The following is a 72,089-nucleotide window of genomic DNA, read 5'->3' as shown; positions in this document are numbered from 1 at the left end:
TCAACCCTTACGAAAAGACCCTCGTGGAGGCACCCGAATGACTATGTGGAAAACCTTTGTTTCTTTCGATGTTTTTCGACGAATCTGTAAGTAAACGCTCAAGTTTAAGAGTCTTACACATATAAATGGTTAAAATACGATTTTTTTTCACTTTCGCTTCCGGGTCATTTTTCACCCAAAATCCATAGGTGTTAACATAGGAACTTTTTGGCCCATTGGGACAGGGTCGTTAACTCGATCTGAAAAGTTGTTTTCTCGTTTTAGTATCATACCATATCCACTAAAGATTGTCCTAAGCTGAAAATATGGAAGAAACAAATCATTTACTCGTGTCGAAAAGACTTCACAACCTCAACCCTTACGAAAAGACCCTCGTGGAGGCACCCGAATGACTATGTGGAAAACCTTTGTTTCTTTCGATGTTTTTCGACGAATCTGTAAGGAAACGCTCAAGTTTAAGAGTCTTACACATATAAATGGTTAAAATACGAATTTTTTTCACTTTCGCTTCCGGGCCATTTTTCACCCAAAATCCATAGGTGTTAACATAGGAACTTTTTGGCCCATTGGGACAGGGTCGTTAACTCGATCTGAAAAGTTGTTTTCTCGTTTTAGTATCATACCATATCCACTAAAGATTGTCCTAAGCTTAAAATATGGAAGAAAAAAAACATTTACTCGTGTCGAAAAGACTTCACAACCTCAACCCTTACGAAAAGACCCTCGTGGAGGCACCCGAATGACTATGTGGAAAACCTTTGTTTCTTTCGATGTTTTTCGACGAATCTGTAAGGAAACGCTCAAGTTTAAGAGTCTTACACATATAAATGGTTAAAATACGAATTTTTTTCACTTTCGCTTCCGGGCCATTTTTCACCCAAAATCCATAGGTGTTAACATAGGAACTTTTTGGCCCATTGGGACAGGGTCGTTAACTCGATCTGAAAAGTTGTTTTCTCGTTTTAGTATCATACCATATCCACTAAAGATTGTCCTAAGCTGAAAATATGGAAGAAAAAAAACATTTACTCGTGTCGAAAAGACTTCACAACCTCAACCCTTACGAAAAGACCCTCGTGGAGGCACCCGAATGACTATGTGGAAAACCTTTGTTTCTTTCGATGTTTTTCGACGAATCTGTAAGGAAACGCTCAAGTTTAAGAGTCTTACACATATAAATGGTTAAAATACGAATTTTTTTCACTTTCGCTTCGGGGCCATTTTTCACCCAAAAACCATAGGTGTTAACATAGGAACTTTTTGGCCCATTGGGACAGGGTCGTTAACTCGATCTGAAAAGTTGTTTTCTCGTTTTAGTATCATACCATATCCACTAAAGATTGTCCTAAGCTTAAAATATGGAAGAAAAAAAACATTTACTCGTGTCGAAAAGACTTCACAACCTCAACCCTTACGAAAAGACCCTCGTGGAGGCACCCGAATGACTATGTGGAAAACCTTTGTTTCTTTCGATGTTTTTCGACGAATCTGTAAGGAAACGCTCAAGTTTAAGAGTCTTACACATATAAATGGTTAAAATACGAATTTTTTTCACTTTCGCTTCCGGGCCATTTTTCACCCAAAAACCATAGGTGTTAACATAGGAACTTTTTGGCCCATTGGGACAGGGTCGTTAACTCGATCTGAAAAGTTGTTTTCTCGTTTTAGTATCATACCATATCCACTAAAGATTGTCCTAAGCTTAAAATATGGAAGAAAAAAAACATTTACTCGTGTCGAAAAGACTTCACAACCTCAACCCTTACGAAAAGACCCTCGTGGAGGCACCCGAATGACTATGTGGAAAACCTTTGTTTCTTTCGATGTTTTTCGACGAATCTGTAAGGAAACGCTCAAGTTTAAGAGTCTTACACATATAAATGGTTAAAATACGAATTTTTTTCACTTTCGCTTCCGGGCCATTTTTCACCCAAAATCCATAGGTGTTAACATAGGAACTTTTTGGCCCATTGGGACAGGGTCGTTAACTCGATCTGAAAAGTTGTTTTCTCGTTTTAGTATCATACCATATCCACTAAAGATTGTCCTAAGCTTAAAATATGGAAGAAAAAAAACATTTACTCGTGTCGAAAAGACTTCACAACCTCAACCCTTACGAAAAGACCCTCGTGGAGGCACCCGAATGACTATGTGGAAAACCTTTGTTTCTTTCGATGTTTTTCGACGAATCTGTAAGGAAACGCTCAAGTTTAAGAGTCTTACACATATAAATGGTTAAAATACGAATTTTTTTCACTTTCGCTTCCGGGCCATTTTTCACCCAAAATCCATAGGTGTTAACATAGGAACTTTTTGGCCCATTGGGACAGGGTCGTTAACTCGATCTGAAAAGTTGTTTTCTCGTTTTAGTATCATACCATATCCACTAAAGATTGTCCTAAGCTGAAAATATGGAAGAAAAAAAACATTTACTCGTGTCGAAAAGACTTCACAACCTCAACCCTTACGAAAAGACCCTCGTGGAGGCACCCGAATGACTATGTGGAAAACCTTTGTTTCTTTCGATGTTTTTCGACGAATCTGTAAGGAAACGCTCAAGTTTAAGAGTCTTACACATATAAATGGTTAAAATACGAATTTTTTTCACTTTCGCTTCCGGGCCATTTTTCACCCAAAATCCATTGGTGTTAACATAGGAACTTTTTGGCCCATTGGGACAGGGTCGTTAACTCGATCTGAAAAGTTGTTTTCTCGTTTTAGTATCATACCATATCCACTAAAGATTGTCCTAAGCATAAAATATGGAAGAAAAAAAACATTTACTCGTGTCGAAAAGACTTCACAACCTCAACCCTTACGAAAAGACCCTCGTGGAGGCACCCGAATGACTATGTGGAAAACCTTTGTTTCTTTCGATGTTTTTCGACGAATCTGTAAGGAAACGCTCAAGTTTAAGAGTCTTACACATATAAATGGTTAAAATACGAATTTTTTTCACTTTCGCTTCCGGGCCATTTTTCACCCAAAATCCATAGGTGTTAACATAGGAACTTTTTGGCCCATTGGGACAGGGTCGTTAACTCGATCTGAAAAGTTGTTTTCTCGTTTTAGTATCATACCATATCCACTAAAGATTGTCCTAAGCTTAAAATATGGAAGAAAAAAAACATTTACTCGTGTCGAAAAGACTTCACAACCTCAACCCTTACGAAAAGACCCTCGTGGAGGCACCCGAATGACTATGTGGAAAACCTTTGTTTCTTTCGATGTTTTTCGACGAATCTGTAAGGAAACGCTCAAGTTTAAGAGTCTTACACATATAAATGGTTAAAATACGAATTTTTTTCACTTTCGCTTCCGGGCCATTTTTCACCCAAAATCCATTGGTGTTAACATAGGAACTTTTTGGCCCATTGGGACAGGGTCGTTAACTCGATCTGAAAAGTTGTTTTCTCGTTTTAGTATCATACCATATCCACTAAAGATTGTCCTAAGCTGAAAATATGGAAGAAAAAAAACATTTACTCGTGTCGAAAAGACTTCACAACCTCAACCCTTACGAAAAGACCCTCGTGGAGGCACCCGAATGACTATGTGGAAAACCTTTGTTTCTTTCGATGTTTTTCGACGAATCTGTAAGGAAACGCTCAAGTTTAAGAGTCTTACACATATAAATGGTTAAAATACGAATTTTTTTCACTTTCGCTTCCGGGCCATTTTTCACCCAAAATCCATAGGTGTTAACATAGGAACTTTTTGGCCCATTGGGACAGGGTCGTTAACTCGATCTGAAAAGTTGTTTTCTCGTTTTAGTATCATACCATATCCACTAAAGATTGTCCTAAGCTTAAAATATGGAAGAAAAAAAACATTTACTCGTGTCGAAAAGACTTCACAACCTCAACCCTTACGAAAAGACCCTCGTGGAGGCACCCGAATGACTATGTGGAAAACCTTTGTTTCTTTCGATGTTTTTCGACGAATCTGTAAGGAAACGCTCAAGTTTAAGAGTCTTACACATATAAATGGTTAAAATACGAATTTTTTTCACTTTCGCTTCCGGGCCATTTTTCACCCAAAATCCATAGGTGTTAACATAGGAACTTTTTGGCCCATTGGGACAGGGTCGTTAACTCGATCTGAAAAGTTGTTTTCTCGTTTTAGTATCATACCATATCCACTAAAGATTGTCCTAAGCTTAAAATATGGAAGAAAAAAAACATTTACTCGTGTCGAAAAGACTTCACAACCTCAACCCTTACGAAAAGACCCTCGTGGAGGCACCCGAATGACTATGTGGAAAACCTTTGTTTCTTTCGATGTTTTTCGACGAATCTGTAAGGAAACGCTCAAGTTTAAGAGTCTTACACATATAAATGGTTAAAATACGAATTTTTTTCACTTTCGCTACCGGGCCATTTTTCACCAAAAATCCATAGGTGTTAACATAGGAACATTTTGGCCCATTGGGACAGGGTCGTTAACTCGATCTGAAAAGTTGTTTTCTCGTTTTAGTATCATACCATATCCACTAAAGATTGTCCTAAGCTTAAAATATGGAAGAAAAAAAATATTTACTCGTGTCGAAAAGACTTCACAACCTCAACCCTTACGAAAAGACCCTCGTGGAGGCACCCGAATGACTATGTGGAAAACCTTTGTTTCTTTCGATGTTTTTCGACGAATCTGTAAGGAAACGCTCAAGTTTAAGAGTCTTACACATATAAATGGTTAAAATACGAATTTTTTTCACTTTCGCTTCCGGGCCATTTTTCACCCAAAATCCATTGGTGTTAACATAGGAACTTTTTGGCCCATTGGGACAGGGTCGTTAACTCGATCTGAAAAGTTGTTTTCTCGTTTTAGTATCATACCATATCCACTAAAGATTGTCCTAAGCTTAAAATATGGAAGAAAAAAAACATTTACTCGTGTCGAAAAGACTTCACAACCTCAACCCTTACGAAAAGACCCTCGTGGAGGCACCCGAATGACTATGTGGAAAACCTTTGTTTCTTTCGATGTTTTTCGACGAATCTGTAAGGAAACGCTCAAGTTTAAGAGTCTTACACATATAAATGGTTAAAATACGAATTTTTTTCACTTTCGCTTCCGGGCCATTTTTCACCCAAAATCCATAGGTGTTAACATAGGAACTTTTTGGCCCATTGGGACAGGGTCGTTAACTCGATCTGAAAAGTTGTTTTCTCGTTTTAGTATCATACCATATCCACTAAAGATTGTCCTAAGCTTAAAATATGGAAGAAAAAAAACATTTACTCGTGTCGAAAAGACTTCACAACCTCAACCCTTACGAAAAGACCCTCGTGGAGGCACCCGAATGACTATGTGGAAAACCTTTGTTTCTTTCGATGTTTTTCGACGAATCTGTAAGGAAACGCTCAAGTTTAAGAGTCTTACACATATAAATGGTTAAAATACGAATTTTTTTCACTTTCGCTTCCGGGCCATTTTTCACCCAAAATCCATAGGTGTTAACATAGGAACTTTTTGGCCCATTGGGACAGGGTCGTTAACTCGATCTGAAAAGTTGTTTTCTCGTTTTAGTATCATACCATATCCACTAAAGATTGTCCTAAGCTTAAAATATGGAAGAAAAAAAACATTTACTCGTGTCGAAAAGACTTCACAACCTCAACCCTTACGAAAAGACCCTCGTGGAGGCACCCGAATGACTATGTGGAAAACCTTTGTTTCTTTCGATGTTTTTCGACGAATCTGTAAGGAAACGCTCAAGTTTAAGAGTCTTACACATATAAATGGTTAAAATACGAATTTTTTTCACTTTCGCTACCGGGCCATTTTTCACCAAAAATCCATAGGTGTTAACATAGGAACATTTTGGCCCATTGGGACAGGGTCGTTAACTCGATCTGAAAAGTTGTTTTCTCGTTTTAGTATCATACCATATCCACTAAAGATTGTCCTAAGCTTAAAATATGGAAGAAAAAAAATATTTACTCGTGTCGAAAAGACTTCACAACCTCAACCCTTACGAAAAGACCCTCGTGGAGGCACCCGAATGACTATGTGGAAAACCTTTGTTTCTTTCGATGTTTTTCGACGAATCTGTAAGGAAACGCTCAAGTTTAAGAGTCTTACACATATAAATGGTTAAAATACGAATTTTTTTCACTTTCGCTTCCGGGCCATTTTTCACCCAAAATCCATTGGTGTTAACATAGGAACTTTTTGGCCCATTGGGACAGGGTCGTTAACTCGATCTGAAAAGTTGTTTTCTCGTTTTAGTATCATACCATATCCACTAAAGATTGTCCTAAGCATAAAATATGGAAGAAAAAAAACATTTACTCGTGTCGAAAAGACTTCACAACCTCAACCCTTACGAAAAGACCCTCGTGGAGGCACCCGAATGACTATGTGGAAAACCTTTGTTTCTTTCGATGTTTTTCGACGAATCTGTAAGGAAACGCTCAAGTTTAAGAGTCTTACACATATAAATGGTTAAAATACGAATTTTTTTCACTTTCGCTTCCGGGCCATTTTTCACCCAAAATCCATAGGTGTTAACATAGGAACTTTTTGGCCCATTGGGACAGGGTCGTTAACTCGATCTGAAAAGTTGTTTTCTCGTTTTAGTATCATACCATATCCACTAAAGATTGTCCTAAGCTTAAAATATGGAAGAAAAAAAACATTTACTCGTGTCGAAAAGACTTCACAACCTCAACCCTTACGAAAAGACCCTCGTGGAGGCACCCGAATGACTATGTGGAAAACCTTTGTTTCTTTCGATGTTTTTCGACGAATCTGTAAGGAAACGCTCAAGTTTAAGAGTCTTACACATATAAATGGTTAAAAAACAAATTTTTTTCACTTTCGCTTCCGGGCCATTTTTCACCCAAAATCCATTGGTGTTAACATAGGAACTTTTTGGCCCATTGGGACAGGGTCGTTAACTCGATCTGAAAAGTTGTTTTCTCGTTTTAGTATCATACCATATCCACTAAAGATTGTCCTAAGCATAAAATATGGAAGAAAAAAAACATTTACTCGTGTCGAAAAGACTTCACAACCTCAACCCTTACGAAAAGACCCTCGTGGAGGCACCCGAATGACTATGTGGAAAACCTTTGTTTCTTTCGATGTTTTTCGACGAATCTGTAAGGAAACGCTCAAGTTTAAGAGTCTTACACATATAAATGGTTAAAATACGAATTTTTTTCACTTTCGCTTCCGGGCCATTTTTCACCCAAAATCCATAGGTGTTAACATAGGAACTTTTTGGCCCATTGGGACAGGGTCGTTAACTCGATCTGAAAAGTTGTTTTCTCGTTTTAGTATCATACCATATCCACTAAAGATTGTCCTAAGCATAAAATATGGAAGAAAAAAAACATTTACTCGTGTCGAAAAGACTTCACAACCTCAACCCTTACGAAAAGACCCTCGTGGAGGCACCCGAATGACTATGTGGAAAACCTTTGTTTCTTTCGATGTTTTTCGACGAATCTGTAAGGAAACGCTCAAGTTTAAGAGTCTTACACATATAAATGGTTAAAATACGAATTTTTTTCACTTTCGCTTCCGGGCCATTTTTCACCCAAAATCCATAGGTGTTAACATAGGAACTTTTTGGCCCATTGGGACAGGGTCGTTAACTCGATCTGAAAAGTTGTTTTCTCGTTTTAGTATCATACCATATCCACTAAAGATTGTCCTAAGCTTAAAATATGGAAGAAAAAAAACATTTACTCGTGTCGAAAAGACTTCACAACCTCAACCCTTACGAAAAGACCCTCGTGGAGGCACCCGAATGACTATGTGGAAAACCTTTGTTTCTTTCGATGTTTTTCGACGAATCTGTAAGGAAACGCTCAAGTTTAAGAGTCTTACACATATAAATGGTTAAAATACGAATTTTTTTCACTTTCGCTTCCGGGCCATTTTTCACCCAAAATCCATTGGTGTTAACATAGGAACTTTTTGGCCCATTGGGACAGGGTCGTTAACTCGATCTGAAAAGTTGTTTTCTCGTTTTAGTATCATACCATATCCACTAAAGATTGTCCTAAGCTTAAAATATGGAAGAAAAAAAACATTTACTCGTGTCGAAAAGACTTCACAACCTCAACCCTTACGAAAAGACCCTCGTGGAGGCACCCGAATGACTATGTGGAAAACCTTTGTTTCTTTCGATGTTTTTCGACGAATCTGTAAGGAAACGCTCAAGTTTAAGAGTCTTACACATATAAATGGTTAAAATACGAATTTTTTTCACTTTCGCTTCCGGGCCATTTTTCACCCAAAATCCATAGGTGTTAACATAGGAACTTTTTGGCCCATTGGGACAGGGTCGTTAACTCGATCTGAAAAGTTGTTTTCTCGTTTTAGTATCATACCATATCCACTAAAGATTGTCCTAAGCTGAAAATATGGAAGAAAAAAAACATTTACTCGTGTCGAAAAGACTTCACAACCTCAACCCTTACGAAAAGACCCTCGTGGAGGCACCCGAATGACTATGTGGAAAACCTTTGTTTCTTTCGATGTTTTTCGACGAATCTGTAAGGAAACGCTCAAGTTTAAGAGTCTTACACATATAAATGGTTAAAATACGAATTTTTTTCACTTTCGCTTCCGGGCCATTTTTCACCCAAAATCCATAGGTGTTAACATAGGAACTTTTTGGCCCATTGGGACAGGGTCGTTAACTCGATCTGAAAAGTTGTTTTCTCGTTTTAGTATCATACCATATCCACTAAAAATTGTCCTAAGCTTAAAATATGGAAGAAAAAAAACATTTACTCGTGTCGAAAAGACTTCACAACCTCAACCCTTACGAAAAGACCCTCGTGGAGGCACCCGAATGACTATGTGGAAAACCTTTGTTTCTTTCGATGTTTTTCGACAAATCTGTAAGGAAACGCTCAAGTTTAAGAGTCTTACACATATAAATGGTTAAAATACGAATTTTTTTCACTTTCGCTTCCGGGCCATTTTTCACCCAAAATCCATAGGTGTTAACATAGGAACTTTTTGGCCCATTGGGACAGGGTCGTTAACTCGATCTGAAAAGTTGTTTTCTCGTTTTAGTATCATACCATATCCACTAAAGATTGTCCTAAGCTTAAAATATGGAAGAAAAAAAACATTTACTCGTGTCGAAAAGACTTCACAACCTCAACCCTTACGAAAAGACCCTCGTGGAGGCACCCGAATGACTATGTGGAAAACCTTTGTTTCTTTCGATGTTTTTCGACGAATCTGTAAGGAAACGCTCAAGTTTAAGAGTCTTACACATATAAATGGTTAAAATACGAATTTTTTTCACTTTCGCTTCCGGGCCATTTTTCACCCAAAATCCATAGGTGTTAACATAGGAACTTTTTGGCCCATTGGGACAGGGTCGTTAACTCGATCTGAAAAGTTGTTTTCTCGTTTTAGTATCATACCATATCCACTAAAGATTGTCCTAAGCTTAAAATATGGAAGAAAAAAAACATTTACTCGTGTCGAAAAGACTTTACAACCTCAACCCTTACGAAAAGACCCTGTGGAGGCACCCGAATGACTATGTGGAAAACCTTTGTTTCTTTCGATGTTTTTCGACGAATCTGTATGGAAACGCTCAAGTTTAAGAGTCTTACACATATAAATTGTTAAAATACGAATTTTTTTCACTTTCGCTTCCGGGCCATTTTTCACTCAAAATCCATTGGTGTTAACATAGGAACTTTTTTGCCCATTGGGACAGGGTCGTTAACTCGATCTGAAAAGTTGTTTTCTCGTTTTAGTATCATACCATATCCACTAAAGATTGTCCTAAGCATAAAATATGGAAGAAAAAAAACATTTACTCGTGTCAAAAAGACTTCACAACCTCAACCCTTACGAAAAGACCCTCGTGGAGACACCCGAATGACTATGTGGAAAACCTTTGTTTCTTTCGATGTTTTTCGACGAATCTGTAAGGAAACGCTCAAGTTTAAGAGTCTTACACATATAAATGGTTAAAATACGAATTTTTTTCACTTTCGCTTCCGGGCCATTTTTCACCCAAAATCCATAGGTGTTAACATAGGAACTTTTTGGCCCATTGGGACAGGGTCGTTAACTCGATCTGAAAAGTTGTTTTCTCATTTTAGTATCATACCATATCCACTAAAGATTGTCCTAAGCATAAAATATGGAAGAAAAAAAACATTTACTCGTGTCGAAAAGACTTCACAACCTCAACCCTTACGAAAAGACCCTCGTGGAGGCACCCGAATGACTATGTGGAAAACCTTTGTTTCTTTCGATGTTTTTCGACGAATCTGTAAGGAAACGCTCAAGTTTAAGAGTCTTACACATATAAATGGTTAAAATATGAATTTTTTTCACTTTCGCTTCCGGGCCATTTTTCACCCAAAATCCATAGGTGTTAACATAGGAACTTTTTGGCCCATTGGGACAGGGTCGTTAACTCGATCTGAAAAGTTGTTTTCTCGTTTTAGTATCATACCATATCCACTAAAGATTGTCCTAAGCTTAAAATATGGAAGAAAAAAAACATTTACTCGTGTCGAAAAGACTTTACAACCTCAACCCTTACGAAAAGACCCTCGTGGAGGCACCCGAATGACTATGTGGAAAACCTTTGTTTCTTTCGATGTTTTTCGACGAATCTGTATGGAAACGCTCAAGTTTAAGAGTCTTACACATATAAATTGTTAAAATACGAATTTTTTTCACTTTCGCTTCCGGGCCATTTTTCACTCAAAATCCATTGGTGTTAACATAGGAACTTTTTTGCCCATTGGGACAGGGTCGTTAACTCGATCTGAAAAGTTGTTTTCTCGTTTTAGTATCATACCATATCCACTAAAGATTGTCCTAAGCATAAAATATGGAAGAAAAAAAACATTTACTCGTGTCGAAAAGACTTCACAACCTCAACCCTTACGAAAAGACCCTCGTGGAGGCACCCGAATGACTATGTGGAAAACCTTTGTTTCTTTCGATGTTTTTCGACGAATCTGTAAGGAAACGCTCAAGTTTAAGAGTCTTACACATATAAATGGTTAAAATACGAATTTTTTTCACTTTCGCTTCCGGGCCATTTTTCACCCAAAATCCATAGGTGTTAACATAGGAACTTTTTGGCCCATTGGGACAGGGTAGTTAACTCGATCTGAAAAGTTGTTTTCTCGTTTTAGTATCATACCATATCCACTAAAGATTGTCCTAAGCTTAAAATATGGAAGAAAAAAAAACATTTACTCGTGTCGAAAAGACTTCACAACCTCAACCCTTACGAAAAGACCCTCGTGGAGGCACCCGAATGACTATGTGGAAAACCTTTGTTTCTTTCGATGTTTTTCGACAAACCTGTAAGGAAACGCTCAAGTTTAAGAGTCTTACACATATAAATGGTTAAAATACGAATTTTTTTCACTTTCGCTTCCGGGCCATTTTTCACCCAAAATCCATAGGTGTTAACATAGGAACTTTTTGGCCCATTGGGACAGGGTCGTTAACTCGATCTGAAAAGTTGTTTTCTCGTTTTAGTATCATACCATATCCACTAAAGATTGTCCTAAGCTTAAAATATGGAAGAAAAAAAACATTTACTCGTGTCGAAAAGACTTCACAACCTCAACCCTTACGAAAAGACCCTCGTGGAGGCACCCGAATGACTATGTGGAAAACCTTTGTTTCTTTCGATGTTTTTCGACAAATCTGTAAGGAAACGCTCAAGTTTAAGAGTCTTACACATATAAATGGTTAAAATACGAATTTTTTTCACTTTCGCTTCCGGGCCATTTTTCACCCAAAATCCATAGGTGTTAACATAGGAACTTTTTGGCCCATTGGGACAGGGTCGTTAACTCGATCTGAAAAGTTGTTTTCTCGTTTTAGTATCATACCATATCCACTAAAGATTGTCCTAAGCTTAAAATATGGAAGAAAAAAAACATTTACTCGTGTCGAAAAGACTTCACAACCTCAACCCTTACGAAAAGACCCTCGTGGAGGCACCCGAATGACTATGTGGAAAACCTTTGTTTCTTTCGATGTTTTTCGACGAATCTGTAAGGAAACGCTCAAGTTTAAGAGTCTTACACATATAAATGGTTAAAATACGAATTTTTTTCACTTTCGCTTCCGGGCCATTTTTCACCCAAAATCCATAGGTGTTAACATAGGAACTTTTTGGCCCATTGGGACAGGGTCGTTAACTCGATCTGAAAAGTTGTTTTCTCGTTTTAGTATCATACCATATCCACTAAAGATTGTCCTAAGCTTAAAATATGGAAGAAAAAAAACATTTACTCGTGTCGAAAAGACTTTACAACCTCAACCCTTACGAAAAGACCCTGTGGAGGCACCCGAATGACTATGTGGAAAACCTTTGTTTCTTTCGATGTTTTTCGACGAATCTGTATGGAAACGCTCAAGTTTAAGAGTCTTACACATATAAATTGTTAAAATACGAATTTTTTTCACTTTCGCTTCCGGGCCATTTTTCACTCAAAATCCATTGGTGTTAACATAGGAACTTTTTTGCCCATTGGGACAGGGTCGTTAACTCGATCTGAAAAGTTGTTTTCTCGTTTTAGTATCATACCATATCCACTAAAGATTGTCCTAAGCATAAAATATGGAAGAAAAAAAACATTTACTCGTGTCAAAAAGACTTCACAACCTCAACCCTTACGAAAAGACCCTCGTGGAGACACCCGAATGACTATGTGGAAAACCTTTGTTTCTTTCGATGTTTTTCGACGAATCTGTAAGGAAACGCTCAAGTTTAAGAGTCTTACACATATAAATGGTTAAAATACGAATTTTTTTCACTTTCGCTTCCGGGCCATTTTTCACCCAAAATCCATAGGTGTTAACATAGGAACTTTTTGGCCCATTGGGACAGGGTCGTTAACTCGATCTGAAAAGTTGTTTTCTCCTTTTAGTATCATACCATATCCACTAAAGATTGTCCTAAGCATAAAATATGGAAGAAAAAAAACATTTACTCGTGTCGAAAAGACTTCACAACCTCAACCCTTACGAAAAGACCCTCGTGGAGGCACCCGAATGACTATGTGGAAAACCTTTGTTTCTTTCGATGTTTTTCGACGAATCTGTAAGGAAACGCTCAAGTTTAAGAGTCTTACACATATAAATGGTTAAAATATGAATTTTTTTCACTTTCGCTTCCGGGCCATTTTTCACCCAAAATCCATAGGTGTTAACATAGGAACTTTTTGGCCCATTGGGACAGGGTCGTTAACTCGATCTGAAAAGTTGTTTTCTCGTTTTAGTATCATACCATATCCACTAAAGATTGTCCTAAGCTTAAAATATGGAAGAAAAAAAACATTTACTCGTGTCGAAAAGACTTTACAACCTCAACCCTTACGAAAAGACCCTCGTGGAGGCACCCGAATGACTATGTGGAAAACCTTTGTTTCTTTCGATGTTTTTCGACGAATCTGTATGGAAACGCTCAAGTTTAAGAGTCTTACACATATAAATTGTTAAAATACGAATTTTTTTCACTTTCGCTTCCGGGCCATTTTTCACTCAAAATCCATTGGTGTTAACATAGGAACTTTTTTGCCCATTGGGACAGGGTCGTTAACTCGATCTGAAAAGTTGTTTTCTCGTTTTAGTATCATACCATATCCACTAAAGATTGTCCTAAGCATAAAATATGGAAGAAAAAAAACATTTACTCGTGTCGAAAAGACTTCACAACCTCAACCCTTACGAAAAGACCCTCGTGGAGGCACCCGAATGACTATGTGGAAAACCTTTGTTTCTTTCGATGTTTTTCGACGAATCTGTAAGGAAACGCTCAAGTTTAAGAGTCTTACACATATAAATGGTTAAAATACGAATTTTTTTCACTTTCGCTTCCGGGCCATTTTTCACCCAAAATCCATAGGTGTTAACATAGGAACTTTTTGGCCCATTGGGACAGGGTAGTTAACTCGATCTGAAAAGTTGTTTTCTCGTTTTAGTATCATACCATATCCACTAAAGATTGTCCTAAGCTTAAAATATGGAAGAAAAAAAAACATTTACTCGTGTCGAAAAGACTTCACAACCTCAACCCTTACGAAAAGACCCTCGTGGAGGCACCCGAATGACTATGTGGAAAACCTTTGTTTCTTTCGATGTTTTTCGACAAACCTGTAAGGAAACGCTCAAGTTTAAGAGTCTTACACATATAAATGGTTAAAATACGAATTTTTTTCACTTTCGCTTCCGGGCCATTTTTCACCCAAAATCCATAGGTGTTAACATAGGAACTTTTTGGCCCATTGGGACAGGGTCGTTAACTCGATCTGAAAAGTTGTTTTCTCGTTTTAGTATCATACCATATCCACTAAAGATTGTCCTAAGCTTAAAATATGGAAGAAAAAAAACATTTACTCGTGTCGAAAAGACTTTACAACCTCAACCCTTACGAAAAGACCCTCGTGGAGGCACCCGAATGACTATGTGGAAAACCTTTGTTTCTTTCGATGTTTTTCGACGAATCTGTATGGAAACGCTCAAGTTTAAGAGTCTTACACATATAAATTGTTAAAATACGAATTTTTTTCACTTTCGCTTCCGGGCCATTTTTCACTCAAAATCCATTGGTGTTAACATAGGAACTTTTTTGCCCATTGGGACAGGGTCGTTAACTCGATCTGAAAAGTTGTTTTCTCGTTTTAGTATCATACCATATCCACTAAAGATTGTCCTAAGCATAAAATATGGAAGAAAAAAAACATTTACTCGTGTCGAAAAGACTTCACAACCTCAACCCTTACGAAAAGACCCTCGTGGAGGCACCCGAATGACTATGTGGAAAACCTTTGTTTCTTTCGATGTTTTTCGACAAACCTGTAAGGAAACGCTCAAGTTTAAGAGTCTTACACATATAAATGGTTAAAATACGAATTTTTTTCACTTTCGCTTCCGGGCCATTTTTCACCCAAAATCCATAGGTGTTAACATAGGAACTTTTTGGCCCATTGGGACAGGGTCGTTAACTCGATCTGAAAAGTTGTTTTCTCGTTTTAGTATCATACCATATCCACTAAAGATTGTCCTAAGCTTAAAATATGGAAGAAAAAAAACATTTACTCGTGTCGAAAAGACTTTACAACCTCAACCCTTACGAAAAGACCCTCGTGGAGGCACCCGAATGACTATGTGGAAAACCTTTGTTTCTTTCGATGTTTTTCGACGAATCTGTATGGAAACGCTCAAGTTTAAGAGTCTTACACATATAAATGGTTAAAATACGAATTTTTTTCACTTTCGCTTCCGGGCCATTTTTCACCCAAAATCCATAGGTGTTAACATAGGAACTTTTTGGCCCATTGGGACAGGGTCGTTAACTCGATCTGAAAAGTTGTTTTCTCGTTTTAGTATCATACCATATCCACTAAAGATTGTCCTAAGCATAAAATATGGAAGAAAAAAAACATTTACTCGTGTCGAAAAGACTTCACAACCTCAACCCTTACGAAAAGACCCTCGTGGAGGCACCCGAATGACTATGTGGAAAACCTTTGTTTCTTTCGATGTTTTTCGACGAATCTGTAAGGAAACGCTCAAGTTTAAGAGTCTTACACATATAAATGGTTAAAATACGAATTTTTTTCACTTTCGCTTCCGGGCCATTTTTCACCCAAAATCCATAGGTGTTAACATAGGAACTTTTTGGCCCATTGGGACAGGGTCGTTAACTCGATCTGAAAAGTTGTTTTCTCGTTTTAGTATCATACCATATCCACTAAAGATTGTCCTAAGCATAAAATATGGAAGAAAAAAAACATTTACTCGTGTCGAAAAGCCTTCACAACCTCAACCCTTACGAAAAGACCCTCGTGGAGGCACCCGAATGACTATGTGGAAAACCTTTGTTTCTTTCGATGTTTTTCGACGAATCTGTAAGGAAACGCTCAAGTTTAAGAGTCTTACACATATAAATGGTTAAAATACGAATTTTTTTCACATTCGCTTCCGGGCCATTTTTCACCCAAAATCCATAGGTGTTAACATAGGAACTTTTTGGCCCATTGGGACAGGGTCGTTAACTCGATCTGAAAAGTTGTTTTCTCGTTTTAGTATCATACCATATCCACTAAAGATTGTCCTAAGCTTAAAATATGGAAGAAAAAAAAACATTTACTCGTGTCGAAAAGACTTCACAACCTCAACTCTTACGAAAAGACCCTCGTGGAGGCACCCGAATGACTATGTGGAAAACCTTTGTTTCTTTCGATGTTTTTCGACGAATCTGTAAGGAAACGCTCAAGTTTAAGAGTCTTACACATATAAATGGTTAAAATATGAATTTTTTTCACTTTCGCTTCCGGGCCATTTTTCACCCAAAATCCATAGGTGTTAACATAGGAACTTTTTGGCCCATTGGGACAGGGTCGTTAACTCGATCTGAAAAGTTGTTTTCTCGTTTTAGTATCATACCATATCCACTAAAGATTGTCCTAAGCATAAAATATGGAAGAAAAAAAACATTTACTCGTGTCGAAAAGACTTCACAACCTCAACCCTTACGAAAAGACCCTCGTGGAGGCACCCGAATGACTATGTGGAAAACCTTTGTTTCTTTCGATGTTTTTCGACGAATCTGTAAGGAAACGCTCAAGTTTAAGAGTCTTACACATATAAATGGTTAAAATACGAATTTTTTTCACTTTCGCTTCCGGGCCATTTTTCACCCAAAATCCATAGGTGTTAACATAGGAACTTTTTGGCCCATTGGGACAGGGTCGTTAACTCGATCTGAAAAGTTGTTTTCTCGTTTTAGTATCATACCATATCCACTAAAGATTGTCCTAAGCTTAAAATATGGAAGAAAAAAAACATTTACTCGTGTCGAAAAGACTTTACAACCTCAACCCTTACGAAAAGACCCTCGTGGAGGCACCCGAATGACTATGTGGAAAACCTTTGTTTCTTTCGATGTTTTTCGACGAATCTGTATGGAAACGCTCAAGTTTAAGAGTCTTACACATATAAATTGTTAAAATACGAATTTTTTTCACTTTCGCTTCCGTGCCATTTTTCACTCAAAATCCATTGGTGTTAACATAGGAACTTTTTTGCCCATTGGGACAGGGTCGTTAACTCGATCTGAAAAGTTGTTTTCTCGTTTTAGTATCATACCATATCCACTAAAGATTGTCCTAAGCATAAAATATGGAAGAAAAAAAACATTTACTCGTGTCGAAAAGACTTCACAACCTCAACCCTTACGAAAAGACCCTCGTGGAGGCACCCGAATGACTATGTGGAAAACCTTTGTTTCTTTCGATGTTTTTCGACGAATCTGTAAGGAAACGCTCAAGTTTAAGAGTCTTACACATATAAATGGTTAAAATACGAATTTTTTTCACTTTCGCTTCCGGGCCATTTTTCACCCAAAATCCATAGGTGTTAACATAGGAACTTTTTGGCCCATTGGGACAGGGTCGTTAACTCGATCTGAAAAGTTGTTTTCTCGTTTTAGTATCATACCATATCCACTAAAGATTGTCCTAAGCTTAAAATATGGAAGAAAAAAAAACATTTACTCGTGTCGAAATGACTTCACAACCTCAACCCTTACGAAAAGACCCTCGTGGAGGCACCCGAATGACTATGTGGAAAACCTTTGTTTCTTTCGATGTTTTTCGACAAACCTGTAAGGAAACGCTCAAGTTTAAGAGTCTTACACAGATAAATGGTTAAAATACGAATTTTTTTCACTTTCGCTTCCGGGCCATTTTTCACCCAAAATCCATAGGTGTTAACATAGGAACTTTTTGGCCCATTGGGACAGGGTCGTTAACTCGATCTGAAAAGTTGTTTTCTCGTTTTAGTATCATACCATATCCACTAAAGATTGTCCTAAGCATAAAATATGGAAGAAAAAAAACATTTACTCGTGTCGAAAAGCCTTCACAACCTCAACCCTTACGAAAAGACCCTCGTGGAGGCACCCGAATGACTATGTGGAAAACCTTTGTTTCTTTCGATGTTTTTCGACGAATCTGTAAGGAAACGCTCAAGTTTAAGAGTCTTACACATATAAATGGTTAAAATACGAATTTTTTTCACATTCGCTTCCGGGCCATTTTTCACCCAAAATCCATAGGTGTTAACATAGGAACTTTTTGACCCATTGGGACAGGGTCGTTAACTCGATCTGAAAAGTTGTTTTCTCGTTTTAGTATCATACCATATCCACTAAAGATTGTCCTAAGCTTAAAATATGGAAGAAAAAAAAACATTTACTCGTGTCGAAAAGACTTCACAACCTCAACTCTTACGAAAAGACCCTCGTGGAGGCACCCGAATGACTATGTGGAAAACCTTTGTTTCTTTCGATGTTTTTCGACGAATCTGTAAGGAAACGCTCAAGTTTAAGAGTCTTACACATATAAATGGTTAAAATACGAATTTTTTTCACTTTCGCTTCCGGGCCATTTTTCACCCAAAATCCATAGGTGTTAACATAGGAACTTTTTGGCCCATTGGGACAGGGTCGTTAACTCGATCTGAAAAGTTGTTTTCTCGTTTTAGTATCATACCATATCCACTAAAGATTGTCCTAAGCATAAAATATGGAAGAAAAAAAACATTTACTCGTGTCGAAAAGACTTCACAACCTCAACCCTTACGAAAAGACCCTCGTGGAGGCACCCGAATGACTATGTGGAAAACCTTTGTTTCTTTCGATGTTTTTCGACGAATCTGTAAGGAAACGCTCAAGTTTAAGAGTCTTACACATATAAATGGTTAAAATACGAATTTTTTTCACTTTCGCTTCCGGGCCATTTTTCACCCAAAATCCATAGGTGTTAACATAGGAACTTTTTGGCCCATTGGGACAGGGTCGTTAACTCGATCTGAAAAGTTGTTTTCTCGTTTTAGTATCATACCATATCCACTAAAGATTGTCCTAAGCTTAAAATATGGAAGAAAAAAAACATTTACTCGTGTCGAAAAGACTTTACAACCTCAACCCTTACGAAAAGACCCTCGTGGAGGCACCCGAATGACTATGTGGAAAACCTTTGTTTCTTTCGATGTTTTTCGACGAATCTGTATGGAAACGCTCAAGTTTAAGAGTCTTACACATATAAATTGTTAAAATACGAATTTTTTTCACTTTCGCTTCCGTGCCATTTTTCACTCAAAATCCATTGGTGTTAACATAGGAACTTTTTTGCCCATTGGGACAGGGTCGTTAACTCGATCTGAAAAGTTGTTTTCTCGTTTTAGTATCATACCATATCCACTAAAGATTGTCCTAAGCATAAAATATGGAAGAAAAAAAACATTTACTCGTGTCGAAAAGACTTCACAACCTCAACCCTTACGAAAAGACCCTCGTGGAGGCACCCGAATGACTATGTGGAAAACCTTTGTTTCTTTCGATGTTTTTCGACGAATCTGTAAGGAAACGCTCAAGTTTAAGAGTCTTACACATATAAATGGTTAAAATACGAATTTTTTTCACTTTCGCTTCCGGGCCATTTTTCACCCAAAATCCATAGGTGTTAACATAGGAACTTTTTGGCCCATTGGGACAGGGTCGTTAACTCGATCTGAAAAGTTGTTTTCTCGTTTTAGTATCATACCATATCCACTAAAGATTGTCCTAAGCATAAAATATGGAAGAAAAAAAACATTTACAAGTGTCGAAAAGACTTCACAACCTCAACCCTTACGAAAAGACCCTCGTGGAGGCACCCGCATGACTATGTGGAAAACCTTTGTTTCTTTCGATGTTTTTCGACGAATCTGTAAGGAAACGCTCAAGTTTAAGAGTCTTACACATATAAATGGTTAAAATACGAATTTTTTTCACTTTCGCTTCCGGGCCATTTTTCACCCAAAATCCATAGGTGTTAACATAGGAACTTTTTGGCCCATTGGGACAGGGTCGTTAACTCGATCTGAAAAGTTGTTTTCTCGTTTTAGTATCATACCATATCCACTAAAGATTGTCCTAAGCATAAAATATGGAAGAAAAAAAACATTTACTAGTGTCGAAAAGACTTCACAACCTCAACCCTTACGAAAAGACCCTCGTGGAGGCACCCGAATGACTATGTGGAAAACCTTTGTTTCTTTCGATGTTTTTCGACGAATCTGTAAGGAAACGCTCAAGTTTAAGAGTCTTACACATATAAATGGTTAAAATACGAATTTTTTTCACATTCGCTTCCGGGCCATTTTTCACCCAAAATCCATAGGTGTTAACATAGGAACTTTTTGGCCCATTGGGACAGGGTCGTTAACTCGATCTGAAAAGTTGTTTTCTCGTTTTAGTATCATACCATATCCACTAAAGATTGTCCTAAGCTTAAAATATGGAAGAAAAAAAAACATTTACTCGTGTCGAAAAGACTTCACAACCTCAACTCTTACGAAAAGACCCTCGTGGAGGCACCCGAATGACTATGTGGAAAACCTTTGTTTCTTTCGATGTTTTTCGACGAATCTGTAAGGAAACGCTCAAGTTTAAGAGTCTTACACATATAAATGGTTAAAATACGAATTTTTTTCACTTTCGCTTCCGGGCCATTTTTCACCCAAAATCCATAGGTGTTAACATAGGAACTTTTTGGCCCATTGGGACAGGGTCGTTAACTCGATCTGAAAAGTTGTTTTCTCGTTTTAGTATCATACCATATCCACTAAAGATTGTCCTAAGCATAAAATATGGAAGAAAAAAAACATTTACTCGTGTCGAAAAGACTTCACAACCTCAACCCTTACGAAAAGACCCTCGTGGAGGCACCCGAATGACTATGTGGAAAACCTTTGTTTCTTTCGATGTTTTTCGACGAATCTGTAAGGAAACGCTCAAGTTTAAGAGTCTTACACATATAAATGGTTAAAATACGAATTTTTTTCACTTTCGCTTCCGGGCCATTTTTCACCCAAAATCCATAGGTGTTAACATAGGAACTTTTTGGCCCATTGGGACAGGGTCGTTAACTCGATCTGAAAAGTTGTTTTCTCGTTTTAGTATCATACCATATCCACTAAAGATTGTCCTAAGCTTAAAATATGGAAGAAAAAAAACATTTACTCGTGTCGAAAAGACTTTACAACCTCAACCCTTACGAAAAGACCCTCGTGGAGGCACCCGAATGACTATGTGGAAAACCTTTGTTTCTTTCGATGTTTTTCGACGAATCTGTATGGAAACGCTCAAGTTTAAGAGTCTTACACATATAAATGGTTAAAATACGAATTTTTTTCACATTCGCTTCCGGGCCATTTTTCACCCAAAATCCATAGGTGTTAACATAGGAACTTTTTTGCCCATTGGGACAGGGTCGTTAACTCGATCTGAAAAGTTGTTTTCTCGTTTTAGTATCATACCATATCCACTAAAGATTGTCCTAAGCTTAAAATATGGAAGAAAAAAAAACATTTACTCGTGTCGAAAAGACTTCACAACCTCAACTCTTACGAAAAGACCCTCGTGGAGGCACCCGAATGACTATGTGGAAAACCTTTGTTTCTTTCGATGTTTTTCGACGAATCTGTAAGGAAACGCTCAAGTTTAAGAGTCTTACACATATAAATGGTTAAAATACGAATTTTTTTCACTTTCGCTTCCGGGCCATTTTTCACCCAAAATCCATAGGTGTTAACATAGGAACTTTTTGGCCCATTGGGACAGGGTCGTTAACTCGATCTGAAAAGTTGTTTTCTCGTTTTAGTATCATACCATATCCACTAAAGATTGTCCTAAGCATAAAATATGGAAGAAAAAAAACATTTACTCGTGTCGAAAAGACTTCACAACCTCAACCCTTACGAAAAGACCCTCGTGGAGGCACCCGAATGACTATGTGGAAAACCTTTGTTTCTTTCGATGTTTTTCGACGAATCTGTAAGGAAACGCTCAAGTTTAAGAGTCTTACACATATAAATGGTTAAAATATGAATTTTTTTCACTTTCGCTACCGGGCCATTTTTCACCCAAAATCCATAGGTGTTAACATAGGAACTTTTTGGCCCATTGGGACAGGGTCGTTAACTCGATCTGAAAAGTTGTTTTCTCGTTTTAGTATCATACCATATCCACTAAAGATTGTCCTAAGCATAAAATATGGAAGAAAAAAAACATTTACTCGTGTCGAAAAGACTTCACAACCTCAACCCTTACGAAAAGACCCTCGTGGAGGCACCCGAATGACTATGTGGAAAACCTTTGTTTCTTTCGATGTTTTTCGACGAATCTGTAAGGAAACGCTCAAGTTTAAGAGTCTTACACATATAAATGGTTAAAATACGAATTTTTTTCACTTTCGCTTCCGGGCCATTTTTCACCCAAAATCCATAGGTGTTAACATAGGAACTTTTTGGCCCATTGGGACAGGGTCGTTAACTCGATCTGAAAAGTTGTTTTCTCGTTTTAGTATCATACCATATCCACTAAAGATTGTCCTAAGCTTAAAATATGGAAGAAAAAAAACATTTACTCGTGTCGAAAAGACTTTACAACCTCAACCCTTACGAAAAGACCCTCGTGGAGGCACCCGAATGACTATGTGGAAAACCTTTGTTTCTTTCGATGTTTTTCGACGAATCTGTATGGAAACGCTCAAGTTTAAGAGTCTTACACATATAAATTGTTAAAATACGAATTTTTTTCACTTTCGCTTCCGGGCCATTTTTCACTCAAAATCCATTGGTGTTAACATAGGAACTTTTTTGCCCATTGGGACAGGGTCGTTAACTCGATCTGAAAAGTTGTTTTCTCGTTTTAGTATCATACCATATCCACTAAAGATTGTCCTAAGCTTAAAATATGGAAGAAAAAAAAACATTTACTCGTGTCGAAAAGACTTCACAACCTCAACTCTTACGAAAAGACCCTCGTGGAGGCACCCGAATGACTATGTGGAAAACCTTTGTTTCTTTCGATGTTTTTCGACGAATCTGTAAGGAAACGCTCAAGTTTAAGAGTCTTACACATATAAATGGTTAAAATACGAATTTTTTTCACTTTCGCTTCCGGGCCATTTTTCACCCAAAATCCATAGGTGTTAACATAGGAACTTTTTGGCCCATTGGGACAGGGTCGTTAACTCGATCTGAAAAGTTGTTTTCTCGTTTTAGTATCATACCATATCCACTAAAGATTGTCCTAAGCTTAAAATATGGAAGAAAAAAAACATTTACTCGTGTCGAAAAGACTTTACAACCTCAACCCTTACGAAAAGACCCTCGTGGAGGCACCCGAATGACTATGTGGAAAACCTTTGTTTCTTTCGATGTTTTTCGACGAATCTGTATGGAAACGCTCAAGTTTAAGAGTCTTACACATATAAATTGTTAAAATACGAATTTTTTTCACTTTCGCTTCCGGGCCATTTTTCACTCAAAATCCATTGGTGTTAACATAGGAACTTTTTTGCCCATTGGGACAGGGTCGTTAACTCGATCTGAAAAGTTGTTTTCTCGTTTTAGTATCATACCATATCCACTAAAGATTGTCCTAAGCTTAAAATATGGAAGAAAAAAAAACATTTACTCGTGTCGAAAAGACTTCACAACCTCAACTCTTACGAAAAGACCCTCGTGGAGGCACCCGAATGACTATGTGGAAAACCTTTGTTTCTTTCGATGTTTTTCGACGAATCTGTAAGGAAACGCTCAAGTTTAAGAGTCTTACACATATAAATGGTTAAAATACGAATTTTTTTCACTTTCGCTTCCGGGCCATTTTTCACCCAAAATCCATAGGTGTTAACATAGGAACTTTTTGGCCCATTGGGACAGGGTCGTTAACTCGATCTGAAAAGTTGTTTTCTCGTTTTAGTATCATACCATATCCACTAAAGATTGTCCTAAGCATAAAATATGGAAGAAAAAAAACATTTACTCGTGTCGAAAAGACTTCACAACCTCAACCCTTACGAAAAGACCCTCGTGGAGGCACCCGAATGACTATGTGGAAAACCTTTGTTTCTTTCGATGTTTTTCGACGAATCTGTAAGGAAACGCTCAAGTTTAAGAGTCTTACACATATAAATGGTTAAAATACGAATTTTTTTCACTTTCGCTTCCGGGCCATTTTTCACCCAAAATCCATAGGTGTTAACATAGGAACTTTTTGGCCCATTGGGACAGGGTCGTTAACTCGATCTGAAAAGTTGTTTTCTCGTTTTAGTATCATACCATATCCACTAAAGATTGTCCTAAGCTTAAAATATGGAAGAAAAAAAACATTTACTCGTGTCGAAAAGACTTTACAACCTCAACCCTTACGAAAAGACCCTCGTGGAGGCACCCGAATGACTATGTGGAAAACCTTTGTTTCTTTCGATGTTTTTCGACGAATCTGTATGGAAACGCTCAAGTTTAAGAGTCTTACACATATAAATGGTTAAAATACGAATTTTTTTCACATTCGCTTCCGGGCCATTTTTCACCCAAAATCCATAGGTGTTAACATAGGAACTTTTTGGCCCATTGGGACAGGGTCGTTAACTCGATCTGAAAAGTTGTTTTCTCGTTTTAGTATCATACCATATCCACTAAAGATTGTCCTAAGCTTAAAATATGGAAGAAAAAAAAACATTTACTCGTGTCGAAAAGACTTCACAACCTCAACTCTTACGAAAAGACCCTCGTGGAGGCACCCGAATGACTATGTGGAAAACCTTTGTTTCTTTCGATGTTTTTCGACGAATCTGTAAGGAAACGCTCAAGTTTAAGAGTCTTACACATATAAATGGTTAAAATACGAATTTTTTTCACTTTCGCTTCCGGGCCATTTTTCACCCAAAATCCATAGGTGTTAACATAGGAACTTTTTGGCCCATTGGGACAGGGTCGTTAACTCGATCTGAAAAGTTGTTTTCTCGTTTTAGTATCATACCATATCCACTAAAGATTGTCCTAAGCATAAAATATGGAAGAAAAAAAACATTTACTCGTGTCGAAAAGACTTCACAACCTCAACCCTTACGAAAAGACCCTCGTGGAGGCACCCGAATGACTATGTGGAAAACCTTTGTTTCTTTCGATGTTTTTCGACGAATCTGTAAGGAAACGCTCAAGTTTAAGAGTCTTACACATATAAATGGTTAAAATATGAATTTTTTTCACTTTCGCTACCGGGCCATTTTTCACCCAAAATCCATAGGTGTTAACATAGGAACTTTTTGGCCCATTGGGACAGGGTCGTTAACTCGATCTGAAAAGTTGTTTTCTCGTTTTAGTATCATACCATATCCACTAAAGATTGTCCTAAGCATAAAATATGGAAGAAAAAAAACATTTACTCGTGTCGAAAAGACTTCACAACCTCAACCCTTACGAAAAGACCCTCGTGGAGGCACCCGAATGACTATGTGGAAAACCTTTGTTTCTTTCGATGTTTTTCGACGAATCTGTAAGGAAACGCTCAAGTTTAAGAGTCTTACACATATAAATGGTTAAAATACGAATTTTTTTCACTTTCGCTTCCGGGCCATTTTTCACCCAAAATCCATAGGTGTTAACATAGGAACTTTTTGGCCCATTGGGACAGGGTCGTTAACTCGATCTGAAAAGTTGTTTTCTCGTTTTAGTATCATACCATATCCACTAAAGATTGTCCTAAGCTTAAAATATGGAAGAAAAAAAACATTTACTCGTGTCGAAAAGACTTTACAACCTCAACCCTTACGAAAAGACCCTCGTGGAGGCACCCGAATGACTATGTGGAAAACCTTTGTTTCTTTCGATGTTTTTCGACGAATCTGTAAGGAAACGCTCAAGTTTAAGAGTCTTACACATATAAATGGTTAAAATACGAATTTTTTTCACTTTCGCTTCCGGGCCATTTTTCACCCAAAATCCATAGGTGTTAACATAGGAACTTTTTGGCCCATTGGGACAGGGTCGTTAACTCGATCTGAAAAGTTGTTTTCTCGTTTTAGTATCATACCATATCCACTAAAGATTGTCCTAAGCTTAAAATATGGAAGAAAAAAAAACATTTACTCGTGTCGAAATGACTTCACAACCTCAACCCTTACGAAAAGACCCTCGTGGAGGCACCCGAATGACTATGTGGAAAACCTTTGTTTCTTTCGATGTTTTTCGACAAACCTGTAAGGAAACGCTCAAGTTTAAGAGTCTTACACATATAAATGGTTAAAATACGAATTTTTTTCACTTTCGCTTCCGGGCCATTTTTCACCCAAAATCCATAGGTGTTAACATAGGAACTTTTTGGCCCATTGGGACAGGGTCGTTAACTCGATCTGAAAAGTTGTTTTCTCGTTTTAGTATCATACCATATCCACTAAAGATTGTCCTAAGCATAAAATATGGAAGAAAAAAAACATTTACTCGTGTCGAAAAGACTTCACAACCTCAACCCTTACGAAAAGACCCTCGTGGAGGCACCCGAATGACTATGTGGAAAACCTTTGTTTCTTTCGATGTTTTTCGACGAATCTGTAAGGAAACGCTCAAGTTTAAGAGTCTTACACATATAAATGGTTAAAATACGAATTTTTTTCACTTTCGCTTCCGGGCCATTTTTCACCCAAAATCCATAGGTGTTAACATAGGAACTTTTTGGCCCATTGGGACAGGGTCGTTAACTCGATCTGAAAAGTTGTTTTCTCGTTTTAGTATCATACCATATCCACTAAAGATTGTCCTAAGCTTAAAATATGGAAGAAAAAAAACATTTACTCGTGTCGAAAAGACTTTACAACCTCAACCCTTACGAAAAGACCCTCGTGGAGGCACCCGAATGACTATGTGGAAAACCTTTGTTTCTTTCGATGTTTTTCGACGAATCTGTATGGAAACGCTCAAGTTTAAGAGTCTTACACATATAAATTGTTAAAATACGAATTTTTTTCACTTTCGCTTCCGTGCCATTTTTCACTCAAAATCCATTGGTGTTAACATAGGAACTTTTTTGCCCATTGGGACAGGGTCGTTAACTCGATCTGAAAAGTTGTTTTCTCGTTTTAGTATCATACCATATCCACTAAAGATTGTCCTAAGCATAAAATATGGAAGAAAAAAAACATTTACTCGTGTCGAAAAGACTTCACAACCTCAACCCTTACGAAAAGACCCTCGTGGAGGCACCCGAATGACTATGTGGAAAACCTTTGTTTCTTTCGATGTTTTTCGACGAATCTGTAAGGAAACGCTCAAGTTTAAGAGTCTTACACATATAAATGGTTAAAATACGAATTTTTTTCACTTTCGCTTCCGGGCCATTTTTCACCCAAAATCCATAGGTGTTAACATAGGAACTTTTTGGCCCATTGGGACAGGGTCGTTAACTCGATCTGAAAAGTTGTTTTCTCGTTTTAGTATCATACCATATCCACTAAAGATTGTCCTAAGCTTAAAATATGGAAGAAAAAAAACATTTACTCGTGTCGAAAAGACTTTACAACCTCAACCCTTACGAAAAGACCCTCGTGGAGGCACCCGAATGACTATGTGGAAAACCTTTGTTTCTTTCGATGTTTTTCGACGAATCTGTATGGAAACGCTCAAGTTTAAGAGTCTTACACATATAAATTGTTAAAATACGAATTTTTTTCACTTTCGCTTCCGGGCCATTTTTCACTCAAAATCCATTGGTGTTAACATAGGAACTTTTTTGCCCATTGGGACAGGGTCGTTAACTCGATCTGAAAAGTTGTTTTCTCGTTTTAGTATCATACCATATCCACTAAAGATTGTCCTAAGCATAAAATATGGAAGAAAAAAAACATTTACTCGTGTCGAAAAGACTTCACAACCTCAACCCTTACGAAAAGACCCTCGTGGAGGCACCCGAATGACTATGTGGAAAACCTTTGTTTCTTTCGATGTTTTTCGACGAATCTGTAAGGAAACGCTCAAGTTTAAGAGTCTTACACATATAAATGGTTAAAATATGAATTTTTTTCACTTTCGCTACCGGGCCATTTTTCACCCAAAATCCATAGGTGTTAACATAGGAACTTTTTGGCCCATTGGGACAGGGTCGTTAACTCGATCTGAAAAGTTGTTTTCTCGTTTTAGTATCATACCATATCCACTAAAGATTGTCCTAAGCATAAAATATGGAAGAAAAAAAACATTTCCTCGTGTCGAAAAGACTTCACAACCTCAACCCTTACGAAAAGACCCTCGTGGAGGCACCCGAATGACTATGTGGAAAACCTTTGTTTCTTTCGATGTTTTTCGACGAATCTGTAATGAAACGCTCAAGTTTAAGAGTCTTACACATATAAATGGTTAAAATACGAATTTTTTTCACTTTCGCTTCCGGGCCATTTTTCACCCAAAATCCATAGGTGTTAACATAGGAACTTTTTGGCCCATTGGGACAGGGTCGTTAACTCGATCTGAAAAGTTGTTTTCTCGTTTTAGTATCATACCATATCCACTAAAGATTGTCCTAAGCATAAAATATGGAAGAAAAAAAACATTTACTAGTGTCGAAAAGACTTCACAACCTCAACCCTTACGAAAAGACCCTCGTGGAGGCACCCGAATGACTATGTGGAAAACCTTTGTTTCTTTCGATGTTTTTCGACGAATCTGTAAGGAAACGCTCAAGTTTAAGAGTCTTACACATATAAATGGTTAAAATACGAATTTTTTTCACATTCGCTTCCGGGCCATTTTTCACCCAAAATCCATAGGTGTTAACATAGGAACTTTTTGGCCCATTGGGACAGGGTCGTTAACTCGATCTGAAAAGTTGTTTTCTCGTTTTAGTATCATACCATATCCACTAAAGATTGTCCTAAGCTTAAAATATGGAAGAAAAAAAAACATTTACTCGTGTCGAAAAGACTTCACAACCTCAACTCTTACGAAAAGACCCTCGTGGAGGCACCCGAATGACTATGTGGAAAACCTTTGTTTCTTTCGATGTTTTTCGACGAATCTGTAAGGAAACGCTCAAGTTTAAGAGTCTTACACATATAAATGGTTAAAATACGAATTTTTTTCACTTTCGCTTCCGGGCCATTTTTCACCCAAAATCCATAGGTGTTAACATAGGAACTTTTTGGCCCATTGGGACAGGGTCGTTAACTCGATCTGAAAAGTTGTTTTCTCGTTTTAGTATCATACCATATCCACTAAAGATTGTCCTAAGCATAAAATATGGAAGAAAAAAAACATTTACTCGTGTCGAAAAGACTTCACAACCTCAACCCTTACGAAAAGACCCTCGTGGAGGCACCCGAATGACTATGTGGAAAACCTTTGTTTCTTTCGATGTTTTTCGACGAATCTGTAAGGAAACGCTCAAGTTTAAGAGTCTTACACATATAAATGGTTAAAATACGAATTTTTTTCACTTTCGCTTCCGGGCCATTTTTCACCCAAAATCCATAGGTGTTAACATAGGAACTTTTTGGCCCATTGGGACAGGGTCGTTAACTCGATCTGAAAAGTTGTTTTCTCGTTTTAGTATCATACCATATCCACTAAAGATTGTCCTAAGCTTAAAATATGGAAGAAAAAAAACATTTACTCGTGTCGAAAAGACTTTACAACCTCAACCCTTACGAAAAGACCCTCGTGGAGGCACCCGAATGACTATGTGGAAAACCTTTGTTTCTTTCGATGTTTTTCGACGAATCTGTATGGAAACGCTCAAGTTTAAGAGTCTTACACATATAAATTGTTAAAATACGAATTTTTTTCACTTTCGCTTCCGGGCCATTTTTCACTCAAAATCCATTGGTGTTAACATAGGAACTTTTTTGCCCATTGGGACAGGGTCGTTAACTCGATCTGAAAAGTTGTTTTCTCGTTTTAGTATCATACCATATCCACTAAAGATTGTCCTAAGCATAAAATATGGAAGAAAAAAAACATTTACTCGTGTCGAAAAGACTTCACAACCTCAACCCTTACGAAAAGACCCTCGTGGAGGCACCCGAATGACTATGTGGAAAACCTTTGTTTCTTTCGATGTTTTTCGACGAATCTGTAAGGAAACGCTCAAGTTTAAGAGTCTTACACATATAAATGGTTAAAATACGAATTTTTTTCACTTTCGCTTCCGGGCCATTTTTCACCCAAAATCCATAGGTGTTAACATAGGAACTTTTTGGCCCATTGGGACAGGGTAGTTAACTCGATCTGAAAAGTTGTTTTCTCGTTTTAGTATCATACCATATCCACTAAAGATTGTCCTAAGCATAAAATATGGAAGAAAAAAAACATTTACTCGTGTCGAAAAGACTTCACAACCTCAACCCTTACGAAAAGACCCTCGTGGAGGCACCCGAATGACTATGTGGAAAACCTTTGTTTCTTTCGATGTTTTTCGACGAATCTGTAAGGAAACGCTCAAGTTTAAGAGTCTTACACATATAAATGGTTAAAATACGAATTTTTTTCACTTTCGCTTCCGGGCCATTTTTCACCCAAAATCCATAGGTGTTAACATAGGAACTTTTTGGCCCATTGGGACAGGGTCGTTAACTCGATCTGAAAAGTTGTTTTCTCGTTTTAGTATCATACCATATCCACTAAAGATTGTCCTAAGCTTAAAATATGGAAGAAAAAAAACATTTACTCGTGTCGAAAAGACTTTACAACCTCAACCCTTACGAAAAGACCCTCGTGGAGGCACCCGAATGACTATGTGGAAAACCTTTGTTTCTTTCGATGTTTTTCGACGAATCTGTATGGAAACGCTCAAGTTTAAGAGTCTTACACATATAAATTGTTAAAATACGAATTTTTTTCACTTTCGCTTCCGGGCCATTTTTCACTCAAAATCCATTGGTGTTAACATAGGAACTTTTTTGCCCATTGGGACAGGGTCGTTAACTCGATCTGAAAAGTTGTTTTCTCGTTTTAGTATCATACCATATCCACTAAAGATTGTCCTAAGCATAAAATATGGAAGAAAAAAAACATTTACTCGTGTCGAAAAGACTTCACAACCTCAACCCTTACGAAAAGACCCTCGTGGAGGCACCCGAATGACTATGTGGAAAACCTTTGTTTCTTTCGATGTTTTTCGACGAATCTGTAAGGAAACGCTCAAGTTTAAGAGTCTTACACATATAAATGGTTAAAATACGAATTTTTTTCACTTTCGCTTCCGGGCCATTTTTCACCCAAAATCCATAGGTGTTAACATAGGAACTTTTTGGCCCATTGGGACAGGGTCGTTAACTCGATCTGAAAAGTTGTTTTCTCGTTTTAGTATCATACCATATCCACTAAAGATTGTCCTAAGCTTAAAATATGGAAGAAAAAAAACATTTACTCGTGTCGAAAAGACTTTACAACCTCAACCCTTACGAAAAGACCCTCGTGGAGGCACCCGAATGACTATGTGGAAAACCTTTGTTTCTTTCGATGTTTTTCGACGAATCTGTATGGAAACGCTCAAGTTTAAGAGTCTTACACATATAAATTGTTAAAATACGAATTTTTTTCACTTTCGCTTCCGGGCCATTTTTCACTCAAAATCCATTGGTGTTAACATAGGAACTTTTTTGCCCATTGGGACAGGGTCGTTAACTCGATCTGAAAAGTTGTTTTCTCGTTTTAGTATCATACCATATCCACTAAAGATTGTCCTAAGCATAAAATATGGAAGAAAAAAAACATTTACTCGTGTCGAAAAGACTTCACAACCTCAACCCTTACGAAAAGACCCTCGTGGAGGCACCCGAATGACTATGTGGAAAACCTTTGTTTCTTTCGATGTTTTTCGACGAATCTGTAAGGAAACGCTCAAGTTTAAGAGTCTTACACATATAAATGGTTAAAATACGAATTTTTTTCACTTTCGCTTCCGGGCCATTTTTCACCCAAAATCCATAGGTGTTAACATAGGAACTTTTTGGCCCATTGGGACAGGGTCGTTAACTCGATCTGAAAAGTTGTTTTCTCGTTTTAGTATCATACCATATCCACTAAAGATTGTCCTAAGCATAAAATATGGAAGAAAAAAAACATTTACTCGTGTCGAAAAGACTTCACAACCTCAACCCTTACGAAAAGACCCTCGTGGAGGCACCCGAATGACTATGTGGAAAACCTTTGTTTCTTTCGATGTTTTTCGACGAATCTGTAAGGAAACGCTCAAGTTTAAGAGTCTTACACATATAAATGGTTAAAATACGAATTTTTTTCACTTTCGCTTCCGGGCCATTTTTCACCCAAAATCCATAGGTGTTAACATAGGAACTTTTTGGCCCATTGGGACAGGGTCGTTAACTCGATCTGAAAAGTTGTTTTCTCGTTTTAGTATCATACCATATCCACTAAAGATTGTCCTAAGCTTAAAATATGGAAGAAAAAAAACATTTACTCGTGTCGAAAAGACTTCACAACCTCAACCCTTACGAAAAGACCCTCGTGGAGGCACCCGAATGACTATGTGGAAAACCTTTGTTTCTTTCGATGTTTTTCGACGAATCTGTAAGGAAACGCTCAAGTTTAAGAGTCTTACACATATAAATGGTTAAAATACGAATTTTTTTCACTTTCGCTTCCGGGCCATTTTTCACCCAAAATCCATAGGTGTTAACATAGGAACTTTTTGGCCCATTGGGACAGGGTCGTTAACTCGATCTGAAAAGTTGTTTTCTCGTTTTAGTATCATACCATATCCACTAAAGATTGTCCTAAGCTTAAAATATGGAAGAAAAAAAACATTTACTCGTGTCGAAAAGACTTCACAACCTCAACCCTTACGAAAAGACCCTCGTGGAGGCACCCGAATGACTATGTGGAAAACCTTTGTTTCTTTCGATGTTTTTCGACGAATCTGTAAGGAAACGCTCAAGTTTAAGAGTCTTACACATATAAATGGTTAAAATACGAATTTTTTTCACTTTCGCTTCCGGGCCATTTTTCACTCAAAATCCATTGGTGTTAACATAGGAACTTTTTTGCCCATTGGGACAGGGTCGTTAACTCGATCTGAAAAGTTTTTTTATCGTTTTAGTATCATACCATATCCACTAAAGATTGTCCTAAGCATAAAATATGGAAGAAAAAAAACATTTACTCGTGTCGAAAAGACTTCACAACCTCAACCCTTACGAAAAGACCCTCGTGGAGGCACCCGAATGACTATGTGGAAAACCTTTGTTTCTTTCGATGTTTTTCGACGAATCTGTAAGGAAACGCTCAAGTTTAAGAGTCTTACACATATAAATGGTTAAAATACGAATTTTTTTCACTTTCGCTTCCGGGCCATTTTTCACCCAAAATCCATAGGTGTTAAAATAGGAACTTTTTGGCCCATTGGGACAGGGTCGTTAACTCGATCTGAAAAGTTGTTTTCTCGTTTTAGTATCATACCATATCCACTAAAGATTGTCCTAAGCATAAAATATGGAAGAAAAAAAACATTTACTCGTGTCGAAAAGACTTCACAACCTCAACCCTTACGAAAAGACCATCGTGGAGGCACCCGAATGACTATGTGGAAAACCTTTGTTTCTTTCGATGTTTTTCGACGAATCTGTAAGGAAACGCTCAAGTTTAAGAGTCTTACACATATAAATGGTTAAAATATGAATTTTTTTCACTTTCTCTACCGGGCCATTTTTCACCCAAAATCCATAGGTGTTAACATAGGAACTTTTTGGCCCATTGGGACAGGGTCGTTAACTCGATCTGAAAAGTTGTTTTCTCGTTTTAGTATCATACCATATCCACTAAAGATTGTCCTAAGCTTAAAATATGGAAGAAAAAAAACATTTACTCGTGTCGAAAAGACTTCACAACCTCAACCCTTACGAAAAGACCCTCGTGGAGGCACCCGAATGACTATGTGGAAAACCTTTGTTTCTTTCGATGTTTTTCGACGAATCTGTATGGAAACGCTCAAGTTTAAGAGTCTTACACATATAAATTGTTAAAATACGAATTTTTTTCACTTTCGCTTCCGGGCCATTTTTCACTCAAAATCCATTGGTGTTAACATAGGAACTTTTTTGCCCATTGGGACAGGGTCGTTAACTCGATCTGAAAAGTTTTTTTATCGTTTTAGTATCATACCATATCCACTAAAGATTGTCCTAAGCATAAAATATGGAAGAAAAAAAACATTTACTCGTGTCGAAAAGACTTCACAACCTCAACCCTTACGAAAAGACCCTCGTGGAGGCACCCGAATGACTATGTGGAAAACCTTTGTTTCTTTCGATGTTTTTCGACGAATCTGTAAGGAAACGCTCAAGTTTAAGAGTCTTACACATATAAATGGTTAAAATACGAATTTTGTTCACTTTCGCTTCCGGGCCATTTTTCACCCAAAATCCATAGGTGTTAACATAGGAACTTTTTGGCCCATTGGGACAGGGTCGTTAACTCGATCTGAAAAGTTGTTTTCTCGTTTTAGTATCATACCATATCCACTAAAGATTGTCCTAAGCATAAAATATGGAAGAAAAAAAACATTTACTCGTGTCGAAAAGACTTCACAACCTCAACCCTTACGAAAAGACCCTCGTGGAGGCACCCGAATGACTATGTGGAAAACCTTTGTTTCTTTCGATGTTTTTCGACGAATCTGTAAGGAAACGCTCAAGTTTAAGAGTCTTACACATATAAATGGTTAAAATACGAATTTTTTTCACTTTCGCTTCCGGGCCATTTTTCACCCAAAATCCATAGGTGTTAACATAGGAACTTTTTGGCCCATTGGGACAGGGTCGTTAACTCGATCTGAAAAGTTGTTTTCTCGTTTTAGTATCATACCATATCCACTAAAGATTGTCCTAAGCTTAAAATATGGAAGAAAAAAAACATTTACTCGTGTCGAAAAGACTTCACAACCTCAACCCTTACGAAAAGACCCTCGTGGAGGCACCCGAATGACTATGTGGAAAACCTTTGTTTCTTTCGATGTTTTTCGACGAATCTGTAAGGAAACGCTCAAGTTTAAGAGTCTTACACATATAAATGGTTAAAATACGAATTTTTTTCACTTTCGCTTCCGGGCCATTTTTCACTCAAAATCCATTGGTGTTAACATAGGAACTTTTTGGCCCATTGGGACAGGGTCGTTAACTCGATCTGAAAAGTTTTTTTATCGTTTTAGTATCATACCATATCCACTAAAGATTGTCCTAAGCATAAAATATGGAAGAAAAAAAACATTTACTCGTGTCGAAAAGACTTCACAACCTCAACCCTTACGAAAAGACCCTCGTGGAGGCACCCGAATGACTATGTGGAAAACCTTTGTTTCTTTCGATGTTTTTCGACGAATCTGTAAGGAAACGCTCAAGTTTAAGAGTCTTACACATATAAATGGTTAAAATACGAATTTTTTTCACTTTCGCTTCCGGGCCATTTTTCACCCAAAATCCATAGGTGTTAAAATAGGAACTTTTTGGCCCATTGGGACAGGGTCGTTAACTCGATCTGAAAAGTTGTTTTATCGTTTTAGTATCATACCATATCCACTAAAGATTGTCCTAAGCTTAAAATATGGAAGAAAAAAAACATTTACTCGTGTCGAAAAGACTTCACAACCTCAACCCTTACGAAAAGACCCTCGTGGAGGCACCCGAATGACTATGTGGAAAACCTTTGTTTCTTTCGATGTTTTTCGACGAATCTGTAAGGAAACGCTCAAGTTTAAGAGTCTTACACATATAAATGGTTAAAATACGAATTTTTTTCACTTTCGCTTCCGGGCCATTTTTCACCCAAAATCCATAGGTGTTAACATAGGAACTTTTTGGCCCATTGGGACAGGGTCGTTAACTCGATCTGAAAAGTTGTTTTCTCGTTTTAGTATCATACCATATCCACTAAAGATTGTCCTAAGCTTAAAATATGGAAGAAAAAAAACATTTACTCGTGTCGAAAAGACTTCACAACCTCAACCCTTACGAAAAGACCCTCGTGGAGGCACCCGAATGACTATGTGGAAAACCTTTGTTTCTTTCGATGTTTTTCGACGAATCTGTAAGGAAACGCTCAAGTTTAAAGTCTTACACATATAATTGGTTAAAATACGAATTTTTTTCACATTCGCTTCCGGGCCATTTTTCACCCAAAATCCATAGGTGTTAACATAGGAACTTTTTGGCCCATTGGGACAGGGTCGTTAACTCGATCTGAAAAGTTGTTTTATCGTTTTAGTATCATACCATATCCACTAAAGATTGTCCTAAGCATAAAATATGGAAGAAAAAAAACATTTACTCGTGTCGAAAAGACTTCACAACCTCAACCCTTACGAAAAGACCCTCGTGGAGGCACCCGAATGACTATGTGGAAAACCTTTGTTTCTTTCGATGTTTTTCGACGAATCTGTAAGGAAACGCTCAAGTTTAAGAGTCTTAAACATATAAATGGTTAAAATACGAATTTTTTTCACTTTCGCTTCCGGGCCATTTTTCACCCAAAATCCATAGGTGTTAACATAGGAACTTTTTGGCCCATTGGGACAGGGTCGTTAACTCGATCTGAAAAGTTGTTTTCTCGTTTTAGTATCATACCATATCCACTAAAGATTGTCCTAAGCATAAAATATGGAAGAAAAAAAACATTTACTCGTGTCGAAAAGACTTCACAACCTCAACCCTTACGAAAAGACCCTCGTGGAGGCACCCGAATGACTATGTGGAAAACCTTTGTTTCTTTCGATGTTTTTCGACGAATCTGTAAGGAAACGCTCAAGTTTAAGAGTCTTACACATATAAATGGTTAAAATACGAATTTTTTTCACTTTCGCTTCCGGGCCATTTTTCACCCAAAATCCATAGGTGTTAACATAGGAACTTTTTGGCACATTGGGACAGGGTCGTTAACTCGATCTGAAAAGTTGTTTTCTCGTTTTAGTATCATACCATATCCACTAAAGATTGTCCTAAGCATAAAATATGGAAGAAAAAAAACATTTACTCGTGTCGAAAAGACTTCACAACCTCAACCCTTACGAAAAGACCCTCGTGGAGGCACCCGAATGACTATGTGGAAAACCTTTGTTTCTTTCGATGTTTTTCGACGAATCTGTAAGGAAACGCTCAAGTTTAAGAGTCTTACACATATAAATGGTTAAAATATGAATTTTTTTCACTTTCGCTACCGGGCCATTTTTCACCCAAAATCCATAGGTGTTAACATAGGAACTTTTTGGCCCATTGGGACAGGGTCGTTAACTCGATCTGAAAAGTTGTTTTCTCGTTTTAGTATCATACCATATCCACTAAAGATTGTCCTAAGCTTAAAATATGGAAGAAAAAAAACATTTACTCGTGTCGAAAAGACTTCACAACCTCAACCCTTACGAAAAGACCCTCGTGGAGGCACCCGAATGACTATGTGGAAAACCTTTGTTTCTTTCGATGTTTTTCGACGAATCTGTATGGAAACGCTCAAGTTTAAGAGTCTTACACATATAAATTGTTAAAATACGAATTTTTTTCACTTTCCCTTCCGGGCCATTTTTCACTCAAAATCCATTGGTGTTAACATAGGAACTTTTTTGCCCATTGGGACAGGGTCGTTAACTCGATCTGAAAAGTTGTTTTATCGTTTTAGTATCATACCATATCCACTAAAGATTGTCCTAAGCTTAAAATATGGAAGAAAAAAAACATTTACTCGTGTCGAAAAGACTTCACAACCTCAACCCTTACGAAAAGACCCTCGTGGAGGCACCCGAATGACTATGTGGAAAACCTTTGTTTCTTTCGATGTTTTTCGACGAATCTGTAAGGAAACGCTCAAGTTTAAGAGTCTTACACATATAAATGGTTAAAATACGAATTTTTTTCACTTTCGCTTCCGGGCCATTTTTCACTCAAAATCCATTGGTGTTAACATAGGAACTTTTTGGCCCATTGGGACAGGGTCGTTAACTCGATCTGAAAAGTTGTTTTATCGTTTTAGTATCATACCATATCCACTAAAGATTGTCCTAAGCTTAAAATATGGAAGAAAAAAAACATTTACTCGTGTCGAAAAGACTTCACAACCTCAACCCTTACGAAAAGACCCTCGTGGAGGCACCCGAATGACTATGTGGAAAACCTTTGTTTCTTTCGATGTTTTTCGACGAATCTGTAAGGAAACGCTCAAGTTTAAGAGTCTTACACATATAAATGGTTAAAATACGAATTTTTTTCACATTCGCTTCCGGGCCATTTTTCACCCAAAATCCATAGGTGTTAACATAGGAACTTTTTGGCCCATTGGGACAGGGTCGTTAACTCGATCTGAAAAGTTGTTTTATCGTTTTAGTATCATACCATATCCACTAAAGATTGTCCTAAGCATAAAATATGGAAGAAAAAAAACATTTACTCGTGTCGAAAAGACTTCACAACCTCAACCCTTACGAAAAGACCCTCGTGGAGGCACCCGAATGACTATGTGGAAAACCTTTGTTTCTTTCGATGTTTTTCGACGAATCTGTAAGGAAACGCTCAAGTTTAAGAGTCTTACACATATAAATGGTTAAAATACGAATTTTTTTCACTTTCGCTTCCGGGCCATTTTTCACCCAAAATCCATAGGTGTTAACATAGGAACTTTTTGGCCCATTGGGACAGGGTCGTTAACTCGATCTGAAAAGTTGTTTTCTCGTTTTAGTATCATACCATATCCACTAAAGATTGTCCTAAGCATAAAATATGGAAGAAAAAAAACATTTACTCGTGTCGAAAAGACTTCACAACCTCAACCCTTACGAAAAGACCCTCGTGGAGGCACCCGAATGACTATGTGGAAAACCTTTGTTTCTTTCGATGTTTTTCGACGAATCTGTAAGGAAACGCTCAAGTTTAAGAGTCTTACACATATAAATGGTTAAAATACGAATTTTTTTCACTTTCGCTTCCGGGCCATTTTTCACCCAAAATCCATAGGTGTTAACATAGGAACTTTTTGGCACATTGGGACAGGGTCGTTAACTCGATCTGAAAAGTTGTTTTCTCGTTTTAGTATCATACCATATCCACTAAAGATTGTCCTAAGCATAAAATATGGAAGAAAAAAAACATTTACTCGTGTCGAAAAGACTTCACAACCTCAACCCTTACGAAAAGACCCTCGTGGAGGCACCCGAATGACTATGTGGAAAACCTCTGTTTCTTTCGATGTTTTTCGACGAATCTGTAAGGAAACGCTCAAGTTTAAGAGTCTTACACATATAAATGGTTAAAATATGAATTTTTTTCACTTTCGCTACCGGGCCATTTTTCACCCAAAATCCATAGGTGTTAACATAGGAACTTTTTGGCCCATTGGGACAGGGTCGTTAACTCGATCTGAAAAGTTGTTTTCTCGTTTTAGTATCATACCATATCCACTAAAGATTGTCCTAAGCTTAAAATATGGAAGAAAAAAAACATTTACTCGTGTCGAAAAGACTTCACAACCTCAACCCTTACGAAAAGACCCTCGTGGAGGCACCCGAATGACTATGTGGAAAACCTTTGTTTCTTTCGATGTTTTTCGACGAATCTGTATGGAAACGCTCAAGTTTAAGAGTCTTACACATATAAATTGTTAAAATACGAATTTTTTTCACTTTCGCTTCCGGGCCATTTTTCACTCAAAATCCATTGGTGTTAACATAGGAACTTTTTTGCCCATTGGGACAGGGTCGTTAACTCGATCTGAAAAGTTGTTTTATCGTTTTAGTATCATACCATATCCACTAAAGATTGTCCTAAGCTTAAAATATGGAAGAAAAAAAACATTTACTCGTGTCGAAAAGACTTCACAACCTCAACCCTTACGAAAAGACCCTCGTGGAGGCACCCGAATGACTATGTGGAAAACCTTTGTTTCTTTCGATGTTTTTCGACGAATCTGTAAGGAAACGCTCAAGTTTAAGAGTCTTACACATATAAATGGTTAAAATACGAATTTTTTTCACTTTCGCTTCCGGGCCATTTTTCACTCAAAATCCATTGGTGTTAACATAGGAACTTTTTGGCCCATTGGGACAGGGTCGTTAACTCGATCTGAAAAGTTGTTTTATCGTTTTAGTATCATACCATATCCACTAAAGATTGTCCTAAGCTTAAAATATGGAAGAAAAAAAACATTTACTCGTGTCGAAAAGACTTCACAACCTCAACCCTTACGAAAAGACCCTCGTGGAGGCACCCGAATGACTATGTGGAAAACCTTTGTTTCTTTCGATGTTTTTCGACGAATCTGTAAGGAAACGCTCAAGTTTAAGAGTCTTACACATATAAATGGTTAAAATACGAATTTTTTTCACATTCGCTTCCGGGCCATTTTTCACCCAAAATCCATAGGTGTTAACATAGGAACTTTTTGGCCCATTGGGACAGGGTCGTTAACTCGATCTGAAAAGTTGTTTTCTCGTTTTAGTATCATACCATATCCACTAAAGATTGTCCTAAGCTTAAAATATGGAAGAAAAAAAACATTTACTCGTGTCGAAAAGACTTCACAACCTCAACCCTTACGAAAAGACCCTCGTGGAGGCACCCGAATGACTATGTGGAAAACCTTTGTTTCTTTCGATGTTTTTCGACGAATCTGTATGGAAACGCTCAAGTTTAAGAGTCTTACACATATAAATTGTTAAAATACGAATTTTTTTCACTTTCGCTTCCGGGCCATTTTTCACTCAAAATCCATTGGTGTTAACATAGGAACTTTTTTGCCCATTGGGACAGGGTCGTTAACTCGATCTGAAAAGTTGTTTTCTCGTTTTAGTATCATACCATATCCACTAAAGATTGTCCTAAGCATAAAATATGGAAGAAAAAAAACATTTACTCGTGTCGAAAAGACTTCACAACCTCAACCCTTACGAAAAGACCCTCGTGGAGGCACCCGAATGACTATGTGGAAAACCTCTGTTTCTTTCGATGTTTTTCGACGAATCTGTAAGGAAACGCTCAAGTTTAAGAGTCTTACACATATAAATGGTTAAAATATGAATTTTTTTCACTTTCGCTACCGGGCCATTTTTCACCCAAAATCCATAGGTGTTAACATAGGAACTTTTTGGCCCATTGGGACAGGGTCGTTAACTCGATCTGAAAAGTTGTTTTCTCGTTTTAGTATCATACCATATCCACTAAAGATTGTCCTAAGCTTAAAATATGGAAGAAAAAAAACATTTACTCGTGTCGAAAAGACTTCACAACCTCAACACTTACGAAAAGACCCTCGTGGAGGCACCCGAATGACTATGTGGAAAACCTCTGTTTCTTTCGATGTTTTTCGACGAATCTGTAAGGAAACGCTCAAGTTTAAGAGTCTTACACATATAAATGGTTAAAATATGAATTTTTTTCACTTTCGCTACCGGGCCATTTTTCACCCAAAATCCATAGGTGTTAACATAGGAACTTTTTGGCCCATTGGGACAGGGTCGTTAACTCGATCTGAAAAGTTGTTTTCTCGTTTTAGTATCATACCATATCCACTAAAGATTGTCCTAAGCTTAAAATATGGAAGAAAAAAAACATTTACTCGTGTCGAAAAGACTTCACAACCTCAACCCTTACGAAAAGACCCTCGTGGAGGCACCCGAATGACTATGTGGAAAACCTTTGTTTCTTTCGATGTTTTTCGACGAATCTGTATGGAAACGCTCAAGTTTAAGAGTCTTACACATATAAATTGTTAAAATACGAATTTTTTTCACTTTCGCTTCCGGGCCATTTTTCACTCAAAATCCATTGGTGTTAACATAGGAACTTTTTTGCCCATTGGGACAGGGTCGTTAACTCGATCTGAAAAGTTGTTTTATCGTTTTAGTATCATACCATATCCACTAAAGATTGTCCTAAGCTTAAAATATGGAAGAAAAAAAACATTTACTCGTGTCGAAAAGACTTCACAACCTCAACCCTTACGAAAAGACCCTCGTGGAGGCACCCGAATGACTATGTGGAAAACCTTTGTTTCTTTCGATGTTTTTCGACGAATCTGTAAGGAAACGCTCAAGTTTAAGAGTCTTACACATATAAATGGTTAAAATACGAATTTTTTTCACTTTCGCTTCCGGGCCATTTTTCACTCAAAATCCATTGGTGTTAACATAGGAACTTTTTGGCCCATTGGGACAGGGTCGTTAACTCGATCTGAAAAGTTGTTTTATCGTTTTAGTATCATACCATATCCACTAAAGATTGTCCTAAGCTTAAAATATGGAAGAAAAAAAACATTTACTCGTGTCGAAAAGACTTCACAACCTCAACCCTTACGAAAAGACCCTCGTGGAGGCACCCGAATGACTATGTGGAAAACCTTTGTTTCTTTCGATGTTTTTCGACGAATCTGTAAGGAAACGCTCAAGTTTAAGAGTCTTACACATATAAATGGTTAAAATACGAATTTTTTTCACATTCGCTTCCGGGCCATTTTTCACCCAAAATCCATAGGTGTTAACATAGGAACTTTTTGGCCCATTGGGACAGGGTCGTTAACTCGATCTGAAAAGTTGTTTTCTCGTTTTAGTATCATACCATATCCACTAAAGATTGTCCTAAGCTTAAAATATGGAAGAAAAAAAACATTTACTCGTGTCGAAAAGACTTCACAACCTCAACCCTTACGAAAAGACCCTCGTGGAGGCACCCGAATGACTATGTGGAAAACCTTTGTTTCTTTCGATGTTTTTCGACGAATCTGTATGGAAACGCTCAAGTTTAAGAGTCTTACACATATAAATTGTTAAAATACGAATTTTTTTCACTTTCGCTTCCGGGCCATTTTTCACTCAAAATCCATTGGTGTTAACATAGGAACTTTTTTGCCCATTGGGACAGGGTCGTTAACTCGATCTGAAAAGTTGTTTTATCGTTTTAGTATCATACCATATCCACTAAAGATTGTCCTAAGCTTAAAATATGGAAGAAAAAAAACATTTACTCGTGTCGAAAAGACTTCACAACCTCAACCCTTACGAAAAGACCCTCGTGGAGGCACCCGAATGACTATGTGGAAAACCTTTGTTTCTTTCGATGTTTTTCGACGAATCTGTAAGGAAACGCTCAAGTTTAAGAGTCTTACACATATAAATGGTTAAAATACGAATTTTTTTCACTTTCGCTTCCGGGCCATTTTTCACCCAAAATCCATAGGTGTTAACATAGGAACTTTTTGGCACATTGGGACAGGGTCGTTAACTCGATCTGAAAAGTTGTTTTCTCGTTTTAGTATCATACCATATCCACTAAAGATTGTCCTAAGCATAAAATATGGAAGAAAAAAAACATTTACTCGTGTCGAAAAGACTTCACAACCTCAACCCTTACGAAAAGACCCTCGTGGAGGCACCCGAATGACTATGTGGAAAACCTCTGTTTCTTTCGATGTTTTTCGACGAATCTGTAAGGAAACGCTCAAGTTTAAGAGTCTTACACATATAAATGGTTAAAATATGAATTTTTTTCACTTTCGCTACCGGGCCATTTTTCACCCAAAATCCATAGGTGTTAACATAGGAACTTTTTGGCCCATTGGGACAGGGTCGTTAACTCGATCTGAAAAGTTGTTTTCTCGTTTTAGTATCATACCATATCCACTAAAGATTGTCCTAAGCTTAAAATATGGAAGAAAAAAAACATTTACTCGTGTCGAAAAGACTTCACAACCTCAACCCTTACGAAAAGACCCTCGTGGAGGCACCCGAATGACTATGTGGAAAACCTTTGTTTCTTTCGATGTTTTTCGACGAATCTGTAAGGAAACGCTCAAGTTTAAGAGTCTTACACATATAAATGGTTAAAATACGAATTTTTTTCACATTCGCTTCCGGGCCATTTTTCACCCAAAATCCATAGGTGTTAACATAGGAACTTTTTGGCCCATTGGGACAGGGTCGTTAACTCGATCTGAAAAGTAATTTTCTCGTTTTAGTATCATACCATATCCACTAAAGATTGTCCTAAGCTTAAAATATGGAAGAAAAAAAACATTTACTCGTGTCGAAAAGACTTCACAACCTCAACCCTTACGAAAAGACCCTCGTGGAGGCACCCGAATGACTATGTGGAAAACCTTTGTTTCTTTCGATGTTTTTCGACGAATCTGTATGGAAACGCTCAAGTTTAAGAGTCTTACACATATAAATTGTTAAAATACGAATTTTTTTCACTTTCGCTTCCGGGCCATTTTTCACTCAAAATCCATAGGTGTTAACATAGGAACTTTTTGGCCCATTGGGACAGGGTCGTTAACTCGATCTGAAAAGTTGTTTTCTCGTTTTAGTATCATACCATATCCACTAAAGATTGTCCTAAGCATAAAATATGGAAGAAAAAAAACATTTACTCGTGTCGAAAAGACTTCACAACCTCAACCCTTACGAAAAGACCCTCGTGGAGGCACCTGAATGACTCTGTGGAAAACCTTTGTTTCTTTCGATGTTTTTCGACGAATCTGTAAGGAAACGCTCAAGTTTAAGAGTCTTACACATATAAATGGTTAAAATACGAATTTTTTTCACTTTCGCTTCCGGGCCATTTTTCACCCAAAATCCATAGGTGTTAACATAGGAACTTTTTGGCCCATTGGGACAGGGTCGTTAACTCGATCTGAAAAGTTGTTTTCTCGTTTTAGTATCATACCATATCCACTAAAGATTGTCCTAAGCATAAAATATGGAAGAAAAAAAACATTTACAGGTGTCGAAAAGACTTCACAACCTCAACCCTTACGAAAAGACCCTCGTGGAGGCACCCGAATGACTATGTGGAAAACCTTTGTTTCTTTCGATGTTTTTCTACGAATCTGTAAGGAAACGCTCAAGTTTAAGAGTCTTACACACATAAATGGTGAAAATACGAATTTTATTCACTTTCTCTTCCGGGCCATTTTTCACTCAAAATCCATAGGTGTTAACATAGGAACTTTTTGGCCCATTGGGACAGGGTCGTTAACTCGATCTGAAAAGTTGTTTTCTCGTTTTAGTATCATACCATATCCACTAAAGATTGTCCTAAGCATAAAATATGGAAGAAAAAAAACATTTACTCGTGTCGAAAAGACTTCACAACCTCAACCCTTACGAAAAGACCCTCGTGGAGGCACCCGAATGACTATGTGGAAAACCTTTGTTTCTTTCGATGTTTTTCTACGAATCTGTAAGGAAACGCTCAAGTTTAAGAGTCTTACACACATAAATGGTGAAAATACGAATTTTATTCACTTTCTCTTCCGGGCCATTTTTCACTCAAAATCCATAGGTGTTAACATAGGAACTTTTTGGCCCATTGGGACAGGGTCGTTAACTCGATCTGAAAAGTTGTTTTCTCGTTTTAGTATCATACCATATCCACTAAAGATTGTCCTAAGCATAAAATATGGAAGAAAAAAAACATTTACTCGTGTCGAAAAGACTTCACAACCTCAACCCTTACGAAAAGACCCTCGTGGAGGCACCCGAATGACTATGTGGAAAACCTTTGTTTCTTTCGATGTTTTTCGACGAATCTGTAAGGAAACGCTCAAGTTTAAGAGTCTTACACATATAAATGGTTAAAATACGAATTTTTTTCACTTTCGCTTCCGGGCAATTTTTCACCCAAAATCCATAGGTGTTAACATAGGAACTTTTTGGCCCATTGGGACAGGGTCGTTAACTCGATCTGAAAAGTTGTTTTCTCGTTTTAGTATCATACCATATCCACTAAAGATTGTCCTAAGCATAAAATATGGAAGAAAAAAAACATTTACTCGTGTCGAAAAGACTTCACAACCTCAACCCTTACGAAAAGACCCTCGTGGAGGCACCCGAATGACTATGTGGAAAACCTTTGTTTCTTTCGATGTTTTTCTACGAATCTGTAAGGAAACGCTCAAGTTTAAGAGTCTTACACATATAAATGGTTAAAATACGAATTTTTTTCACTTTCGCTTCCGGGCCATTTTTCACCCAAAATCCATAGGTGTTAACATAGGAACTTTTTGGCCCATTGGGACAGGGTCGTTAACTCGATCTGAAAAGTTGTTTTCTCGTTTTAGTATCATACCATATCCACTAAAGATTGTCCTAAGCTTAAAATATGGAAGAAAAAAAAACATTTACTCGTGTCGAAAAGACTTCACAACCTCAACCCTTACGAAAAGACCCTCGTGGAGGCACCCGAATGACTATGTGGAAAACCTTTGTTTCTTTCGATGTTTTTCGACGAATCTGTAAGGAAACGCTCAAGTTTAAGAGTCTTACACATATAAATGGTTAAAATACGAATTTTTTTCACTTTCGCTTCCGGGCCATTTTTCACCCAAAATCCATAGGTGTTAACATAGGAACTTTTTGGCCCATTGGGACAGGGTCGTTAACTCGATCTGAAAAGTTGTTTTCTCCTTTTAGTATCATACCATATCCACTAAAGATTGTCCTAAGCTTAAAATATGGAAGAAAAAAAACATTTACTCGTGTCGAAAAGACTTCACAACCTCAACCCTTACGAAAAGAAACTCGTGGAGGCACCCGAATGACTATGTGGAAAACCTTTGTTTCTTTCGATGTTTTTCGACGAATCTATAAGGAAACGCTCAAGTTTAAGAGTCTTACACATATAAATGGTTAAAATACGAATTTTTTTCACTTTCGCTTCCGGGCCATTTTTCACCCAAAATCCATAGGTGTTAACATAGGAACTTTTTGGCCCATTGGGACAGGGTCGTTAACTCGATCTGAAAAGTTGTTTTCTCGTTTTAGTATCATACCATATCCACTAAAGATTGTCCTAAGCATAAAATATGGAAGAAAAAAAACATTTACTCGTGTCGAAAAGACTTCACAACCTCAACCCTTACGAAAAGACCCTCGTGGAGGCACCCGAATGACTATGTGGAAAACCTTTGTTTCTTTCGATGTTTTTCTACGAATCTGTAAGGAAACGCTCAAGTTTAAGAGTCTTACACATATAAATGGTTAAAATACGAATTTTTTTCACTTTCGCTTCCGGGCCATTTTTCACCCAAAATCCATAGGTGTTAACATAGGAACTTTTTGGCCCATTGGGACAGGGTCGTTAACTCGATCTGAAAAGTTGTTTTCTCGTTTTAGTATCATACCATATCCACTAAAGATTGTCCTAAGCATAAAATATGGAAGAAAAAAAACATTTACTCGTGTCGAAAAGACTTCACAACCTCAACCCTTACGAAAAGACCCTCGTGGAGGCACCCGAATGACTATGTGGAAAACCTTTGTTTCTTTCGATGTTTTTCTACGAATCTGTAAGGAAACGCTCAAGTTTAAGAGTCTTACACATATAAATGGTTAAAATACGAATTTTTTTCACTTTCGCTTCCGGGCCATTTTTCACCCAAAATCCATAGGTGTTAACATAGGAACTTTTTGGCCCATTGGGACAGGGTCGTTAACTCGATCTGAAAAGTTGTTTTCTCGTTTTAGTATCATACCATATCCACTAAAGATTGTCCTAAGCATAAAATATGGAAGAAAAAAAACATTTACTCGTGTCGAAAAGACTTCACAACCTCAACCCTTACGAAAAGACCCTCGTGGAGGCACCCGAATGACTATGTGGAAAACCTTTGTTTCTTTCGATGTTTTTCTACGAATCTGTAAGGAAACGCTCAAGTTTAAGAGTCTTACACATATAAATGGTTAAAATACGAATTTTTTTCACTTTCGCTTCCGGGCCATTTTTCACCCAAAATCCATAGGTGTTAACATAGGAACTTTTTGGCCCATTGGGACAGGGTCGTTAACTCGATCTGAAAAGTTGTTTTCTCGTTTTAGTATCATACCATATCCACTAAAGATTGTCCTAAGCATAAAATATGGAAGAAAAAAAACATTTACTCGTGTCGAAAAGACTTCACAACCTCAACCCTTACGAAAAGACCCTCGTGGAGGCACCTGAATGACTCTGTGGAAAACCTTTGTTTCTTTCGATGTTTTTCGACGAATCTGTAAGGAAACGCTCAAGTTTAAGAGTCTTACACATATAAATGGTTAAAATACGAATTTTTTTCACTTTCGCTTCCAGGCCATTTTTCACCCAAAATCCATAGGTGTTAACATAGGAACTTTTTGGCCCATTGGGACAGGGTCGTTAACTCGATCTGAAAAGTTGTTTTCTCGTTTTAGTATCATACCATATCCACTAAAGATTGTCCTAAGCATAAAATATGGAAGAAAAAAAACATTTACAGGTGTCGAAAAGACTTCACAACCTCAACCCTTACGAAAAGACCCTCGTGGAGGCACCCGAATGACTATGTGGAAAACCTTTGTTTCTTTCGATGTTTTTCTACGAATCTGTAAGGAAACGCTCAAGTTTAAGAGTCTTACACACATAAATGGTGAAAATACGAATTTTATTCACTTTCTCTTCCGGGCCATTTTTCACTCAAAATCCATAGGTGTTAACATAGGAACTTTTTGGCCCATTGGGACAGGGTCGTTAACTCGATCTGAAAAGTTGTTTTCTCGTTTTAGTATCATACCATATCCACTAAAGATTGTCCTAAGCATAAAATATGGAAGAAAAAAAACATTTACTCGTGTCGAAAAGACTTCACAACCTCAACCCTTACGAAAAGACCCTCGTGGAGGCACCCGAATGACTATGTGGAAAACCTTTGTTTCTTTCGATGTTTTTCGACGAATCTGTAAGGAAACGCTCAAGTTTAAGAGTCTTACACATATAAATGGTTAAAATACGAATTTTTTTCACTTTCGCTTCCGGGCCATTTTTCACCCAAAATCCATAGGTGTTAACATAGGAACTTTTTGGCCCATTGGGACAGGGTCGTTAACTCGATCTGAAAAGTTGTTTTCTCGTTTTAGTATCATACCATATCCACTAAAGATTGTCCTAAGCATAAAATATGGAAGAAAAAAAACATTTACTCGTGTCGAAAAGACTTCACAACCTCAACCCTTACGAAAAGACCCTCGTGGAGGCACCCGAATGACTATGTGGAAAACCTTTGTTTCTTTCGATGTTTTTCTACGAATCTGTAAGGAAACGCTCAAGTTTAAGAGTCTTACACATATAAATGGTTAAAATACGAATTTTTTTCACTTTCGCTTCCGGGCCATTTTTCACCCAAAATCCATAGGTGTTAACATAGGAACTTTTTGGCCCATTGGGACAGGGTCGTTAACTCGATCTGAAAAGTTGTTTTCTCGTTTTAGTATCATACCATATCCACTAAAGATTGTCCTAAGCTTAAAATATGGAAGAAAAAAAAACATTTACTCGTGTCGAAAAGACTTCACAACCTCAACCCTTACGAAAAGACCCTCGTGGAGGCACCCGAATGACTATGTGGAAAACCTTTGTTTCTTTCGATGTTTTTCGACGAATCTGTAAGGAAACGCTCAAGTTTAAGAGTCTTACACATATAAATGGTTAAAATACGAATTTTTTTCACTTTCGCTTCCGGGCCATTTTTCACCCAAAATCCATAGGTGTTAACATAGGAACTTTTTGGCCCATTGGGACAGGGTCGTTAACTCGATCTGAAAAGTTGTTTTCTCCTTTTAGTATCATACCATATCCACTAAAGATTGTCCTAAGCTTAAAATATGGAAGAAAAAAAACATTTACTCGTGTCGAAAAGACTTCACAACCTCAACCCTTACGAAAAGAAACTCGTGGAGGCACCCGAATGACTATGTGGAAAACCTTTGTTTCTTTCGATGTTTTTCGACGAATCTATAAGGAAACGCTCAAGTTTAAGAGTCTTACACATATAAATGGTTAAAATACGAATTTTTTTCACTTTCGCTTCCGGGCCATTTTTCACCCAAAATCCATAGGTGTTAACATAGGAACTTTTTGGCCCATTGGGACAGGGTCGTTAACTCGATCTGAAAAGTTGTTTTCTCGTTTTAGTATCATACCATATCCACTAAAGATTGTCCTAAGCATAAAATATGGAAGAAAAAAAACATTTACAGGTGTCGAAAAGACTTCACAACCTCAACCCTTACGAAAAGACCCTCGTGGAGGCACCCGAATGACTATGTGGAAAACCTTTGTTTCTTTCGATGTTTTTCTACGAATCTGTAAGGAAACGCTCAAGTTTAAGAGTCTTACACATATAAATGGTTAAAATACGAATTTTTTTCACTTTCGCTTCCGGGCCATTTTTCACCCAAAATCCATAGGTGTTAACATAGGATCTTTTTGGCCCATTGGGACAGGGTCGTTAACTCGATCTGAAAAGTTGTTTTCTCGTTTTAGTATCATACCATATCCACTAAAGATTGTCCTAAGCTTAAAATATGGAAGAAAAAAAAACATTTACTCGTGTCGAAAAGACTTCACAACCTCAACCCTTACGAAAAGACCCTCGTGGAGGAACCCGAATGACTATGTGGAAAACCTTTGTTTCTTTCGATGTTTTTCGACGAATCTGTAAGGAAACGCTCAAGTTTAAGAGTCTTACACATATAAATGGTTAAAATACGAATTTTTTTCACATTCGCTTCCGGGCCATTTTTCACCCAAAATCCATAGGTGTTAACATAGGAACTTTTTGGCCCATTGGGACAGGGTCGTTAACTCGATCTGAAAAGTTGTTTTCTCGTTTTAGTATCATACCATATCCACTAAAGATTGTCCTAAGCATAAAATATGGAAGAAAAAAAACATTTACTCGTGTCGAAAAGACTTCACAACCTCAACCCTTACGAAAAGACCCTCGTGGAGGCACCCGAATGACTATGTGGAAAACCTTTGTTTCTTTCGATGTTTTTCGACGAATCTGTAAGGAAACGCTCAAGTTTAAGAGTCTTACACATATAAATGGTTAAAATACGAATTTTTTTCACATTCGCTTCCGGGCCATTTTTCACCCAAAATCCATAGGTGTTAACATAGGAACTTTTTGGCCCATTGGGACAGGGTCGTTAACTCGATCTGAAAAGTTGTTTTCTCGTTTTAGTATCATACCATATCCACTAAAGATTGTCCTAAGCATAAAATATGGAAGAAAAAAAACATTTACTCGTGTCGAAAAGACTTCACAACCTCAACCCTTACGAAAAGACCCTCGTGGAGGCACCCGAATGACTATGTGGAAAACCTTTGTTTCTTTCGATGTTTTTCTACGAATCTGTAAGGAAACGCTCAAGTTTAAGAGTCTTACACATATAAATGGTTAAAATACGAATTTTTTTCACTTTCGCTTCCGGGCCATTTTTCACCCAAAATCCATAGGTGTTAACATAGGAACTTTTTGGCCCATTGGGACAGGGTCGTTAACTCGATCTGAAAAGTTGTTTTCTCGTTTTAGTATCATACCATATCCACTAAAGATTGTCCTAAGCATAAAATATGGAAGAAAAAAAACATTTACTCGTGTCGAAAAGACTTCACAACCTCAACCCTTACGAAAAGACCCTCGTGGAGGCACCTGAATGACTCTGTGGAAAACCTTTGTTTCTTTCGATGTTTTTCGACGAATCTGTAAGGAAACGCTCAAGTTTAAGAGTCTTACACATATAAATGGTTAAAATACGAATTTTTTTCACTTTCGCTTCCAGGCCATTTTTCACCCAAAATCCATAGGTGTTAACATAGGAACTTTTTGGCCCATTGGGACAGGGTCGTTAACTCGATCTGAAAAGTTGTTTTCTCGTTTTAGTATCATACCATATCCACTAAAGATTGTCCTAAGCATAAAATATGGAAGAAAAAAAACATTTACAGGTGTCGAAAAGACTTCACAACCTCAACCCTTACGAAAAGACCCTCGTGGAGGCACCCGAATGACTATGTGGAAAACCTTTGTTTCTTTCGATGTTTTTCTACGAATCTGTAAGGAAACGCTCAAGTTTAAGAGTCTTACACACATAAATGGTGAAAATACGAATTTTATTCACTTTCTCTTCCGGGCCATTTTTCACTCAAAATCCATAGGTGTTAACATAGGAACTTTTTGGCCCATTGGGACAGGGTCGTTAACTCGATCTGAAAAGTTGTTTTCTCGTTTTAGTATCATACCATATCCACTAAAGATTGTCCTAAGCATAAAATATGGAAGAAAAAAAACATTTACAGGTGTCGAAAAGACTTCACAACCTCAACCCTTACGAAAAGACCCTCGTGGAGGCACCCGAATGACTATGTGGAAAACCTTTGTTTCTTTCGATGTTTTTCTACGAATCTGTAAGGAAACGCTCAAGTTTAAGAGTCTTACACATATAAATGGTTAAAATACGAATTTTTTTCACTTTCGCTTCCGGGCCATTTTTCACCCAAAATCCATAGGTGTTAACATAGGATCTTTTTGGCCCATTGGGACAGGGTCGTTAACTCGATCTGAAAAGTTGTTTTCTCGTTTTAGTATCATACCATATCCACTAAAGATTGTCCTAAGCTTAAAATATGGAAGAAAAAAAAACATTTACTCGTGTCGAAAAGACTTCACAACCTCAACCCTTACGAAAAGACCCTCGTGGAGGAACCCGAATGACTATGTGGAAAACCTTTGTTTCTTTCGATGTTTTTCGACGAATCTGTAAGGAAACGCTCAAGTTTAAGAGTCTTACACATATAAATGGTTAAAATACGAATTTTTTTCACTTTCGCTTCCGGGCCATTTTTCACCCAAAATCCATAGGTGTTAACATAGGAACTTTTTGGCCCATTGGGACAGGGTCGTTAACTCGATCTGAAAAGTTGTTTTCTCGTTTTAGTATCATACCATATCCACTAAAGATTGTCCTAAGCATAAAATATGGAAGAAAAAAAACATTTACTCGTGTCGAAAAGACTTCACAACCTCAACCCTTACGAAAAGACCCTCGTGGAGGCACCTGAATGACTCTGTGGAAAACCTTTGTTTCTTTCGATGTTTTTCGACGAATCTGTAAGGAAACGCTCAAGTTTAAGAGTCTTACACATATAAATGGTTAAAATACGAATTTTTTTCACTTTCGCTTCCAGGCCATTTTTCACCCAAAATCCATAGGTGTTAACATAGGAACTTTTTGGCCCATTGGGACAGGGTCGTTAACTCGATCTGAAAAGTTGTTTTCTCGTTTTAGTATCATACCATATCCACTAAAGATTGTCCTAAGCATAAAATATGGAAGAAAAAAAACATTTACAGGTGTCGAAAAGACTTCACAACCTCAACCCTTACGAAAAGACCCTCGTGGAGGCACCCGAATGACTATGTGGAAAACCTTTGTTTCTTTCGATGTTTTTCTACGAATCTGTAAGGAAACGCTCAAGTTTAAGAGTCTTACACACATAAATGGTGAAAATACGAATTTTATTCACTTTCTCTTCCGGGCCATTTTTCACTCAAAATCCATAGGTGTTAACATAGGAACTTTTTGGCCCATTGGGACAGGGTCGTTAACTCGATCTGAAAAGTTGTTTTCTCGTTTTAGTATCATACCATATCCACTAAAGATTGTCCTAAGCATAAAATATGGAAGAAAAAAAACATTTACAGGTGTCGAAAAGACTTCACAACCTCAACCCTTACGAAAAGACCCTCGTGGAGGCACCCGAATGACTATGTGGAAAACCTTTGTTTCTTTCGATGTTTTTCTACGAATCTGTAAGGAAACGCTCAAGTTTAAGAGTCTTACACATATAAATGGTTAAAATACGAATTTTTTTCACTTTCGCTTCCGGGCCATTTTTCACCCAAAATCCATAGGTGTTAACATAGGATCTTTTTGGCCCATTGGGACAGGGTCGTTAACTCGATCTGAAAAGTTGTTTTCTCGTTTTAGTATCATACCATATCCACTAAAGATTGTCCTAAGCTTAAAATATGGAAGAAAAAAAAACATTTACTCGTGTCGAAAAGACTTCACAACCTCAACCCTTACGAAAAGACCCTCGTGGAGGAACCCGAATGACTATGTGGAAAACCTTTGTTTCTTTCGATGTTTTTCGACGAATCTGTAAGGAAACGCTCAAGTTTAAGAGTCTTACACATATAAATGGTTAAAATACGAATTTTTTTCACATTCGCTTCCGGGCCATTTTTCACCCAAAATCCATAGGTGTTAACATAGGAACTTTTTGGCCCATTGGGACAGGGTCGTTAACTCGATCTGAAAAGTTGTTTTCTCGTTTTAGTATCATACCATATCCACTAAAGATTGTCCTAAGCATAAAATATGGAAGAAAAAAAACATTTACTCGTGTCGAAAAGACTTCACAACCTCAACGCTTACGAAAAGACCCTCGTGGAGGCACCCGAATGACTATGTGGAAAACCTTTGTTTCTTTCGATGTTTTTCGACGAATCTGTAAGGAAACGCTCAAGTTTAAGAGTCTTACACATATAAATGGTTAAAATACGAATTTTTTTCACATTCGCTTCCGGGCCATTTTTCACCCAAAATCCATAGGTGTTAACATAGGAACTTTTTGGCCCATTGGGACAGGGTCGTTAACTCGATCTGAAAAGTTGTTTTCTCGTTTTAGTATCATACCATATCCACTAAAGATTGTCCTAAGCATAAAATATGGAAGAAAAAAAACATTTACTCGTGTCGAAAAGACTTCACAACCTCAACCCTTACGAAAAGACCCTCGTGGAGGCACCCGAATGACTATGTGGAAAACCTTTGTTTCTTTCGATGTTTTTCTACGAATCTGTAAGGAAACGCTCAAGTTTAAGAGTCTTACACACATAAATGGTGAAAATACGAATTTTATTCACTTTCTCTTCCGGGCCATTTTTCACTCAAAATCCATAGGTGTTAACATAGGAACTTTTTGGCCCATTGGGACAGGGTCGTTAACTCGATCTGAAAAGTTGTTTTCTCGTTTTAGTATCATACCATATCCACTAAAGATTGTCCTAAGCATAAAATATGGAAGAAAAAAAACATTTACTCGTGTCGAAAAGACTTCACAACCTCAACCCTTACGAAAAGACCCTCGTGGAGGCACCCGAATGACTATGTGGAAAACCTTTGTTTCTTTCGATGTTTTTCGACGAATCTGTAAGGAAACGCTCAAGTTTAAGAGTCTTACACATATAAATGGTTAAAATACGAATTTTTTTCACTTTCGCTTCCGGGCCATTTTTCACCCAAAATCCATAGGTGTTAACATAGGAACTTTTTGGCCCATTGGGACAGGGTCGTTAACTCGATCTGAAAAGTTGTTTTCTCGTTTTAGTATCATACCATATCCACTAAAGATTGTCCTAAGCATAAAATATGGAAGAAAAAAAACATTTACTCGTGTCGAAAAGACTTCACAACCTCAACCCTTACGAAAAGACCCTCGTGGAGGCACCCGAATGACTATGTGGAAAACCTTTGTTTCTTTCGATGTTTTTCTACGAATCTGTAAGGAAACGCTCAAGTTTAAGAGTCTTACACATATAAATGGTTAAAATACGAATTTTTTTCACTTTCGCTTCCGGGCCATTTTTCACCCAAAATCCATAGGTGTTAACATAGGAACTTTTTGGCCCATTGGGACAGGGTCGTTAACTCGATCTGAAAAGTTGTTTTCTCGTTTTAGTATCATACCATATCCACTAAAGATTGTCCTAAGCTTAAAATATGGAAGAAAAAAAAACATTTACTCGTGTCGAAAAGACTTCACAACCTCAACCCTTACGAAAAGACCCTCGTGGAGGCACCCGAATGACTATGTGGAAAACCTTTGTTTCTTTCGATGTTTTTCGACGAATCTGTAAGGAAACGCTCAAGTTTAAGAGTCTTACACATATAAATGGTTAAAATACGAATTTTTTTCACTTTCGCTTCCGGGCCATTTTTCACCCAAAATCCATAGGTGTTAACATAGGAACTTTTTGGCCCATTGGGACAGGGTCGTTAACTCGATCTGAAAAGTTGTTTTCTCCTTTTAGTATCATACCATATCCACTAAAGATTGTCCTAAGCTTAAAATATGGAAGAAAAAAAACATTTACTCGTGTCGAAAAGACTTCACAACCTCAACCCTTACGAAAAGAAACTCGTGGAGGCACCCGAATGACTATGTGGAAAACCTTTGTTTCTTTCGATGTTTTTCGACGAATCTATAAGGAAACGCTCAAGTTTAAGAGTCTTACACATATAAATGGTTAAAATACGAATTTTTTTCACTTTCGCTTCCGGGCCATTTTTCACCCAAAATCCATAGGTGTTAACATAGGAACTTTTTGGCCCATTGGGACAGGGTCGTTAACTCGATCTGAAAAGTTGTTTTCTCGTTTTAGTATCATACCATATCCACTAAAGATTGTCCTAAGCATAAAATATGGAAGAAAAAAAACATTTACAGGTGTCGAAAAGACTTCACAACCTCAACCCTTACGAAAAGACCCTCGTGGAGGCACCCGAATGACTATGTGGAAAACCTTTGTTTCTTTCGATGTTTTTCTACGAATCTGTAAGGAAACGCTCAAGTTTAAGAGTCTTACACATATAAATGGTTAAAATACGAATTTTTTTCACTTTCGCTTCCGGGCCATTTTTCACCCAAAATCCATAGGTGTTAACATAGGATCTTTTTGGCCCATTGGGACAGGGTCGTTAACTCGATCTGAAAAGTTGTTTTCTCGTTTTAGTATCATACCATATCCACTAAAGATTGTCCTAAGCTTAAAATATGGAAGAAAAAAAAACATTTACTCGTGTCGAAAAGACTTCACAACCTCAACCCTTACGAAAAGACCCTCGTGGAGGAACCCGAATGACTATGTGGAAAACCTTTGTTTCTTTCGATGTTTTTCGACGAATCTGTAAGGAAACGCTCAAGTTTAAGAGTCTTACACATATAAATGGTTAAAATACGAATTTTTTTCACATTCGCTTCCGGGCCATTTTTCACCCAAAATCCATAGGTGTTAACATAGGAACTTTTTGGCCCATTGGGACAGGGTCGTTAACTCGATCTGAAAAGTTGTTTTCTCGTTTTAGTATCATACCATATCCACTAAAGATTGTCCTAAGCATAAAATATGGAAGAAAAAAAACATTTACAGGTGTCGAAAAGACTTCACAACCTCAACCCTTACGAAAAGACCCTCGTGGAGGCACCCGAATGACTATGTGGAAAACCTTTGTTTCTTTCGATGTTTTTCGACGAATCTATAAGGAAACGCTCAAGTTTAAGAGTCTTACACATATAAATGGTTAAAATACGAATTTTTTTCACTTTCGCTTCCGGGCCATTTTTCACCCAAAATCCATAGGTGTTAACATAGGAACTTTTTGGCCCATTGGGACAGGGTCGTTAACTCGATCTGAAAAGTTGTTTTCTCGTTTTAGTATCATACCATATCCACTAAAGATTGTCCTAAGCATAAAATATGGAAGAAAAAAAACATTTACAGGTGTCGAAAAGACTTCACAACCTCAACCCTTACGAAAAGACCCTCGTGGAGGCACCCGAATGACTATGTGGAAAACCTTTGTTTCTTTCGATGTTTTTCTACGAATCTGTAAGGAAACGCTCAAGTTTAAGAGTCTTACACATATAAATGGTTAAAATACGAATTTTTTTCACTTTCGCTTCCGGGCCATTTTTCACCCAAAATCCATAGGTGTTAACATAGGATCTTTTTGGCCCATTGGGACAGGGTCGTTAACTCGATCTGAAAAGTTGTTTTCTCGTTTTAGTATCATACCATATCCACTAAAGATTGTCCTAAGCTTAAAATATGGAAGAAAAAAAACATTTACTCGTGTCGAAAAGACTTCACAACCTCAACCCTTACGAAAAGAAACTCGTGGAGGCACCCGAATGACTATGTGGAAAACCTTTGTTTCTTTCGATGTTTTTCGACGAATCTATAAGGAAACACTCAAGTTTAAGAGTCTTACACATATAAATGGTTAAAATACGAATTTTTTTCACTTTCGCTTCCGGGCCATTTTTCACCCAAAATCCATAGGTGTTAACATAGGAACTTTTTGGCCCATTGGGACAGGGTCGTTAACTCGATCTGAAAAGTTGTTTTCTCGTTTTAGTATCATACCATATCCACTAAAGATTGTCCTAAGCATAAAATATGGAAGAAAAAAAACATTTACAGGTGTCGAAAAGACTTCACAACCTCAACCCTTACGAAAAGACCCTCGTGGAGGCACCCGAATGACTATGTGGAAAACCTTTGTTTCTTTCGATGTTTTTCTACGAATCTGTAAGGAAACGCTCAAGTTTAAGAGTCTTACACATATAAATGGTTAAAATACGAATTTTTTTCACTTTCGCTTCCGGGCCATTTTTCACCCAAAATCCATAGGTGTTAACATAGGATCTTTTTGGCCCATTGGGACAGGGTCGTTAACTCGATCTGAAAAGTTGTTTTCTCGTTTTAGTATCATACCATATCCACTAAAGATTGTCCTAAGCTTAAAATATGGAAGAAAAAAAAACATTTACTCGTGTCGAAAAGACTTCACAACCTCAACCCTTACGAAAAGACCCTCGTGGAGGAACCCGAATGACTATGTGGAAAACCTTTGTTTCTTTCGATGTTTTTCGACGAATCTGTAAGGAAACGCTCAAGTTTAAGAGTCTTACACATATAAATGGTTAAAATACGAATTTTTTTCACATTCGCTTCCGGGCCATTTTTAACCCAAAATCCATAGGTGTTAACATAGGAACTTTTTGGCCCATTGGGACAGGGTCGTTAACTCGATCTGAAAAGTTGTTTTCTCGTTTTAGTATCATACCATATCCACTAAAGATTGTCCTAAGCTTAAAATATGGAAGAAAAAAAACATTTACTCGTGTCGAAAAGACTTCACAACCTCAACCCTTACAAAAAGACCCTCGTGGAGGCACCCGAATGACTATATGGAAAACCTTTGTTTCTTTCGATGTTTTTCGACGAATCTGTAAGGAAACGCTCAAGTTTAAGAGTCTTACACATATAAATGGTTAAAATACGAATTTTTTTCACATTCGCTTCCGGGCCATTTTTCACCCAAAATCCATAGGTGTTAACATAGGAACTTTTTGGCCCATTGGGACAGGGTCGTTAACTCGATCTGAAAAGTTGTTTTCTCGTTTTAGTATCATACCATATCCACTAAAGATTGTCCTAAGCTTAAAATATGGAAGAAAAAAAACATTTACTCGTGTCGAAAAGACTTCACAACCTCAACCCTTACGAAAAGACCCTCGTGGAGGCACCCGAATGACTATGTGGAAAACCTTTGTTTCTTTCGATGTTTTTCGACGAATCTGTAAGGAAACGCTCAAGTTTAAGAGTCTTACACATATAAATGGTTAAAATACGAATTTTTTTCACTTTCGCTTCCGGGCCATTTTTCACCCAAAATCCATAGGTGTTAACATAGGAACTTTTTGGCCCATTGGGACAGGGTCGTTAACTCGATCTGAAAAGTTGTTTTCTCGTTTTAGTATCATACCATATCCACTAAAGATTGTCCTAAGCATAAAATATGGAAGAAAAAAAACATTTACAGGTGTCGAAAAGACTTCACAACCTCAACCCTTACGAAAAGACCCTCGTGGAGGCACCCGAATGACTATGTGGAAAACCTTTGTTTCTTTCGATGTTTTTCTACGAATCTGTAAGGAAACGCTCAAGTTTAAGAGTCTTACACATATAAATGGTTAAAATACGAATTTTTTTCACATTCGCTTCCGGGCCATTTTTCACCCAAAATCCATAGGTGTTAACATAGGAACTTTTTGGCCCATTGGGACAGGGTCGTTAACTCGATCTGAAAAGTTGTTTTCTCGTTTTAGTATCATACCATATCCACTAAAGATTGTCCTAAGCATAAAATATGGAAGAAAAAAAACATTTACAAGTGTCGAAAAGACTTCACAACCTCAACCCTTACGAAAAGACCCTCGTGGAGGCACCCGCATGACTATGTGGAAAACCTTTGTTTCTTTCGATGTTTTTCGACGAATCTGTAAGGAAACGCTCAAGTTTAAGAGTCTTACACATATAAATGGTTAAAATACGAATTTTTTTCACTTTCGCTTCCGGGCCATTTTTCACCCAAAATCCATAGGTGTTAACATAGGAACTTTTTGGCCCATTGGGACAGGGTCGTTAACTCGATCTGAAAAGTTGTTTTCTCGTTTTAGTATCATACCATATCCACTAAAGATTGTCCTAAGCTTAAAATATGGAAGAAAAAAAAACATTTACTCGTGTCGAAAAGACTTCACAACCTCAACCCTTACGAAAAGACCCTCGTGGAGGCACCCGAATGACTATGTGGAAAACCTTTGTTTCTTTCGATGTTTTTCGACGAATCTGTGAGGAAACGCTCAAGTTTAAGAGTCTTACACATATAAATGGTTAAAATACGAATTTTTTTCACATTCGCTTCCGGGCCATTTTTCACCCAAAATCCATAGGTGTTAACATAGGAACTTTTTGGCCCATTGGGACAGGGTCGTTAACTCGATCTGAAAAGTTGTTTTCTCGTTTTAGTATCATACCATATCCACTAAAGATTGTCCTAAGCTTAAAATATGGAAGAAAAAAAACATTTACTCGTGTCGAAAAGACTTCACAACCTCAACCCTTACGAAAAGACCCTCGTGGAGGCACCCGAATGACTATGTGGAAAACCTTTGTTTCTTTCGATGTTTTTCGATGAATCTGTAAGGAAACGCTCAAGTTTAAGAGTCTTACACATATAAATGGTTAAAATACGAATTTTTTTCACTTTCGCTTCCGGGCCATTTTTCACCCAAAATCCATAGGTGTTAACATAGGAACTTTTTGGCCCATTGGGACAGGGTCGTTAACTCGATCTGAAAAGTTGTTTTCTCGTTTTAGTATCATACCTTATCCACTAAAGATTGTCCTAAGCTTAAAATATGGAAGAAAAAAAACATTTACAAGTGTCGAAAAGACTTCACAACCTCAACCCTTACGAAAAGACCCTCGTGGAGGCACCCGCATGACTATGTGGAAAACCTTTGTTTCTTTCGATGTTTTTCGACGAATCTGTAAGGAAACGCTCAAGTTTAAGAGTCTTACACATATAAATGGTTAAAATACGAATTTTTTTCACTTTCGCTTCCGGGCCATTTTTCACCCAAAATCCATAGGTGTTAACATAGGAACTTTTTGGCCCATTGGGACAGGGTCGTTAACTCGATCTGAAAAGTTGTTTTCTCGTTTTAGTATCATACCATATCCACTAAAGATTGTCCTAAGCTTAAAATATGGAAGAAAAAAAACATTTACTCGTGTCGAAAAGACTTCACAACCTCAACCCTTACGAAAAGACCCTCGTGGAGGCACCCGAATGACTATGTGGAAAACCTTTGTTTCTTTCGATGTTTTTCGACGAATCTGTAAGGAAACGCTCAAGTTTAAGAGTCTTACACATATAAATGGTTAAAATACGAATTTTTTTCACTTTCGCTTCCGGGCCATTTTTCACCCAAAATCCATAGGTGTTAACATAGGAACTTTTTGGCCCATTGGGACAGGGTCGTTAACTCGATCTGAAAAGTTGTTTTCTCGTTTTAGTATCATACCATATCCACTAAAGATTGTCCTAAGCATAAAATATGGAAGAAAAAAAACATTTACTCGTGTCGAAAAGACTTCACAACCTCAACCCTTACGAAAAGACCCTCGTGGAGGCACCCGAATGACTATGTGGAAAACCTTTGTTTCTTTCGATGTTTTTCGACGAATCTGTGAGGAAACGCTCAAGTTTAAGAGTCTTACACATATAAATGGTTAAAATACGAATTTTTTTCACATTCGCTTCCGGGCCATTTTTCACCCAAAATCCATAGGTGTTAACATAGGAACTTTTTGGCCCATTGGGACAGGGTCGTTAACTCGATCTGAAAAGTTGTTTTCTCGTTTTAGTATCATACCATATCCACTAAAGATTGTCCTAAGCTTAAAATATGGAAGAAAAAAAAACATTTACTCGTGTCGAAAAGACTTCACAACCTCAACCCTTACGAAAAGACCCTCGTGGAGGCACCCGAATGACTATGTGGAAAACCTTTGTTTCTTTCGATGTTTTTCGACGAATCTGTAAGGAAACGCTCAAGTTTAAGAGTCTTACACATATAAATGGTTAAAATACGAATTTTTTTCACTTTCGCTTCCGGGCCATTTTTCACCCAAAATCCATAGGTGTTAACATAGGAACTTTTTGGCCCATTGGGACAGGGTCGTTAACTCGATCTGAAAAGTTGTTTTCTCGTTTTAGTATCATACCATATCCACTAAAGATTGTCCTAAGCATAAAATATGGAAGAAAAAAAACATTTACTCGTGTCGAAAAGACTTCACAACCTCAACCCTTACGAAAAGACCCTCGTGGAGGCACCCGAATGACTATGTGGAAAACCTTTGTTTCTTTCGATGTTTTTCGACGAATCTGTGAGGAAACGCTCAAGTTTAAGAGTCTTACACATATAAATGGTTAAAATACGAATTTTTTTCACATTCGCTTCCGGGCCATTTTTCACCCAAAATCCATAGGTGTTAACATAGGAACTTTTTGGCCCATTGGGACAGGGTCGTTAACTCGATCTGAAAAGTTGTTTTCTCGTTTTAGTATCATACCATATCCACTAAAGATTGTCCTAAGCTTAAAATATGGAAGAAAAAAAAACATTTACTCGTGTCGAAAAGACTTCACAACCTCAACCCTTACGAAAAGACCCTCGTGGAGGCACCCGAATGACTATGTGGAAAACCTTTGTTTCTTTCGATGTTTTTCGACGAATCTGTGAGGAAACGCTCAAGTTTAAGAGTCTTACACATATAAATGGTTAAAATACGAATTTTTTTCACATTCGCTTCCGGGCCATTTTTCACCCAAAATCCATAGGTGTTAACATAGGAACTTTTTGGCCCATTGGGACAGGGTCGTTAACTCGATCTGAAAAGTTGTTTTCTCGTTTTAGTATCATACCATATCCACTAAAGATTGTCCTAAGCTTAAAATATGGAAGAAAAAAAACATTTACTCGTGTCGAAAAGACTTCACAACCTCAACCCTTACGAAAAGACCCTCGTGGAGGCACCCGAATGACTATGTGGAAAACCTTTGTTTCTTTCGATGTTTTTCGACGAATCTGTAAGGAAACGCTCAAGTTTAAGAGTCTTACACATATAAATGGTTAAAATACGAATTTTTTTCACTTTCGCTTCCGGGCCATTTTTCACCCAAAATCCATAGGTGTTAACATAGGAACTTTTTGGCCCATTGGGACAGGGTCGTTAACTCGATCTGAAAAGTTGTTTTCTCGTTTTAGTATCATACCATATCCACTAAAGATTGTCCTAAGCATAAAATATGGAAGAAAAAAAACATTTACTCGTGTCGAAAAGACTTCACAACCTCAACCCTTACGAAAAGACCCTCGTGGAGGCACCCGCATGACTATGTGGAAAACCTTTGTTTCTTTCGATGTTTTTCGACGAATCTGTAAGGAAACGCTCAAGTTTAAGAGTCTTACACATATAAATGGTTAAAATACGAATTTTTTTCACTTTCGCTTCCGGGCCATTTTTCACCCAAAATCCATAGGTGTTAACATAGGAACTTTTTGGCCCATTGGGACAGGGTCGTTAACTCGATCTGAAAAGTTGTTTTCTCGTTTTAGTATCATACCATATCCACTAAAGATTGTCCTAAGCATAAAATATGGAAGAAAAAAAACATTTACTCGTGTCGAAAAGACTTCACAACCTCAACCCTTACGAAAAGACCCTCGTGGAGGCACCCGAATGACTATGTGGAAAACCTTTGTTTCTTTCGATGTTTTTCGACGAATCTGTAAGGAAACGCTCAAGTTTAAGAGTCTTACACATATAAATGGTTAAAATACAAATTTTTTTCACATTCGCTTCCGGGCCATTTTTCACCCAAAATCCATAGGTGTTAACATAGGAACTTTTTGGCCCATTGGGACAGGGTCGTTAACTCGATCTGAAAAGTTGTTTTCTCGTTTTAGTATCATACCATATCCACTAAAGATTGTCCTAAGCTTAAAATATGGAAGAAAAAAAAACATTTACTCGTGTCGAAAAGACTTCACAACCTCAACCCTTACGAAAAGACCCTCGTGGAGGCACCCGAATGACTATGTGGAAAACCTTTGTTTCTTTCGATGTTTTTCGACGAATCTGTGAGGAAACGCTCAAGTTTAAGAGTCTTACACATATAAATGGTTAAAATACGAATTTTTTTCACTTTCGCTTCCGGGCCATTTTTCACCCAAAATCCATAGGTGTTAACATAGGAACTTTTTGGCCCATTGGGACAGGGTCGTTAACTCGATCTGAAAAGTTGTTTTCTCGTTTTAGTATCATACCATATCCACTAAAGATTGTCCTAAGCTTAAAATATGGAAGAAAAAAAACATTTACTCGTGTCGAAAAGACTTCACAACCTCAACCCTTACGAAAAGACCCTCGTGGAGGCACCCGAATGACTATGTGGAAAACCTTTGTTTCTTTCGATGTTTTTCGATGAATCTGTAAGGAAACGCTCAAGTTTAAGAGTCTTACACATATAAATGGTTAAAATACGAATTTTTTTCACTTTCGCTTCCGGGCCATTTTTCACCCAAAATCCATAGGTGTTAACATAGGAACTTTTTGGCCCATTGGGACAGGGTCGTTAACTCGATCTGAAAAGTTGTTTTCTCGTTTTAGTATCATACCATATCCACTAAAGATTGTCCTAAGCTTAAAATATGGAAGAAAAAAAACATTTACAAGTGTCGAAAAGACTTCACAACCTCAACCCTTACGAAAAGACCCTCGTGGAGGCACCCGCATGACTATGTGGAAAACCTTTGTTTCTTTCGATGTTTTTCGACGAATCTGTAAGGAAACGCTCAAGTTTAAGAGTCTTACACATATAAATGGTTAAAATACGAATTTTTTTCACTTTCGCTTCCGGGCCATTTTTCACCCAAAATCCATAGGTGTTAACATAGGAACTTTTTGGCCCATTGGGACAGGGTCGTTAACTCGATCTGAAAAGTTGTTTTCTCGTTTTAGTATCATACCATATCCACTAAAGATTGTCCTAAGCATAAAATATGGAAGAAAAAAAACATTTACTCGTGTCGAAAAGACTTCACAACCTCAACCCTTACGAAAAGACCCTCGTGGAGGCACCCGCATGACTATGTGGAAAACCTTTGTTTCTTTCGATGTTTTTCGACGAATCTGTAAGGAAACGCTCAAGTTTAAGAGTCTTACACATATAAATGGTTAAAATACGAATTTTTTTCACTTTCGCTTCTGGGCCATTTTTCACCCAAAATCCATAGGTGTTAACATAGGAACTTTTTGGCCCATTGGGACAGGGTCGTTAACTCGATCTGAAAAGTTGTTTTCTCGTTTTAGTATCATACCATATCCACTAAAGATTGTCCTAAGCTTAAAATATGGAAGAAAAAAAAACATTTACTCGTGTCGAAAAGACTTCACAACCTCAACCCTTACGAAAAGACCCTCGTGGAGGCACCCGAATGACTATGTGGAAAACCTTTGTTTCTTTCGATGTTTTTCGACGAATCTGTGAGGAAACGCTCAAGTTTAAGAGTCTTACACATATAAATGGTTAAAATACGAATTTTTTTCACTTTCGCTTCCGGGCCATTTTTCACCCAAAATCCATAGGTGTTAACATAGGAACTTTTTGGCCCATTGGGACAGGGTCGTTAACTCGATCTGAAAAGTTGTTTTCTCGTTTTAGTATCATACCATATCCACTAAAGATTGTCCTAAGCTTAAAATATGGAAGAAAAAAAACATTTACTCGTGTCGAAAAGACTTCACAACCTCAACCCTTACGAAAAGACCCTCGTGGAGGCACCCGAATGACTATGTGGAAAACCTTTGTTTCTTTCGATGTTTTTCGATGAATCTGTAAGGAAACGCTCAAGTTTAAGAGTCTTACACATATAAATGGTTAAAATACGAATTTTTTTCACTTTCGCTTCCGGGCCATTTTTCACCCAAAATCCATAGGTGTTAACATAGGAACTTTTTGGCCCATTGGGACAGGGTCGTTAACTCGATCTGAAAAGTTGTTTTCTCGTTTTAGTATCATACCATATCCACTAAAGATTGTCCTAAGCTTAAAATATGGAAGAAAAAAAACATTTACAAGTGTCGAAAAGACTTCACAACCTCAACCCTTACGAAAAGACCCTCGTGGAGGCACCCGCATGACTATGTGGAAAACCTTTGTTTCTTTCGATGTTTTTCGACGAATCTGTAAGGAAACGCTCAAGTTTAAGAGTCTTACACATATAAATGGTTAAAATACGAATTTTTTTCACTTTCGCTTCCGGGCCATTTTTCACCCAAAATCCATAGGTGTTAACATAGGAACTTTTTGGCCCATTGGGACAGGGTCGTTAACTCGATCTGAAAAGTTGTTTTCTCGTTTTAGTATCATACCATATCCACTAAAGATTGTCCTAAGCATAAAATATGGAAGAAAAAAAACATTTACTCGTGTCGAAAAGACTTCACAACCTCAACCCTTACGAAAAGACCCTCGTGGAGGCACCCGCATGACTATGTGGAAAACCTTTGTTTCTTTCGATGTTTTTCGACGAATCTGTAAGGAAACGCTCAAGTTTAAGAGTCTTACACATATAAATGGTTAAAATACGAATTTTTTTCACTTTCGCTTCCGGGCCATTTTTCACCCAAAATCCATAGGTGTTAACATAGGAACTTTTTGGCCCATTGGGACAGGGTCGTTAACTCGATCTGAAAAGTTGTTTTCTCGTTTTAGTATCATACCATATCCACTAAAGATTGTCCTAAGCATAAAATATGGAAGAAAAAAAACATTTACTCGTGTCGAAAAGACTTCACAACCTCAACCCTTACGAAAAGACCCTCGTGGAGGCACCCGCATGACTATGTGGAAAACCTTTGTTTCTTTCGATGTTTTTCGACGAATCTGTAAGGAAACGCTCAAGTTTAAGAGTCTTACACATATAAATGGTTAAAATACGAATTTTTTTCACTTTCGCTTCCGGGCCATTTTTCACCCAAAATCCATAGGTGTTAACATAGGAACTTTTTGGCCCATTGGGACAGGGTCGTTAACTCGATCTGAAAAGTTGTTTTCTCGTTTTAGTATCATACCATATCCACTAAAGATTGTCCTAAGCTTAAAATATGGAAGAAAAAAAACATTTACTCGTGTCGAAAAGACTTCACAACCTCAACCCTTACGAAAAGACCCTCGTGGAGGCACCCGAATGACTATGTGGAAAACCTTTGTTTCTTTCGATGTTTTTCGACGAATCTGTGAGGAAACGCTCAAGTTTAAGAGTCTTACACATATAAATGGTTAAAATACGAATTTTTTTCACATTCGCTTCCGGGCCATTTTTCACCCAAAATCCATAGGTGTTAACATAGGAACTTTTTGGCCCATTGGGACAGGGTCGTTAACTCGATCTGAAAAGTTGTTTTCTCGTTTTAGTATCATACCATATCCACTAAAGATTGTCCTAAGCTTAAAATATGGAAGAAAAAAAACATTTACTCGTGTCGAAAAGACTTCACAACCTCAACCCTTACGAAAAGACCCTCGTGGAGGCACCCGAATGACTATGTGGAAAACCTTTGTTTCTTTCGATGTTTTTCGATGAATCTGTAAGGAAACGCTCAAGTTTAAGAGTCTTACACATATAAATGGTTAAAATACGAATTTTTTTCACTTTCGCTTCCGGGCCATTTTTCACCCAAAATCCATAGGTGTTAACATAGGAACTTTTTGGCCCATTGGGACAGGGTCGTTAACTCGATCTGAAAAGTTGTTTTCTCGTTTTAGTATCATACCATATCCACTAAAGATTGTCCTAAGCATAAAATATGGAAGAAAAAAAACATTTACTCGTGTCGAAAAGACTTCACAACCTCAACCCTTACGAAAAGACCCTCGTGGAGGCACCCGCATGACTATGTGGAAAACCTTTGTTTCTTTCGATGTTTTTCGACGAATCTGTAAGGAAACGCTCAAGTTTAAGAGTCTTACACATATAAATGGTTAAAATACGAATTTTTTTCACTTTCGCTTCCGGGCCATTTTTCACCCAAAATCCATAGGTGTTAACATAGGAACTTTTTGGCCCATTGGGACAGGGTCGTTAACTCGATCTGAAAAGTTGTTTTCTCGTTTTAGTATCATACCATATCCACTAAAGATTGTCCTAAGCATAAAATATGGAAGAAAAAAAACATTTACTCGTGTCGAAAAGACTTCACAACCTCAACCCTTACGAAAAGACCCTCGTGGAGGCACCCGAATGACTATGTGGAAAACCTTTGTTTCTTTCGATGTTTTTCGACGAATCTGTAAGGAAACGCTCAAGTTTAAGAGTCTTACACATATAAATGGTTAAAATACAAATTTTTTTCACATTCGCTTCCGGGCCATTTTTCACCCAAAATCCATAGGTGTTAACATAGGAACTTTTTGGCCCATTGGGACAGGGTCGTTAACTCGATCTGAAAAGTTGTTTTCTCGTTTTAGTATCATACCATATCCACTAAAGATTGTCCTAAGCATAAAATATGGAAGAAAAAAAACATTTACAAGTGTCGAAAAGACTTCACAACCTCAACCCTTACGAAAAGACCCTCGTGGAGGCACCCGCATGACTATGTGGAAAACCTTTGTTTCTTTCGATGTTTTTCGACGAATCTGTAAGGAAACGCTCAAGTTTAAGAGTCTTACACATATAAATGGTTAAAATACGAATTTTTTTCACTTTCGCTTCCGGGCCATTTTTCACCCAAAATCCATAGGTGTTAACATAGGAACTTTTTGGCCCATTGGGACAGGGTCGTTAACTCGATCTGAAAAGTTGTTTTCTCGTTTTAGTATCATACCATATCCACTAAAGATTGTCCTAAGCTTAAAATATGGAAGAAAAAAAAACATTTACTCGTGTCGAAAAGACTTCACAACCTCAACCCTTACGAAAAGACCCTCGTGGAGGCACCCGAATGACTATGTGGAAAACCTTTGTTTCTTTCGATGTTTTTCGACGAATCTGTGAGGAAACGCTCAAGTTTAAGAGTCTTACACATATAAATGGTTAAAATACGAATTTTTTTCACATTCGCTTCCGGGCCATTTTTCACCCAAAATCCATAGGTGTTAACATAGGAACTTTTTGGCCCATTGGGACAGGGTCGTTAACTCGATCTGAAAAGTTGTTTTCTCATTTTAGTATCATACCATATCCACTAAAGATTGTCCTAAGCTTAAAATATGGAAGAAAAAAAACATTTACTCGTGTCGAAAAGACTTCACAACCTCAACCCTTACGAAAAGACCCTCGTGGAGGCACCCGAATGACTATGTGGAAAACCTTTGTTTCTTTCGATGTTTTTCGATGAATCTGTAAGGAAACGCTCAAGTTTAAGAGTCTTACACATATAAATGGTTAAAATACGAATTTTTTTCACTTTCGCTTCCGGGCCATTTTTCACCCAAAATCCATAGGTGTTAACATAGGAACTTTTTGGCCCATTGGGACAGGGTCGTTAACTCGATCTGAAAAGTTGTTTTCTCGTTTTAGTATCATACCATATCCACTAAAGATTGTCCTAAGCTTAAAATATGGAAGAAAAAAAACATTTACAAGTGTCGAAAAGACTTCACAACCTCAACCCTTACGAAAAGACCCTCGTGGAGGCACCCGCATGACTATGTGGAAAACCTTTGTTTCTTTCGATGTTTTTCGACGAATCTGTAAGGAAACGCTCAAGTTTAAGAGTCTTACACATATAAATGGTTAAAATACGAATTTTTTTCACTTTCGCTTCCGGGCCATTTTTCACCCAAAATCCATAGGTGTTAACATAGGAACTTTTTGGCCCATTGGGACAGGGTCGTTAACTCGATCTGAAAAGTTGTTTTCTCGTTTTAGTATCATACCATATCCACTAAAGATTGTCCTAAGCTTAAAATATGGAAGAAAAAAAAACATTTACTCGTGTCGAAAAGACTTCACAAACTCAACCCTTACGAAAAGACCCTCGTGGAGGCACCCGAATGACTATGTGGAAAACCTTTGTTTCTTTCGATGTTTTTCGACGAATCTGTGAGGAAACGCTCAAGTTTAAGAGTCTTACACATATAAATGGTTAAAATACGAATTTTTTTCACTTTCGCTTCCGGGCCATTTTTCACCCAAAATCCATAGGTGTTAACATAGGAACTTTTTGGCCCATTGGGACAGGGTCGTTAACTCGATCTGAAAAGTTGTTTTCTCGTTTTAGTATCATACCATATCCACTAAAGATTGTCCTAAGCTTAAAATATGGAAGAAAAAAAAACATTTACTCGTGTCGAAAAGACTTCACAACCTCAACCCTTACGAAAAGACCCTCGTGGAGGCACCCGAATGACTATGTGGAAAACCTTTGTTTCTTTCGATGTTTTTCGACGAATCTGTGAGGAAACGCTCAAGTTTAAGAGTCTTACACATATAAATGGTTAAAATACGAATTTTTTTCACTTTCGCTTCCGGGCCATTTTTCACCCAAAATCCATAGGTGTTAACATAGGAACTTTTTGGCCCATTGGGACAGGGTCGTTAACTCGATCTGAAAAGTTGTTTTCTCGTTTTAGTATCATACCATATCCACTAAAGATTGTCCTAAGCATAAAATATGGAAGAAAAAAAACATTTACAAGTGTCGAAAAGACTTCACAACCTCAACCCTTACGAAAAGACCCTCGTGGAGGCACCCGCATGACTATGTGGAAAACCTTTGTTTCTTTCGATGTTTTTCGACGAATCTGTAAGGAAACGCTCAAGTTTAAGAGTCTTACACATATAAATGGTTAAAATACGAATTTTTTTCACTTTCGCTTCCGGGCCATTTTTCACCCAAAATCCATAGGTGTTAACATAGGAACTTTTTGGCCCATTGGGACAGGGTCGTTAACTCGATCTGAAAAGTTGTTTTCTCGTTTTAGTATCATACCATATCCACTAAAGATTGTCCTAAGCTTAAAATATGGAAGAAAAAAAAACATTTACTCGTGTCGAAAAGACTTCACAACCTCAACCCTTACGAAAAGACCCTCGTGGAGGCACCCGAATGACTATGTGGAAAACCTTTGTTTCTTTCGATGTTTTTCGACGAATCTGTGAGGAAACGCTCAAGTTTAAGAGTCTTACACATATAAATGGTTAAAATACGAATTTTTTTCACATTCGCTTCCGGGCCATTTTTCACCCAAAATCCATAGGTGTTAACATAGGAACTTTTTGGCCCATTGGGACAGGGTCGTTAACTCGATCTGAAAAGTTGTTTTCTCATTTTAGTATCATACCATATCCACTAAAGATTGTCCTAAGCTTAAAATATGGAAGAAAAAAAACATTTACTCGTGTCGAAAAGACTTCACAACCTCAACCCTTACGAAAAGACCCTCGTGGAGGCACCCGAATGACTATGTGGAAAACCTTTGTTTCTTTCGATGTTTTTCGATGAATCTGTAAGGAAACGCTCAAGTTTAAGAGTCTTACACATATAAATGGTTAAAATACGAATTTTTTTCACTTTCGCTTCCGGGCCATTTTTCACCCAAAATCCATAGGTGTTAACATAGGAACTTTTTGGCCCATTGGGACAGGGTCGTTAACTCGATCTGAAAAGTTGTTTTCTCGTTTTAGTATCATACCATATCCACTAAAGATTGTCCTAAGCTTAAAATATGGAAGAAAAAAAACATTTACAAGTGTCGAAAAGACTTCACAACCTCAACCCTTACGAAAAGACCCTCGTGGAGGCACCCGCATGACTATGTGGAAAACCTTTGTTTCTTTCGATGTTTTTCGACGAATCTGTAAGGAAACGCTCAAGTTTAAGAGTCTTACACATATAAATGGTTAAAATACGAATTTTTTTCACTTTCGCTTCCGGGCCATTTTTCACCCAAAATCCATAGGTGTTAACATAGGAACTTTTTGGCCCATTGGGACAGGGTCGTTAACTCGATCTGAAAAGTTGTTTTCTCGTTTTAGTATCATACCATATCCACTAAAGATTGTCCTAAGCTTAAAATATGGAAGAAAAAAAAACATTTACTCGTGTCGAAAAGACTTCACAAACTCAACCCTTACGAAAAGACCCTCGTGGAGGCACCCGAATGACTATGTGGAAAACCTTTGTTTCTTTCGATGTTTTTCGACGAATCTGTGAGGAAACGCTCAAGTTTA

This window comes from Cucurbita pepo, chromosome 7 (assembly GCF_057944985.1).
Source record: "Cucurbita pepo subsp. pepo isolate OVF chromosome 7, ASM5794498v1, whole genome shotgun sequence".
In the NCBI taxonomy this organism is placed as follows: Eukaryota; Viridiplantae; Streptophyta; class Magnoliopsida; order Cucurbitales; family Cucurbitaceae; genus Cucurbita; species Cucurbita pepo.
Note: the sequence above shows the minus strand (reverse complement) of the source record.